The 72,089-nt window shown below is 46.3% G+C and overlaps 1 protein-coding gene across 1 annotated transcript; it reads right to left on the minus strand.

The window, feature by feature from the left end:
- Window positions 1–21,115: 21,115 nt before the first annotated feature.
- On the minus strand, window positions 21,116–28,393 carry EIF1 (eukaryotic translation initiation factor 1). The gene is made up of 4 exons (XM_040331425.1): window positions 28,266–28,393; window positions 24,033–24,196; window positions 23,846–23,947; window positions 21,116–22,557 (listed from the first exon to the last, which is right to left on the minus strand). Exons 1-4 carry the CDS (start codon window positions 28,294–28,296, stop codon window positions 22,513–22,515), a joined length of 342 nt encoding a protein of 113 aa, XP_040187359.1. The 5' UTR covers window positions 28,297–28,393; the 3' UTR covers window positions 21,116–22,512.
- Window positions 28,394–72,089: the final 43,696 nt, after the last annotated feature.

Genomic DNA, 72,089 nt, shown 5'->3' on the forward strand with positions numbered 1-72,089 from the left:
GATATTTATTATAGCAAAAAGTAAAAAATATTGCATTTTTTTCAAAATTGTTGCTCTATTTTTGTTTATAGCGCAAAAAATAAAAACCGCAGAGGTGATCAAATACCACCAAAAGAAAGCTCTATTTGTGGGGGAAAAAAGACGCCAATTTTGTTTGGGAGCCACGTCGCACGACCGCGCAATTGTCTGTTAAAGCGACGCAGTCCCGAACTGTAAAAACCCCTTGGGTCTTTAGGCAGCATTTTGGTCCGGGGCTTAAGTGGTTAATAGACTTTGGAGAAACTGTCCACGTTTCTTTTTTTTTTTCAATATTTGTATTGAATTTTCAATTCTCAAATAGAATTACAAACTGTAAACATACATCTGCTGTTACACAGTGAATGAGTAATTTGCATAAGTGAGTATTGTTGCCAATAACCATATGCAAGACAAACAATATAAAATAGTAAAATAATTAGAATGGATATGAATATTATTTTAATTTTAATACTTGAAGGTTCAAAGATCCCAAAGAGGGAATAAATTGTAAGAATATTAGTCAGATGAATATGTAGAGGAGGAGCAAAGAAAGGAGATTTAAAGAAGAAGAGTTGAGGTTATCATATCAAAGCAAAGCAGGAGTTATGTATCATGCTTCAAGTCTCATAGTTAATTAGATTCAGGTATCAGGGTGTTTGGATGTAATTAATCCAAGGGGACCACACCTTGTCAAATACAGCTTGTTTATCTTTAAAGCGGAGGTTCACCCAAATAACATCTATATCAGACCAACTTCTTTATACTTCTAAGATGTACAGTTCGCATTTTTCTTTTTTTTTCGCTGTACATACCGTAAAATCTTTATTTGCAATCTGGCTTCCGGGTACTTCTCCCCGCGGGAGTAGGCGTTTCTATGCTGAGGAGGAATGTCCTCTGGGAGGTCGCCCAGATGATTGACGTCCTTTCAGAAAAAGTTCCCCCCGGCGGATAAGGCCCCGCCCCCCGTATTGCGTAGGCGCGTCACGGCGTTTCCGAAAGAAGCCGAACATGCAGAGCTGCGAGTCAGCTCTAGACGGCGCCTGCGCACCAACTAGGAGCCGTGTAGAGCTGACTGCACAGGCGCCGTATAGAGCTTCATGTTCGGCTTCTTTCGGAAACGCTGTGACTCGTGACGCACCTACGCAATACGGGGGGCGGGGCCTTATCCGCCGGGGGGGGGGACTTTTTCTGAAAGGACGTCAATCATCTGGGCGACCTCCCAGAGGACATTCCTCCTCAGCATAGAAACGCCTACTCCCGCGGGGAGAAGTACCCGGAAGCCAGATTGCAAATATAGATTATACGGTATGTACAGCGTAAAAAAAAAAAGTCAAATGCCTTATGCAGGTCCAATGACAAAAGCATTCCTTGTCTATCACCCATTCCATCCAAATTAGAATGTAAGATAGAGATCAAGTCAACGGTACGTCGAATCTGGTCAGCGGCTTGTCATCCCTTAACAAATCCCACTTGGTCAATATTAATATATTGTGTCAAAAATGTATTAAATCGGTTTGTATATATTTTTTTGAGTAATTTTAAATTGTTATTGATTAGTGATATTGGGCGATAGTTCGCTACGTCACTATGATCTTTATTAGGTTTAGGTATCATGCTTATGTGGGCTCTATTGGAGTCTTCATTAAGTGACATTCCGTTATGTAGTGCATTAAAGAATTTCTGAAGATGGGGCATTATAAGTGGAGCAAATTTCTTGTAATAAGAGGCCGAGAAGCCATCAGGTCCCGGAGTCTTGGTTTGTTTTATAGCGGTTAGTATTTTGGATATACTAATGTCCTCCTCCAAAATTTCACGCTGAGAATCTGAAAAGGATGGGAGAGTTGCATCAGTAAAAAAATCATTCAGAGTTTTGGGAGGTGGGTACTGTCCACGTTTTGAAATACCTCTCCAATTCTTTTGAATACCTGTATAAAGAGTTTGCAGAGGCCTGAGGAGACCGTTCGTCTTAGGATAGAGAGACATTTTTTTCGGCGGCAGCATCTGTGCGTGTGCCATTTGCGCCATCGCGTGCACCGGGTAGCTCTGTGTGCGCCATTGCGTACAGAAGTTCAACAGATGCGACCGTGATGATTATTGGCAGTGTTACCAGTTCTTCTTCGGCAATTTTCCTGACAACTGGATGCTGAGAAATCATACATTTTTATTGATATTCTTCTTACAGCCAAAAATGTATGTCCTATGAGACTTCAGTTGTACATATGTCATCCTTTATATTTACATAATAAAAGACACGGGCACGAATACATAAGGAAAAACCTTAGGCACTTAGGTCTTAATGTATGAGGAAGAAAGGCACTAAAGTGTTAAGATAACGAAATTTAGGAATTTATTAGTATAGGACTATAGGAAATGTCAGAAACAGACATATCAGTCACCATGGTAATTACAATGGTTCACCACTAGAGGGCTCTGGTTTTCTGTACCAGCGTTACAGTATACTGTGTAAAATTGCAGAGGATAATCAACAAATGAAATCAAATCATTAGGTGAATGGAAAATGTAGCAAGCAATATTCAAACAATCAAATGTTGCTATACACATGAAGGTAGGTCACAAAGTGTGAAAACATAACATATATAAATATAACTCATATATGGAAGATTATGGGAAATGTCCAAATGAATGAACCAATCCATGTAGTGAACACATAAAGTCCAGTATAAAATAGTTGAAGCACAGTGATCTAGTGAACACGTGGAAACATCGCGGTGTTGTATCTTCAATCACAATAATGGGGTATGTTATGTACTCTTACCAGAGATGGTGGACTCCGAATGTCGATGACAACGAGTCAATCAAGCAGGGAGAGCCAAGATGGGCAGTCTTCCACAACGATCATGGGAACCCAGGCGTTTCCAGGAGCAGCCTCTGGGGGTCTTGTGGGTGACCGTAAGGTTGAGAAACCAAGTTGAAACAGCCGGATGGAAGGGCCAAAAAAAACCTCTCATCAAGGAAGATGTAATGAGAAAAAAGAAGGGCTCCACATGGTATAGATCAAAAAGGATAGGTTTTATTGAATAAAAACCAATAGTAATAAAGATTTGTGATCACAAAAGTAAAAAGGAGCAATAAGCCAAGCCTGACATGTTTCATCTAAGTAGACTTTAACAGGGGGGAATATGTTGAGCTCCCCCACATTGCTCATATTGATAGGCTACATGTAAATGGTAAAACAAACTAATAGAGAGGAGGTGAAGCCGGGGTCAACCTCATGTCAACAATTCTTAGATCAGTGATTGGAGGAAAAAGATCACGTGTTACTGTGAGTTCCAAGCCTCAATCTGAGGGCCAATGACATGCAGCGGATCAAATCACATGGCTGCCATATATGGCGCCAAAACGTTGTGAAACATAAGGGCTTAACATGGAAGTGACGCGGTAAACATCCGGCGTCACGTCTTCTCATTTGAATATGTTAAAAAATCAGCATCCTTTATACATAACAGAATAATTGTCAAATAAAGTAAAAAGAACAATTGTGCATCTCTCAATTAGTGTCAAGGATAGCGGGGATTCTGCCCGTCCCAACATGAATTTTGAATCTCAATCCTGACACCAACATTAATGAATAGTACAACTCGCATGCAGACTCGGCTCTTTGGCTAAGATCAATTGTTGTACATGTTCTTATCAGTTGTCAGTAGGTGGTACTATGCTGGTCGTCCCTAGTACCCGGTGACGGGGAAAGGGACGGCGGTCGGCAGACGCTAAGCCTGCTGGCGTGGAGGTGGAAACCTTCTGATTTGGACAGAGAAGCATGAGGTCGAAGCTGATGGCTGGGTCCCCGGCCTCTGGTCTGGATTTGGTGGTGCCTGCCTCAGTCAGTTGTTCGGGAGAGAACCCTTGTTCCTCTTTTCACCGGGAGGAGCGGGTAGTATTTCCCGAATGTGATTAGGTGGGATGGTTGTGGGTAGTAGCCTGCTTAGGTGGGCTCTCCCCGACCTCTTCTCCTATCTTCCTGGCTGGGAAGGGTGCTGCTGGTCCGGACCGGGGGTCAGGAACCGTTGAAAAGCCTGAGGAGATAGTGCCCCTGGAGTGGCAGTCCAGGGGTGCCATACATTGCACGAGTGTGTGAGGGGCACTCATCGTTTTGCACCATGGCCACGATCTCCACAAACACACTTTTTAACACCTGCCTCTAGGGCCGAGCCTTTTGGCTAGGCCCAGGGGAACTTTTGTTCCTGGCCGGAGGGCCGGCCATCGTATTGCACGGTGGCCACTTTCCACTCACTCTCCCACCTTCCTTTTCCCCCCACTTTCTTTTTTATTTTACCCCCGTGTTTGTCACGTTTTTGTCTTTTTTTTGTTGGTGCATTGCACTTTATGTGTGGCGAGTAGGGTGCTGGTCCTCGGGCCTGCTCTGAAAGTCTTGGGAGTGGGTGGACATGGTCTTCTGGCTTAGTTCGCCTGCTCTCATTGGGTCTCCCTTCGGGGGAGCCTCACCGAGGGTTCTGTTTCGGCAGTCCCTCCGAGGATGTTGGGTCCATGTAGTTTCGGCTGCATGGATCAGTTGGGTCCATGTGGCTTCGGCTGCATGGACCACAGATTACTCTTTTCCCTGCCCGAGGCTCCATACCACGATTGGAGATGCAGTGTGTCAGACTGACACACAGCACCTACGATTGCCGTGCTGCGTGCCCCCACGCCGACATTTTATCCTGCTAGACGTCATATGACGCCCAGTCAGCATAACAGAACCATCGCCCGGCCATCATTCTGCTATAGGCCGGGCGGGAACTGGTTAAACGGCAATGACAGAATGTCCTCGTTGCAGATCTGATGGTCTTCACCGGCAGTCGGAGCTCATTAACTATATCCAATAAGGTGTAGTAACTGAGGGGTATTGTATCGTGTGATGAATGCAGTTAAAGACGCCTATGTACAGTGTTCAAATAGAAGTGCAGTGAAGTGTTCCCAAAGTAAAGCTGTCTGTACACAGTGTCCCAGTAAAACAACCAAGGAAAGGTTTGCAAAGGTGGGCAATTTCCCTCTCACCAATGACCAGGCCGATTCAGCGCCTTCTAGACAGCAACTCCCGGGTAGACATCCTGGCTGCAGACCCGCTTGGGACGGTCACCCAATGCGAAGCACGGAGCGCGGGTTGCTAGACTGTAGAGCTGATGCTGGTCAGACATCCGATGAACAACAGGCATCGATGAACCCCTTTCTTGGTCAGATGAGGAAGATGTACCCCGCGTGGTAGGCCACAACCTCACTACCCTTGCAGGGAAAGCGTGGGGTGGGTCTCTGGTTTCTTTTATAGCTCTTCCGAGGAATCTCTCTGAAGGTAGCAAAGAACCCTGGGATATGTGGTCCGCGTGTATGGTCACGTAGGGGAACAGTCACCTGATGCAACCACCAATCCCACAATCCCTTTTTGTTGGCTCACTAATATGATGTCAGTTTAGTAACGTTGGGCACTAGAGGGATGATATGATATACAGATAGTGCCGGGGATAACTGTTCATTGCAGTTCATATTGCTAAACAAATATTGTTCTATGTAGCAGTGTTAGGCCAAAGCTTTAACATAGGATCAGTGGTGGTGCTGGCCACCAAACGCAACATGGGGTACACGGCATGTGTACAAGCCATCCAGAGTGCCAGTAGACCGATTCCTCCACCCCATACAGGGCAACATTTCACACCCACCAACTGAACAGAGAGCTAAGGGTAAGAAAAGGGTAGGTAAGTACAGTAAAACCTTGCTTTGAGAGTAACTTGGTTTGAGAGCAATTTGCAAGACAAGCAAAATGTTTTAATACATTTTGACTTGCTATAAAAGCGATATCTTGATATACAAGTAATGTCACAACTGAGTGTAAAAGAGAAGAGAGGCGCCTCTAAGTGTAGCAATATGGTTACATTAAATAAAGGTACAGCCAACACCTGATGGCTTTAAACTGACCTCCGAGCCGGGACCATGGTACACTGCAGGACACTTATCTCACCAGATTATAGTAAATCTTCCTAAACAACACTGAGCTGCTCCTGGTGCTCTCTACAGTCAGACACTATACTAAAACATAATAGGTGCTTCTAAAAATGACTGTCATTATCCTCTTTTTTTTTTTTTTAAACCTCCTGAAACAGGTAATGAAGAACACTTACCTCTCCGGCTAGCGGTAATTCAGGTCTTTACTGTTTTTAAGAATCTGATGCATCTGACATCAAAAGGTCAACAGATGCACGTGCCTACTGGAAACAGATACATGAGTTTGGGGCAAACACATTGTATTGAGGCCAGAGTGTGTATATGCACAGTGCAGCTGAGCCCCCTTCCCATCATTGACAGCGTAGTGGCCGAGGATTTATGTATCGTGGTGGGCGGAGCCTGATGGGGATTCAGAGACACTAGTTCCCCATCAGGTCAGCTCCCCTTGTGGTTGACATCAGGCAGTGGGCGTATTCCATAGCTGTCAATCACAAGAAGAGAGTGGAACAGCGAAACACCAGTTAGAGCAGTGGTTCTCAACCTGGGGGTCGGGACCCCTTTGGGGGTTGAATGACAATTTGCCAGGGGTCCCCAAATCCTTGGCTGTTCCTGAAGCTTGCACCGCTCTCCCAGGCTTCATGCGGCCGCCCAGCAGGACTATCCCTGGAGCCCGCGGCCACCTACTCAAGGTCAGCTGTTGGCTACTAGAGGTCAGCTGAGTGGTATGGAATGTGAAGAGGGAGAGGCTGGAGACCCCATCTCCTGATTTCGGCATAGGTGTCACTGCTGCGAGACACCGCAAAGTCAGAGACTAAGTGAAGCCAGAGACACAGTGAATAACACTACCTGTGATTATATTTGCCATTAAAGGTCCCCACCAGTGGCGGCTGGTGCTCAAAATTTTTGGGGGGGGCGCAAACAAAAAAAAAAAAAAAATTGCAGCCTCACTGTGCCCATCACATGCAGCCACTGTGCCATCAAACGCAGCCACTGTGCCATGCCACCAAATGCAGTCACTGTGCCATCAATTGTCACCACTGTGCCATGCAACACAGCAACTGTGCCATTAATTGTCACCACTGTGCCATGCCATCAAATGCAGTCACTGTGCCATCAATTGTCACCACTGTGCCATGCCATCAAACAGCAACTGTGCCATCAATTGTCACCACTGTGCCATGCCATCAAACGCAGCCACTGTGCCATCAATTGTCACCACTGTGCCATGCCATCAAATGCAGTCACTGTGCCATCAATTGTCACCACTGTGCCATGCAACACAGCAACTGTGCCATTAATTGTCACCACTGTGCCATGCCATCAAATGCAGTCACTGTGCCATCAATTGTCACCACTGTGCCATGCCATCAAACAGCAACTGTGCCATCAATTGTCACCACTGTGCCATGCAATCAAACGCAGCTACTGTGCCATCAAACGCAGCCACTGTGCCATCAATTGTCACCACTGTGCCATAATGACATTTTAGCCGAATAAAAGTTCTTTTTTTAAATTCTTTATTTATTTCAAGCATTGCTTTACAGGGTTATACATTGTGGTTCAACCACTTATATAAACTATATCATCAAATTATTGGAGAGATGGTAAGGAAAAGATAAGTACCCTACCATTCCCCCTCCCGCTTCCATCCCTTTTCGGCAATACTTCTTCTCCTTTCCTTCTTTTTCCTTTCTCATTTCTCTCCTTTTTTTTTTCTCTTGCATTCCTACCCTCTCCCACCCCCATTCCTTTCCCAAAAAAAAAAAAAAAAAATAAATAAATAGATAAATCAAAAAACGGGATAAAAAAAATAAAAAAAAATAAAATAATTCTGCTGGCTATTCCCCGCTCCCCCTCCCCAGCCCCTCCCTGTACCTCTCATATGGGGCCCACATCGATTGATATCTCTCATCTTGATCTTTCAGTGTCAAAATTAGGTTTTCCATTTGTTGGATTTCTGCCACTTTTGCGAGCCATTGTGCTCTTGATGGAGACATCTCCTGCTTCCACAAGACTGGGATACACGCTCTTGCAGCTATGATAAGGTGTCTTAACAGCGAGTTTTGATATTTTTCCATTGTTATTGGAATATCTAATAGTAAAACCGCCGATGGTTTGTCCGCCAGATTAAATCCTGTAATTTTATCAATTATTTCTATTACCATTTGCCAGAATTCCTGTATTTTTCTACACTCCCACCAGATATGCACTAGTGTCCCTTTCGCTTCCTTGCATCTCCAGCAGACTTCTGACGTCTCTGGGTATATTCGATGTAGCACCGCTGGTGTTCTGTACCATCTTGTTAATATTTTGTAGCCTCCCTCCTCATATTTACTTGCTACTGATGCTTTATGCGTGAATCTCAAGATCTTATCTTTTTGTTCTTGTGTAAATGTTAATTTCAGGTCTCTCTCCCATTCTTGTATGAACTTAAATTCTTGTGGTATATCTAGATTTGTTAACATTGCGTAAAAATGGGACAGAGAGTGTCTTATTGACTTCCCTTCTAGGCATGTCTGTTCGAATTTAGATGGGTTCCTGACTGTCGTGTAAGTTCCTGCCTTTGTTCGAAGAAATGCTTCTAATTGCATCATCCTCAGAAAATCTAATTCTTGCATCCCTTCTCTTTCCATCTCTCCCCTCGTCATTAATCGGTTATCTTTTGAGAAGTGGGTCACCCTATATATACCCCTCTGTCGCAGGGCCTTAAACTTTGGGTCTGTCAGTCCCATTTGAAAAGCCTTAGTTCCCAGGATCGGTGCGAGTGGGCTTGGATCCTCAGACAGTTTTGTTTTTGCAAAAATCTTTTTGATAATTCGTATAGTCGCTCCTACCGTGGGGTGTTTTTTTACTTCTGGTGTTATTTCCCTATCTGGGGTCCATGCCAGTCCTTCTAATGGTACTTCTACCGTAGCTTGTTCCATTTTTATCCACGGCTTTTCATTCCGCCCACACCAATCCACTACTTTGGCTATATGTGCTGCCTCCTGGTATTTTATCAGATCTGGAAATCCAATCCCCCCTTTCCCCTTGGGTAAAGATAGAATGGTCCTGCTTATCCTTGCTGGTTTCCCTGCCCATATAAATTTCAAGAATCTTGATCTTAATTCTCTTAAGTAGCTTTGAGGGATTTTAATTGGTAGGGCCTGTATTATATATAAAATTTTTGGGAGCACGTTCATTTTTAATATGTTTGTCCGCCCGAACCACGTAAAGGTCCCTTTGTCCCATTTGTCTAGGTCTGTTTTTATACGCCTTGCCAACGTTACATAGTTGAGCTCAAAAAGTCTGTTTAAACACCCCGTTATCTTTGTGCCCAGGTAGTTTATATGAGAGTCTGTCCACCTAAAATTAAAATTCGTTTTTATCTGCTCCAGTTCTTCCGCTTTTACTTCTATTCCTAATGCTTCTGTTTTCCCGTAATTGATTTTAAAGTTGGACAGTTTTCCGTACTCTCGTATTTCCGCCATTAGACACGGCAAGGAGATATTTGGAGATGTTATAAAAAAAATTAAATCATCCGCGAATGCCGCTACTTTTTGTATCTCTCCTTTGGCTACTAGCCCTCTAATATTCTCGTTCGCTCGAATTTTCCGTAAAAAAGGCTCCATAGTCAACACGAAGATTATGGGTGATAGAGGGCAACCTTGTCTTGTCCCATTTCGAATATTGAATGGGTCGGATGTCTTACCTTCTATTTTTACTTTCGCGCGTGGTTCTGAGTACAGGTTCGAAAACCAACTCAGCATTCCTTCTCTCAGTCCTATGTACTGCAATGTTGCTTTTAGAAATGACCATTCCACTCGATCGAACGCTTTTTCTGCGTCGCTGGCTACTAATATCATTGACTTCTTTTGTTTCTTAGCTAAATGTATCGCATTTACCACTCGCTGTGTATTCTCTCTTCCCTCTCTTCCTGGTATAAATCCCACTTGATCTGGGTGTAGCAGGTCTGGAATGAGTTCTATTAACCTAGTAGCAAGAATCTTAGCAAAGACTTTCAAGTCCACATTTAGTAGTGATATAGGGCGATAGCTGGCACACTGTGAAGGATCTTTACCCTCTTTTGGAATAACTACTATGTGTGCCAGTAGTGTTTCGTTTGGTATTTTATTTCCTTCCCTTAGTGAGTTAAAAGCTGATGTGAATCTGTGTGCCAATTTCTCCGAGAACACTCTATAATATGTTAGGGTAAACCCATCTGGGCCTGGTGCTTTGCCTAATTTTAATATTTTTAGGGCCTTCATAAATTCCCCTGTTGTGATTGGCTCATCTAGTTTCCTTGCTATATGTTCTGGTATTTTTGGCATCAGAGTGTCTGTTATATATTCCCTGGCTTTTTCTATTTTCTCTCTTTCCTTCTCTGCTGACCTTTTATCCTCCAGCTGATATAGTTTCTCGTAGTATTTTTTAAAGCTATTTGCGATTTCTTGTGGTGTACTGACCATTTCATCATTTGATGTCTTTATTTGTGCGATCTGGTTACCTTTATGTGCTTCTCTCAAAGCATTTGCTAAGATTCTACCTGGTTTATTTCCAAACTCATAAAATGTTCTTTTCCCCATTGTTAATTTAGCTTTGGCTTTGTCTATCAGTAAGAGGTTTAATTTTTCTCGTGCCGTGTCTAATTCTAATTCTATCGCCTGGGCTTGTGATTTTTTATGTACTGTCTCTAGTTCACCGATTCGTTTAAATAGTGTATCTATCTGTTCGTTTAATATTTTTTTTCTATGTGCTCCCATTGCGATAAGGTTGCCTCTCATTACACATTTATGCGTTTCCCATAGACAGAAGGGGGTTGTCTCATTTGTGTCGTTTGTCTCAAAAAAAAACTCTAATTCTGCTCTTAATTTTTCGTCGTAGTTGCTATCTTTCAGTAAAGTCTCGTTTATTTTCCAGTGCCATTCTTTCTTATCTACCTCTCCCCATTTTATTATACAGTCTGTTGGAGCGTGATCCGAGAGCGTAAAGGTTCCAATATTGGCCCCCATTAATAATGGTGCTATATTTTGCGGTATAAAAACGTAGTCGATTCTGGTATACGACTTGTGTCTTGCTGCAAAAAACGTGTAATCCTTCTCTTGTGTGTGTATTGTTCTCCAGCTATCAATCAGTTGTAATTCTTGTAGGAGTTTTTTAGCTTTCCTTAATTTAATATAAGACAGGTGAGAGATACCTTTCGATGTATCTTTTATAGGATCCAAGGCTACATTCAGGTCGCCCCCTATCACCAAAATTCCCTCCCTGTATTGGTGGACCTTTTGTAAACATAGTTCTAAGTAATTTATTTGATCAGTATTTGGTAAATATATATTTACCAACGTCGTTTTCTGTTGGTTCAGGGTCCCTTTAACTATTAACATACGGCCCACTTCATCTTTGATCACCGCCGATTCCTCCCACTTCACCTGCTTAGATATCAATATAGATACCCCACATGATTTTGAATTCTGTGATGTACTGTGGTATACTATTGGGAACTTGCGGTTTTTCAGGTTTGGGGTTTTTTCTCCCTTGAAGTGGGTTTCTTGTATAAATGTAACCTGGGATTTTAATCGGTTTATTTCTGATAGCAATCGCACTCTTTTTTCCGCAATATTCAGCCCTTTTACATTGTACGATGTGAATGTAATATTCGACATTTTCTTCTTTCTCTTTCCCTGGGAAGGGGGGTGGGGGGGGGGGGGAATGCGGGGATTTCAGCCAGCAGAAACGGAAAAAAAAAAAAAAAAAAAAAAAAAAAAAAAACCCTATGCCCCTACGTTCGGATTACTCCTCACGTCTGTGGTCGTTCGGTGTCCTTCAGAGACCGAGTTGCCACAAAAATAAATAAATAAATGAATAAATAAAAAAAAAAAAAAAAAAAAAGAATTTCCAAACGCCTCCGGCTTCTCCTCCACCCGGAGGAAAGGCGTTTATTGTGGGGGTTCAGTAGAGCATGGCAGTGCCGGTGCCCGGCGTCCCTGCCCGTAGCCCTTTCTAATCTTTCCCATTATATTTAGCCTTCTTTCTCTCTTATCAAGTATAGTTTCACTTTTTATGCCTCCATACACTTTTACATTCTGTCTCCCTCCCCTCCCCCCCTGTAACTTTCACATATTTTTCTCCCTCTCCCCCACCCTACTTCCCGAGGGTCCTCATCCTACCCCTCCTGTATATCATTATTAACACATCAATATTATAGTTTGAGTATATATCGTCAACATTTCATATTTACACAGACATAGTCATATAGTTCATCTTCATATAGATCATACTTTTCTACATCATTTCATTTTCTTCCACTATGATCTCTCCTTCCTTCTGTGTTACTAATTAAACCATGATTAAACCAATCCCCTTCTAACTCCCATCCTGCCTGGACTGCCCCCCCCCCTTCTCCCTTTCCTCTCTCCCCCCCCCCCCCCTATAATATACTTCATTGGTTATCATGTGCTCCCCCTCCTTATCCCCATTAAATTAAGCACCCCAGTGGGACTACAGGAAAATCCTGTTCCAGTTAATTAGTGTCTTTATCCAAATTATCTTATACCCTCCATTCTTTCTTACCTACCCCCTTTATTTCTACCCCCTTGAGTTCCCCTCCCCCTCCTCCCTTTCCTCTCTACCACCCCCCCCCCTTTAGTGTGCTTCCATAATTATCGTGTGTTCCCCCTCCTTATCCCCATTGAATTATACACCCCAGTGGGACTACAGGAAAATCTACAGGAAAATCCTGTTCCAATTAATTAGTGTCTTTAACCACATTTATCTTAAACCCTTCATTCTTACTTATCTACCCTCCTCATTTCTCCCCCCTTAAGATCCCCTCCCCCCATCTACCCCTCTTCTTCCACCACATACATTCCACATAGTCTATGGTTTGCCCTCCCTGTTTCTTCCCCCTTCCTACCCCCCCCATTATCCCTCCCCTTTGATTAATAGTTCCAGCAAAAAAAAAAAAAAAAAAAAAAAAAAAAATATAGTGAATAATCATATGCAGATATCATATTATTAACAATCCTAAGGATATCAACATCCCACACAGTGTTTTATCAATCCCTCTTGCCCCCCCAATTCCCCCCCCCCCCCCTAGTGAATAATCATATACAGATATCATATTATTAACAATCCTAAGGATATCAACATCCCACACAGTGTTTTATCAATCCCTCTTACCCCCCCAATTCCCCCCCCCCCCCGCAGTCCAGGCAAAAAAAAAAAAAAAAAAAAAAAAAATTGCTTCCATATTCTATGGTCTACCCGCCCGCCCATGTCAAAAAAAAAAAAAGAAAGGATGAAAAAGGCTGAGAGGAAAAAAGAAAAAAAGTCACCAAAAAGTTATTTACCATGGGGTCAGGTAAAAAAAAAAAACAGACTATCCTGGTACTCTTCTCCAGAGGGGAAAGAAAAAAAAGAAAAAGAGGGGAGAGTAGAAGAATGTCCTTGTCCTTCAATTTACATCTCATATACAAAAAGTGTATGACCTTTCTCGATAGATTTTTGTTTCCTTGTTCCTCAATAATGGAATTTCTCACTGGCTTACTGAGCTCCGACCTCGCTGTCTTGTCCCAACCCTATTGGGGGTTATCTGTATTTCTCTCCAATTTGGTACTTCAATAGCTTCAGACCCCAGGAATTTGAATAGCTCTGGTAGCTGGTCTGTGTCCTCTAAATGGAACGTCTCTCCGTCTCTCTTAATATTCAGAGATATCGGGTACCCCCAGCTGTAGGAACCCCCTTTCAGACGAATGTGATCTAACAGAGGTTTCAGTTTCCTTCTTCTAGCTCTCGTCTGCTGGCTTAGGTCAGGGAACATTTGGATTATGTCTTTATTTATTTCCATCGGACCTTTCTGCCATGCCGCCCTCATTATTGCCTCCTTTATCCTAAAAAAATGCACTCTGCAGAGCACGTCTCTAGGGGGTTCTTTTAATGGATAGGGACCTGTTGGGATCCTATGTACCCGGTCAAGCTCAATTTGGTTATCGGGTGGGTTCCCCAGTATCTCATTGAAAATGTCTGACACTCTCCCTCTTAGGTCCGCTGTAGTTACTGCCTCTGATATGCCCTTTATCCGTATATTATTCCTTCTGTTTCTATTTTCATTTTCTTCTACCTGTAGTTGTAGTGATAATAGCTTCTGATGTTGTGCTCTGATTACGTCTTCCAGTTGGTCTACCCTGGCGTCTGTTAGTCCTTGTGCTTTTGTACAATTTAGCACCTTTTTATCTAAAGTTTCTGCACTAAGCCGTATCTCTTCCATTTCCGCCTTCAGGGGACCCAACCATTTACCCATCATTTCTTGGATATCGTCCTTCGTTGGGAGAGAGTTTAACAGTTATAAATAAAAGTTCTTAAAGGGCCCGTTTGTTTTGTTTTTTTGTGTGACTGTGGGAGGGGGGGCGGCGCCCGTGCGTCCCTATGGACGGGCCGCCACTGGTCCCCACTACTCAGATCAGCAGATGACTTTGATCAAGAGCACCTAAGTTGGCTGATCAGAACTCCCCCCCCCAGTGCTGCCACTGATCCCAACTTCCCACCAGTACTGCCCCCCCCCCCCCCCCCCCCCAAATAGGGAGTAAGAGAAGGAATAAAAATAGAGAATACATGGAAGGGAGAGGAATAAAAGGGGAGGAACAAAGAAAAAGGAGAGAAAGAATAAGAGAAAGAACAAGAAAGGCAGCTAGAGAGGGATGGGGGGGGGGGGGGGGTCAAGAAATTAGGATAGAGAGAGATAAAAAGGAAAAGAAAGGAGAACAAAGAGAGAGAGAGGGGTACATGGTAAAATGTACCACAGGGGGTTTTAATACTGTACGGGTGGAAGAGACTCGGGGAGCGCTAAATATCCGTGGGTTAGGGGTGCAAACTACTTATCTTACCTTGGGTGCGGACAACCCACGCTACGAAAATAATTTTTGTTGGGGGTTCCCACAACTTGGGAAATTTAATCAAGGGGTCATGGCACTAGAAAGGTTGAGAACCACTGAGTTAGAGAAAACGAACAGCGTTCACTTGACCTCCAGGAGATTTATCCTTCATGACCAGGCTATGTTTTGCTATACGGCACTGCGTTACTTTAACTGGTGATTGCACGGTCATGCAACGCTGCATATAAATGAAACTTTTTGCTATAAAACACATCCAATAACATATATATATATAAATAACAAGCTGCGCAAAGGATGCAATAGTATCCAAATAAGCCAATACAATCATTGGACATTTGTGTATGAAAATAAAACATCAATGATTATAATGACACAACACAGATGGGAAGCCCTGTCTGTAGAATGATCGAATGAATCCCAAAAACGTGAGCAAATGAATGTTCAGATATTTTCAGAAAAACATCGGTTTAACCAAAGTGCTTGAAGATGTGAAGTCTTCCTATAGATGAATTGGTGACATCAAACCAGAGCAGACCAAATAAACAGTGACGTGAAAGGAATCCTCCACCTTCTAAATGACTGCCTCTTACCGAAGATGAAGATCCCAACTAGAGATCTTCTGTTGGTACACGGCCAATAACCCAGCCAGGGTGTCTGTGCGACAGGAAATCCCTTTCTTCGACAATGTATCAATTCTCAGCCACTCACAAACGGTCACATAAGATTACAGCCAGGTGAGGAAAGAGAAAAGGCCAACATAGCGGAATCCAGTAACGTTTATTAAACATCCAATAACAAAAATGCAAAAAATCGAATTTCTTCATAAATTTAGGCCAATATGTATTCTGCTACATACATATTTTTGGTAAAAAAAAAATCTCATTAAGTGTATATTGATTGGTTTGTGCAAATGTTATAGCGTCTCAGCAGACATCCATTGGCTGGGCCACTGATCAGTTTCTGCTGTGACTAATCACAGTGCGCCCCCTACCCTGTAGAGCAGAATAACATATATACGTGATACTGCCCAGCCGGCGCACACTGTCGCAGTAGATGTACAGTTGACAAGTGGTTAAAGCAAAACTAAAGGCTTAAAGTGGAAGTCCATGCAAAAACAAATTTTAGTTATAGTGGTATAGCCACCAACACTCTAACACCAAGCTCTCTAGCCCTGAAAAGAAATAATCACTATACATACCTTTTCTACAGGAGGTCCGACCCAATCTCCAGCAGTGGAAGCTCTGATCCCATGCTGAGCTGTCAGCCGCAGCTTCGCTGTGTGGGCGTCAACGGAGGCCACATACCGTAGTATAACTCTATGGGTGATGTCACTTCCCATTCATTTCACAGCCGTTGTCGGACGTGTACTCAGCAGAGCTTCCGCCTCTGGAGATCGGATCGGCTTCAGAACAGGTATGTATAGCGATTTTATCTTTACAGGGCTAAAGGAGGTTAGTTTTAGAATGTTGGTGGCTATTGATGCAGGGATTTTAGTTTTGCATGGACTTCTACTTTAAAACTGACCTCTCCAATGGTCCTGCTCAGCAACTTCTTCTGAGTGCTGGTGTTTGGGCCTTTTCATTGGATGACGCACATCGACATTTTTTTTTTTGCATAAACTATATGATTGTAACAGACCTGGGACGCCCTTGGGTGCTCCAAGGTGAATAGTAATGTGGCGTGCATAGTGCCCCCTCACCCTATCAGGCCCTCCTCTGAGCCACATTCCTTTACTTGATAATGTGTTCGGGTTTCAGGGAGACTGAAACCCAAACACATGATTAAAAACCCCGAACTGTCCGGGTGATTCCCGAACAAGTGGCAACCAGAATCGATGGGTGGTCATCAGCAGAAAAAATAAATATAAAGAGAGCCAACACACTGACTGCCCTGCACAGCACTGATATCAATAATAGCATGTTTTCCAGGACTGATCACTCACCCACACCCTCTGCTTCCAACCTGCCATGCTGTGATCTGTGCAATGTGCTTGGGGGCGGGGGGGGGGGGGGGGGGGGGGGAGACAATGACATTCCAGGACACTCTGGGTTATCAGGAGGAAGAGCTAAAGTGGAACACTGGTGTCACTTTGTCCTAAAAGTTTCAGAAAGCCAGTGGAACTGTGTACTATAATGGGGGGTGTGCCGAGTGTGTACACTCAGTTTGCAGAGCAGTCAGTGAGGTGCATGTGTTGAAATGTAAAGGCTCGGGAGTCAGTGGTGTGTATAGGATGGCATTTACAAGCACCATTAGGCTGTATTTTCCTCCACTGATGTCTCCCTATACACGGGATCTGCAGCTCCCCAGCTAGGACTTTGTGTGTATGTCAGTGCCTAGGATGAGTGTCGGGAGCTGGGCGAAAAACACTTCCAGGATGCTCTGTGTCTGGGGCAGATCCAGAGGAGGGGGGGGCAATTAGTGATCAGGCAGGCCATTCAGCAGGTGATTGCGCGGATGGGTCAACAAGCGGGCGGGCCAGTGAGCGGGAATCGGCAGGTGAGTGAGCGGGTGGGTGCAGCAGTCACTGGGTGGGTGAGCAGTCGGGCCAGTCGGCAGATGAGTGGAGATGCTGATCAGTGTGCCAGGACAGGTAGATATGTCTCATCTCTGCTTCCTTGCAGCACTCTGCATATCATAGATAAAAAGAGGGTATAGTAGTGGAACAGATGGGAGGGGTTCAGTGGTGGGACAGATGAGCAGGAGGGTAAAGTGGTGGTGCAGATGTGCAGGGCGGGGGGGGTATAGTGGTGGAAGAGATGAGCAGGAGGGTAAAGTGGTGGGGCAGATGTGCAGGGGGGGGTATAGTGGTGGAAGAGATGAGCAGGAGGGTAAAGTGGTGGGGCAGATGTGCAGGGGGGGGGTATAGTGGTGGAAGAGATGAGCAGGAGGGTAAAGTGGTGGGGCAGATGTGCAGGGGGGGGGGGGTATAGTGGTGGAAGAGATGAGAAGGAGGGTAAAGTGGTGGGGCAGATGTGCAGGGGAGGGGGGGTATGATGGTGGAACAGATGAGAAGGGGGTTCAGCAGTGGGACAGAAGAGCAGGGGGGTTCAGAGTTGGGCCAGATGAGAAGGGGGTTACAGTGATGGGGACGATGGGGCAGATGTGCAGGCGGTACAGTGGTGGGAGAGATGAGAAGGGGGGTTCAGTGGTGAGATAGAGCCGTGGAGTACAGCGGTAGGGCAGATGTGAAAGGTGCATTGGTGAAGCAGATGTTCAGGAGGGTACAGGGGCAGGAAAAAGGAGGTACATTGGTAGAACAGATGAGCATAGTGGTGGAGCAAAGGAGGTACAGTGGTGGGGAGGAGAGGAAAGGAGATACATTGGTAGGACAGGTGAGCGGGGGGGGGGGGGGGTTATAGTGGTGGGACAGAAGGGGACGGCTTCCTGCTGCCACCATCAATCCTTGACTCCTGCCCCACCACACTACTGGCGACTCCCCCAACCGACATGAGCTCTAGGCTGGCGCCTACCTTGCCTATAAGCAGTGCCAGCCCTGAACCCACTCTACTCCCCCCCCCCCCCCCCAAATAAAAAAAACTCCCTGCAATAAGTTCTGTGGTTAAGGCTCATGTTGGGTGGGTGTTTTTTTCTGCCCCTCAAAACACAGGATCAGGAAAATCCCATTTACTAATGAACAATACACACAGTAGCCGTTTGGTCTCATTTGCATTTCCCCGGATACAGCACATCCTACTGGAGGTGCGTTTAGACTGCACTGCAGCATGTAATTAGAACGCCTGTTGACATGAACCCTTAATATATATATTATCTCCTTTCATCCTTCATTACTGCAACAGGATGACATAGAAAAGACAAGTAACATTTAGCAGTAGACCAGAGACTGAACTGTCTATACATCCCCAATTAAATAGTGTATGGGTAATCAGATTAATGGTCTGCAACTGGTTAAGGCATTTTTTTTTTTATAAAAATGATTATACAGATCATCCCCAAACCTGGCACTCAGCTCCTCTTCTGTGCACCCCCATAGAAAACTGCTTCCTATGGTGGCTCCTGAAACAGGCTGTGTGCATCCAACGACAGCTTCACCCGATTTTAATGAGAACAGGAGCCAATGACTCCATGTCCTGAGAGGATACTATAGGCGCAGCACTCAAGTTACGTATTAAGGGATAAGCGAGGGTGATGCAACTGTTGGGACATTTGCCTTTACAACTTTAATGTGTTCATATGCAATCACAACACAGAGGGAGGGAATTACTGGAGTCCAACGCTTCTAAACAAAGGCCAGTTTACGGTCCTTCAGACTTTGGCCAGTGGGAGTAGAAAATGCCCAATCAGTGCCCCATGATTCGTTTTAAAAACTAGTGTCCTAATGATGGTGTCAGTAGGGGGTAACTGTGCCCCCTCATTGGAGAGATCGTGCTCCAAGGGCCAGATTAAAGCAAGCAGTTTTGGAGTCCACTGGCTTAGACTATATATATATATATATATATATATGTATGTATATCTGTGTGTATGACTGTGTCCCAAGATCCTACGGGGATGACCGCACCAGCCAAGCAGACTGGCTGGAAAAAAGCGCCCAGAGGCGATTCAGTTCGCATGAGTTGCGCTATACAAGTCATTCATTCAGACTATGGACCTCTAGCTTTTTCTGCATTCCTAAAGTGGCATTAAATGGTTTAGAATTGTTGCAGCTTTCTCAATGGCCTTCAGCACAATGACAGATCCTCATCACCAGCACATTCACCTTTACCCACTCTTCAGATATCTTGTCTGGCTGAGCCAGAATGATGCAGCTTCCTTGTGCACACAGAAGATAAATCATTCTGGTGATAAACTCCAAGCTGTGCAGAGAGATAGGTAGGACATTTTTTTAAATGCAGTTCTGTTTTAACTGCATTCAAGGTGGGGAACCAAAAAAAAAAAAAAAAAAAATTAAATTTGATTGGCCGAGCTGGGACCCCCACTGATGAAGTTCAGGACATACAGGGGGTGCCATTCAGACGACATCACCCATGGCCAGCTTGAGATTGCTTTGAATGTTTGCTTGCGCTTTATTACATGCACTGTGCTTTTACCTTTACATGTTAATCAATTTTAAAATTGAGCACTTCCGATTTCATATGCTCATAGAGGTTGGATATTGAAGCACTACACATGCACAAGTTCAGCCGTGAACCCCTCTGGACAATTTTCTCCAGTGGTGAAGGCTTTGTATGACTTCACCGTTCATTCTGGGGGTCATTTGCAAGGCAGATTTGGCTCTTGGTGGCGAGATCACATTTATGCTGAATTTTATATGGATTTGTTGCATCCAACTCACATTGGAGATTTTTGGCCTTTTCTTTTATCTTATTTGTTTGTGATATCTGCATTGCACTTCGTTACGTATTTATATTCCTTCAGGAGGTACCATAGAAAATATTGAGTGTTCAGCTTGCATACACAATATTGTGTACTTATTGGTTTCATTTGGATGAGCCGAGATGCAACTTCTCCCACCACAGGCACCTGGAAGGCTGCATCTGCCCCCCAGGACCTCCAACACCGAGAACCAATTGTTTGGATAGATTACCGCCAGGTTCTCAGGTCCCCCCCCCCCCCTCCCCACATGCTGGAGCGCTGAGCTGTGGATGTGAGCAGGCAGATCAGGCTCTGCAGCTTGTGCTGGGGCCGAGCACCGGTCTAGGTATGTGGGCAAATCCTGACTCCAGTTTGTTTTGTGATCCACAGAAGTACAGCCAAACGAGCTTTGGCTGTACAACATGCAGAGTTTCCAGAGTTCTGCATTACCCAGAAGGTTAACTGCCACCTCAACACTGCATAAGTGGAAGGAGTAGTACACCCCATTACAAAGGGGCTTTAGGAACCACGTCCTCAGGCCAATTATAAATACACCCCCCACCACTGAACCATGTGACAGCCATTGTCTACACCAGGCATATGCAATTATTGGACCTCCAGCTGTTGGAAGACTACAAGTCCCATCATGCCTCTGGGTGTCATGTTTGTGACTGTCAGAATCTTGCTATGCCTCATGGGAATTGTAGTTCAACAGCTGGAGGTCCGCTAATTGCATATCCCTGGTCTACACCATATATATTCTATTACAAAGAGGCATTGGGTGCTCACCTAGCCCATGTGTCAGGGGGCCAGTAATCATTTGCTTAGAATGCATCCTGGAGAGCACAATGCTCCCACATACAGATGGGGCATTTCCAAACTGAGCAGCTGGGGGAGCTTTCAAGTGATATGTGCAGTGCACACATTTACCCAAGTGCAAACAATGATAAAAGTCTCAGATGTTAAATGAAAAAAAGGTTTATTTACACAAGTTAAATAACATAAAATAAGCTTGTTTCTTGCCATTACACAATGTTATTGCCAACAGATGACGGCTGTGGCAGACTACATTGGTTAATGTCCCTTGTCAGAAGTTTAAATTCTGAAGCCTGCTCCCTCCACTTGTACAGTACTGAACATGCCTGACCAACACCAAACTCTGGATGTAACTTCCAGAAAAAACAAAAAAAAAACTCCAGTATGTGAGCCCTGCCATCTCCCCATTGAGTTTCGTCACATTTTGGGGAATGAAACCCTTACCCAGCTTTGCAGATGTGCAATGACACCAGAGACTAACAAACTGGGGAACAAGTCACTGCTCAGAGAACACCGATCAGCCATACCATTATGACCACCTAATACTGAGTAGGTCCCTTTTGTCACCAGAGAGCCCTGACCCATCAAGGCATGGACTCCACTAGACCTCTGAAGGGGTGATATCTGGCACCAAGCCATCAGTAGCAGATCCTTACAGTCCTGCAAGTCAAACTGCCTCCTCCGGCTCACCTTTGTCCTTTCTGGTGCCATCACTTCCCCAGGTAAAAGATGAACATGCAACTTGGACAGCTACATGATGTAAAAAGTTGGATTCATCAGACTAGTCTGCCCTCTTCCATTGCTCTGTGGTACGTTTCTCAAGCGCCCATTGTAAGAGCTTTTGGTTGTGGACATGGGTCAACATGGCCACTCTTAACTGGTCTATGTAGCCCCACACGCAACAAACTGCGATGCACTGTGTGTTCCGACACCTTTCTAATGGATGCCGCATTTACCTTTTCAGCAATTTGAGCTACAGTAGCTTTACTGGATTGAGCCAGCTTCTGCTCCCCATCTGCAACAATGAGTCTTGGCCACCCATGACCCCGTCGCTGGTTCACCAGTTGTCCCTCCTTGGACCACTTATGATAGGTCAAGACCACTGCAGATCGGGAACATCCCACAAGAGCTGCAGTTTTGGAGATGCTCTCACCCAGGTGTCTGGCCATTACAATTTGGCCCTTGTCAAAATCACTCAAATCCTTACACTTGCCCATTCTCTTTCAATGCATCAACTTCAGGAACAACATGTTCACTCACTGGCTACTATAGCCCACCCACTTTCAGACAGTGTAAAGAGATGATCAATGTTATCACTTTACCTGTCAACGGTCATAATGTTATGGCTGATCGGTTTGTCACATGAAGCTATAAAATAGGACTGGCTCACGACTAAAAGGCTAACAGACATTGGTAAAGTTCTTTGAAGAGGCAGTTTAATCACAAAAATAGTTAAACTTCTGACAAGAGTAAATTCTTCATATTGCTACTCATTACAGAAAAGAATCCTTGGATAAGGTAAAAGCTGAGGTTATGTTGATCTTTAAAACCCATGGACTTTTAGTTGATCTTCTTTGGCCAGTCCAACCTAAAAAATAAAAATTGTAAAGGTTATTAAAAGCACGACTAACCAATACTACCCACCTACCATAGAGGGTACTTCACTGCCAGAGCGGTTTCTGTACAAGTTTAAAGCCATTTTAGGCTGGAAGTTTATGCAAATCCCCTAAAACACATTCAGAAAGCAGGCATTCTAGAGAGCAAGATAGTGATTGGGACATACATTTGGAACTAGACTAGAACAATGGATCATGATCAGAAAATCTTGGTTATAAAGCAAATTTTAAAGTTATAAAGTCTTGCCCCCCCCCCATTTAAATAACAAACATGTTCTACTTCCTGCTCTGTGCAGCCCAGATCCTCCTCTTTGGTCCCTCCTGCTGGAGTGCCCCCACAAGCAGCAGCTTGCTATGGGGCACCCAACAGAGCTGCAGCTGTGTCCAAACACTCACAGCAGTCAGAGCCAATGGCCCCCTCTGCTGTCTCAGCCAATCAGGAGGGAGAGCCCCAGCCAGCTGAGTGGTTGTATCAAGAGAGGGGCACACTGCTGCACAGAATGTATAGAATGCATCAAGATAGAAGCCTTCTGCCTTTAGAATCACTTTAAGGCATAAACTAAACAACCAAGCTGGTAAAATGAAAGATGGTTGGTTTGGTTATGCCAAGTAAAGATACCCAATGAGCCATGTCAAGTTATAAAACTGTATTTGCACCCTATATTTTCCATAGGCAATGCTTTAAAAAGCCCCTGCAGGTCAGTGGCTGGGTTAGCCATGAATGGCTTAGAATTTATTACCCTCACCAGTGGTGCCCATTACTTTTTAATCAAGGTCTGCCTAATCATGTGATCACCGATTGGGGACTGGTTCCTGATTATGCGACAGCCAATCATTCGTACAGATAGCCATCTAAATACATCAGTTGTGAAAACCGACGCCCAAAGATGCACATCTGTGGCACGTGGGTGTTGGAGCCAAGATCTGATCAGTGCCTCAAATTTTCATGCGATCAGCACGGCAGCCAGGAAACTACCATTTTCAAAAAGAAAAATTATGAAGGCCGCCATTGTCAAGTTCAGGCTTTTAACGTGAAATTTAATCATTCGAGGTGGGACAATATTTTGTACAAACATTAGCAATGCTCTGTGCAGATTGTACCAAATAGGGAAGCAGCAAAAGCCAGCAGATATTGATAACTGTACACCTTCCTCTCATCTGCACCTCAAACTTCATTATACAAGTAAAATGGCTTCCAACTCCCACACTATACTGCAGACATCCCTTAATAGCAATGAAATAGCAATGAACGAGCCTTACCTCCACAAGGAACTGGCAAGCATTCTTGCGCTGGTCACCTTGAAGCTGGATCACCTCTCCGTATTCAGGGTGTTCAACAACGGTACCATTGCAAGCAAATTTCTGTAGAAAATAGAAGAAATATTAAGACTCCGCCACTGGCAGCTACATGTGCTACAAATACTAAATGACCTTTATGAGGATTTACCTTCTTGAAAGCTTTAACTAGTTTCTTTTTGTCGTAGTCATCCGCAATGCCTTGAACGGTTGTGAGAGTTTTCCTGCCGTTTCTTTGCTGGATTCTTATATGGATAGAATCCTCTGTCCCAGCTGGGAGCCAGTCATCACCTTTACTTGCATCAGCAAAGGGGTCTGCAATTAAAAAACAAACAAAAATACATAAGACCAACGCATTAAATTGAGAAACCGACGTGACCAGACAGGCTGAGCCACACATAACCAGAGACTCAAATACAACAACCAATTGCCAAGAGCCAAAGAGCAAAAGTCCAGAATGTACCCAAAAATCTAAGGATCAGCTAAACCAATAGGGATTCTCATTTCAAATGCCCTACATTTTGTCTAGACAATTTACACCCATAATTTGATATAGATTCTTTAAAGTAGAAGAAAAAGACAACCCTCATGCAATTTAGGGACATTAACCCCGCACAGTGGAGTCTGACCAGAGCCAGTCACAGCTACAACAGGCGAAAGATGCATGTATAATATCTATACATAAGGAGCCCCTAACTGGCAGCACCACAGTGCAAAGGAGGATTCTCTAAAAAATATTCAATAAAGGCTTTAAACTTCTGTTTGCCGTGTAGCTTTATGGTACCATAATACCCAAAGTGGACCTTCACCCAATGATGGGCTGCCTTGCCATCCCTTAATTTGTGCTGGAAACCAACCACCTATCTGCCCCCTGCCTGTGTGCAGATGCATTACAGGGCTTAAGCACCAAAGGAGCCCTGCAACACATCTTTACATGCTGTGCCCCCCCTCCCCCATACAATGTATGTCACCCACACAAGGATTGCAACCAGGAATATCTGAATATTTCCATATTTGCCCCCCCAAGGCCCAGAAGAGCCCAACTATTATCCTGGCACCTGAGGAGGAATCACTCAACATTTTAAGCGGCCTGAAGATCAGCTTTAAAGGAGTTATAAAGGCAGGTTTTTATCCCAATGCATCCCTTGCGTTAAGATAAAAAACCTGTGTAGTGGCCACACCAGCACCCAATACTTACCTGAACTCCATCTCCGTTCACAAATCCCTTGGTCATCCAGGACTCACCCTCTGATTGGCTGAGATACAGCAGCACCATTGGCTGTAAAATTCAGTTAATCAGAAGAGGGGGCGGGGCCAAACAGCAGATCCGTGTCTGAATGGACACAGAGCTGCTGCAGCACTCACATGAGGGAGGGGCCAGGAGCAGGGAAGAGGGACCAGAGAAGAGGAAGATCTGGGCTGCTTTGTTCAAAACCATTAATGGCGGTTCACACAAAAGCAGCTTCAAAGTCACCCGACTCTAAAGCCATCCTGCACAGTGTGACCTTAGCGCTGCTTGCAAACGACTACTTTAGAAGAAGTCAATACAAGCCACCCCATAGTACATGATCCCTTTTTCAAGCCAGAGCAACTTGAGCCGTCCCTATTAGAACGATTCCATTGTACCGAAAGGAGTGTGAATTGTCAGGATGAGAAGTCGCCCGTGTGTGAACCAGTGTCGTCAAGACTAGACGACCCATCAAAATTGGTAACAAAAGCGATGCGTCTGTTGCCGCCATCTTGCTACATCCCAAACTCATCCACAGTAAGGATACACCAAGGTGCCAAGCGGACATCTTGTTACACCCACTGGAGATTTGCATTTCACACTTATTTTTAACAGATCCAATGTCAAATACAGCATTCAGAAATCTGACAGACTGTTCAGATGTTGAATTTTAAAAGCGGCAAAAACCTGTTGATCTCACAGGTTTTCTAATCGGACAGAACACTGCTGCTTTTATAATTCAACATGTAAACAGTCCAATACGATTCTAAATACTGCATTTCACCATATATGCTCCGTTTACTGTTAAATAATGGAAATGCAAAACTCTGGCGGGTGTAACAAGATGTCCGCTTACCCCCTTCTCTGTATCCTTACTGTGAAGGAGCGCGGAGTGTAGCAAGATGTCTGCAACAGAACGCCATTTCCGTTAAAAATTGACAGGTTGCCAAATCTGATGAAACGCCGACAGAGCAGATAAATATGTTAAAAACAAGACTTTGCAATCACTTTAAAGTGGAGGTTCACCCTATAAAAAATGTCTAACACTACATCCAGCACCGTACTGCATATAAAAGGACACAGGCCTTTTTTTTTTTTTTTGCCGTAGATATCGTTTAGCCGTGGAATTCACCGTGGGTCGGCTCTATTCGGCGCCTGTGCTGAATAGAGCCGACCTTCTTTCGGGAAGTCTTGACGCGCTGTGTGCGCGTCATCGTTTAGCATGTCAATCAATTGGCATGACAATAGGAACGCCCACTCCCGCGAGCCCTACACGGAAGCTGCGGTGAATTCCACAGCTAAACGATATCTACTGCAAAAAAAAAAAAAAAAAATGGTCAGTGTCATTTTATATGCAGCACGGTGCTGGATGTAGTGTTAGAATTTTTTTATAGGGTGAACCTCCCCTTTAAAGGGGAGGTTCACCCTAAAAACGACTCTTATTACACTGGCCCCCCACATTACAATACGATTATGCCTATTAAGTTTTTTTTGATGCTGTACATACCTTCGTACAGCATATTCACCCGTGGCTTCCGGGTTGCGAGTCCCGCGGGAGTGGGCGTTGCTAACATGCTGGTGAATGACGTTTTGACAAAAAACGAGCTCCCTCGTCGCGATTGGCGAAAGGAGCCGAACGGCTAGTCGGCGCATCGCGGTTCGGCTCCTTTCGTCAAACGTGATGCGGCTTACGCGACGGGGGGAGCTCGTTTTTTGTCAAAACGTCAATCACCAGCATGTTAGGAACGCCCACTCCCGAAGGACTCGCAACCTGGAAGCCACGGGTGAATATGCTGTATCAAGGTATGTACAGCATAAAAAAAAAAACCTAATAGGCATAATCGTATTGTGATGTGGGGGGGCAGTGTAATAAGAGAAAGTCGTTTTTAGGGTGAACCTCCCCTTTAAGTAGAAGGCAACACTTCCCATTCTTAAGGTGGTTACAACCCGACAAGTTTTTTACTCATCTGTGTCCCATTGGGAGGATTTTCCTTCACTTCCTGTCCCAAAGTGGAAACAGGAAGTGAGGAAATCCCTTCAAAGTGGGGGGGGGGGAGATCTCAGAAGCAGTGTCCCCCTTGCAGTATTTCCCATCCCTGGCAGGAACAGTGGGGACCTCTGGATTTACCTGAGAAGATCTTGTGTAACATGTGCTGTTCTGGGGTCAGAGCAAAATGTGGGATTCTTTTATATTCACCTTTGATGAGAAAGGTAAGTGGGATAAACCGGTGAATCTCCACAACAGGGGGGGCACACACACACGCATTGAGGCTCTGCACCCCTATAGGCAATTCTGAGTCCCCACAATCCTAAATCTGGCAAGAAACATAATGTGTTTGGGGTGCCATTCAGGATTTTGATGTAACTGGCATACAGGAAATATAAAAACATTGGTTTAGGGCCAAAATGTGGCCCCCACAAGCTTCAACACGTCAAAAGTGCATACAGGAGCCATTCCAGGGAATGAAGGGCCCTTTGTTCTACACACTTTAATATGTGAACTGCACTTTGGAAATCACTAGCAAAGCAACGTGTGAAATGGGCTTGTGTTGATTGTTAAGCCTCGAGTGCTCCCTTTAGTTTTCTACATTATACAGGATAACCAGAGGAAAGGGAAAAAAAAAAAGCCAGTTAAAAAAAAAAAAAAAGCCACTGGTGACATAAGAAATGACTGGAGGGAAGGCTCGGCCAGACGAGCGCAGATCAGGCCACTGCTATCAATCACCGAAGACGCAGGCTGGGCCAGGCACCTCCCACTACAGGGAGGAGACGAGGTGAGATCCGAAGCCACGCCCAGCGCGTCACTAGGCCGGGTGAAGAAAGGAAGCTCAGAGCGGTGAAGGAGGCGGCCGCCGCCATCTTGTTGCGCCTCATCCGCGCCAGTCCAGCGATGAGAGCCCCGAGCTTTTCCCCCCCCCCCCCCCCGAATCCTCACTAGTCACTAGGAGAGGCCCGGGTCAGCCTGACCCACACAGGCCGCCATGTCTCTATCACACCCCGTCTATATAAAATGCGAATAAAAACTAAACTCTCCTCCCATAGTCATAACAACACACCGCCCGTGCTTCCCTACACGGAGCCCGCACGAGAGCCACAGAGGCGCCCCGCCGGTATTCCCCTCCCAGAGACACACGGGGGCACTGCTCAGGTACTCACCGAAAGATGTGAGGTTCTGGATAGCGGACATACGATAGGATGGAGATTCCTTGGTGGGAACAGCGGAGAGCTCTGGATACAACCGAGTTGAGGGCTTGTGTAACACGTACACAAGGAAATGGCCGCGCCCGCTTTTATACCCTGTGCTGGTATCGGTTACGTCAGCACGTCGGGGGGGGGGAGACGCACCCTGTCCCGCCCTTGTAGGGGCGGGGTGAAGATGCCTTTGTGATGGGGGAGGGGTAGCGTGTCCGCCATCTTAGGAGTGGGCAACGACGACACCTAGATAGTAGTCCTCACACACCGCCTTGTATGTGTTGTGAGCCGGTGTGTGTGTGTGTGTGTGTAAATGTATATCGTTAGAAAGTGTAACACAGAGCCCGGGGGTGTTCCACTGATTAGAGAGACCCTGTCACATTGTTCATGGAGTGTCTGCTCACCTCAACTATTGCAACACAACCCCTCCCCCCTTCCCCTCATATACACAGAGCCCTTCCCCCACCACAGCCTTTGTCATTTGCTTAGACCCCTTTCACGTTGAGGCGCTTTTGGGCATAAAAACAGCGCCTGAAAAATACATCCCCTGCAGACATACTGTGAGAGCCAGAGAGTGCTTTCACATTGAGGTGGAGAGCGCAGGACCGTAGAAAAAGGGAGCATACAACCTCCAATGGCCAAGCCTGAGCACTCTCACATGACGGAGGAGGTGACCTTTCACCCATGTGTAAGATCTGACATGGAGCTGGCCTTCAGGAGAATTTGTAACTGGTCTCTAAAGATATAAAACACTGTACACAGGTCCCTGTAATGGAACATACTGAATACAGAACCCCAAAATGGAAGACACCGTAAACAGGTCCCCACATTGAAAGACACTACACAGGTCCCCACAATGGAAGACACCGTACACAGGTCCCCACAATGGAAGACACCGTACACAGGTCCCCACAATGGAAGACACCGTACACAGGTCCCCACAATAGAAGACATCGTACACAGGTCCCCACAATAGAAGACGCCGTACACGGGTCCCCACAATGGAAGACACCGTACACGGGTCCCCACAATGAAAGACACCGTTCACGGGTCCCCACAATGGAAGACACCGTACACAGGTCCCCACAATGGAAGACACCGTACACGGGTCCCCACAATGGAAGAAACCGTACACGGGTCCCCAAAATGGAAGACACCGTACACGGGTCCCCACAATGGAAGACACCGTACACAGGTCCCCGCAATGGAAGACACCGTACACGGGTCCCCACAATGGAAGACACCATACACGGGTCCCCACAATGGAAGACACTGTACACAGGTCCCCACAATGGAAGAAACCGTACACAGGTCCCCACATTGAAAGACACTACACAGGTCCCCACAATGGAAGACACCGTACACAGGTCCCCACAATGGAAGAAACCATACACAGGTCCCCACAATGAAAGACACCGTACACAGGTCCCCACAATGGAAGACAACGCACACGGGTCCCCACAATGGAAGACACCGTACACAGGTCCCCACAATGGAAGACACCGTACACGGGTCCCCACAATGGAAGACACCGTACACAGGTCCCCACAATGGAAGACAACGCACACGGGTCCCCACAATGGAAGACACCGTACACAGGTCCCCACAATGAAAGACACCGTACACGGGTCCCCACAATAGAAGACACCGTACACAGGTCCCCACAATGGAAGACACCATACACAGGTCCCCACAATAGAAGACACCGTACACAGGTCGCCACAATAGAAGACACCGTACACAGGTCCCCACAATAGAAGACACCGTACACAGGTCCCCACAATGGAAGACACCGTACACAGGTCCCCACAATAGAAGACACCGTACACAGGTCCCCACAATAGAAGACACCGTACACAGGTCCCCACAATAGAAGACACCATACACGGGTCCCCACAATAGAAGACACCATACACGGGTCCCCACAATAGAAGACACCGTACACAGGTCCCCAAAATGGAAGACACCGTACACAGGTCCCCACAATAGAAGACACCGTACACAGGTCCCCACAATGGAAGACACTGTACACAGGTCCCCACAATAGAAGACACCGTACACGGGTCCCCACAATGGAAGACACTGTACACAGGTCCCCACAATAGAAGACACCGTACACAGGTCCCCACAATTGAAGACACCGTACACAGGTCCCCACAATAGAAGACACCGTACACAGGTCCCCACAATGGAAGACACCGTACACAGGTCCCCACAATGGAAGACACCGTACACAGGTCCCCACAATGGAAGACACCGTACACGGGTCCCCACAATGGAAGACACTACACAGGTCCCCACAATAGAAGACACCGTACACAGGTCCCCACAATGGAAGACACCGTACACAGGACCCCACAATAGAAGACACCGTACACAGGTCCCCAAAATGGAAGACACCGTACACAGGTCCCCACAATAGAAGACACCGTACACAGGTCCCCACAATGGAAGACACCGTACACAGGTCCCCACAATGGAAGACACCGTACACAGGTCCCCACAATAGAAGACACCATACACAGGTCCCCACAATGGAAGACACCGTACACAGGTCCCCACAATGGAAGACACCGTACACGGGTCCCCACAATGGAAGACACTGTACACAGGTCCCCATAATGGAAGACACCGTACACGGGTCCCCACAATGGAAGACACTGTACACAGGTCCCCACAATGGAAGACACCGTACACAGGTCCCCACAATGGAAGACACCGTACACAGGTCCCCACAATGGAAGACACCGTACACGGGTCCCCACAATGGAAGACACCGTACACAGGTCCCCACAATGGAAGACACCATACACAGGTCCCCACAATGGAAGACACCGTACACAGGTCCCCACAATGGAAGACACTGTACACAGGTCCCCACAATAGAAGACACCGTACACGGGTCCCCACAATGGAAGACACCGTACACAGGTCCCCACAATGGAAGACACCATACACAGGTCCCCACAATAGAAGACACCGTACACAGGTCCCCACAATGGAAGACACCATACACAGGTCCCCAAAATGGAAGACACTGTACTGTACACAGGTCCCCACAATGGACACACTGTACACAGGTCCCCACAATGGACACACTGTACACAGGTTCCCACAATGGAAGACACCGTACACAGGTCCCCACAATGGAAGACAACGTACACAGGTCCCCACAACACTTTACACAGGTCCCCACAATGGAAGACACCGTACACAGATCCCCACAATGGAAGACACTGTACACAGGTCCCCACAATAGAAGACACCGTACACGGGTCCCCACAATGGAAGACACCGTACACAGGTCCCCACAATGGAAGACACCATACACAGGTCCCCACAATAGAAGACGCCGTACACGGGTCCCCACAATGGAAGACACCGTACACGGGTCCCCACAATGGAAGAAACCGTACACGGGTCCCCACAATGGAAGACACCGTACACGGGTCCCCACAATGGAAGACACCGTACACGGGTCCCCACAATGGAAGACATCGTACATAGGTCCCCACAATGGAAGAAACCGTACACGGGTCCCCACAATGGAAGACACCGTACACGGGTCCCCACAATGGAAGACACCGTACACCGGTCCCCACAATGGAAGAAACCGTACACAGGTCCCCACAATGAAAGACACCGTACACAGGTCCCCACAATGGAAGACAACGCACACGGGTCCCCACAATGGAAGACACCGTACACAGGTCCCCACAATGAAAGACACCATACACGGGTCCCCACAATAGAAGACACCGTACACAGGTCCCCACAATGGAAGACACCATACACAGGTCCCCACAATAGAAGACACCGTACACAGGTCCCCACAATAGAAGACACCGTACACAGGTCCCCACAATAGAAGACACCGTACACAGGTCCCCACAATGGAAGACACCATACACGGGTCCCCACAATAGAAGACACCGTACACAGGTCCCCAAAATGGAAGACACCGTACACAGGTCCCCACAATAGAAGACACCGTACACAGGTCCCCACAATGGAAGACACCGTACACAGGTCCCCACAATAGAAGACACCATACACGGGTCCCCACAATAGAAGACACCATACACGGGTCCCCACAATAGAAGACACCGTACACAGGTCCCCAAAATGGAAGACACCGTACACAGGTCCCCACAATAGAAGACACCGTACACAGGTCCCCACAATGGAAGACACTGTACACAGGTCTCCACAATAGAAGACACCGTACACGGGTCCCCACAATGGAAGACACTGTACACAGGTCCCCACAATAGAAGACACCGTACACAGGTCCCCACAATAGAAGACACCATACACAGGTCCCCACAATAGAAGACACCGTACACAGGTCCCCACAATGGAAGACACCGTACACAGGTCCCCACAATGGAAGACACCGTACACAGGTCCCCACAATGGAAGACACCATACACGGGTCCCCACAATGGAAGACACTACACAGGTCCCCACAATAGAAGACACCGTACACAGGTCCCCACAATGGAAGACACCGTACACAGGACCCCACAATAGAAGACACCGTACACAGGTCCCCAAAATGGAAGACACCGTACACAGGTCCCCACAATAGAAGACACCGTACACAGGTCCCCACAATGGAAGACACCGTACACAGGTCCCCACAATGGAAGACACCGTACACAGGTCCCCACAATAGAAGACACCATACACAGGTCCCCACAATGGAAGACACCGTACACAGGTCCCCACAATGGAAGACACCGTACACGGGTCCCCACAATGGAAGACACTGTACACAGGTCCCCACAATGGAAGACACCGTACACGGGTCCCCACAATGGAAGACACTGTACACAGGTCCCCACAATGGAAGACACCGCACACGGGTCCCCACAATGGAAGACACCGTACACAGGTCCCCACAATGGAAGACACCGTACACGGGTCCCCACAATGGAAGACACCGTACACAGGTCCCCACAATGGAAGACACCGTACACGGGTCCCCACAATGGAAGACACCGTACACAGGTCCCCACAATGGAAGACACCATACACAGGTCCCCACAATGGAAGACACCGTACACAGGTCCCCACAATGGAAGACACTGTACACAGGTCCCCACAATAGAAGACACCGTACACGGGTCCCCACAATGGAAGACACCGTACACAGGTCCCCACAATGGAAGACACCATACACAGGTCCCCACAATAGAAGACACCGTACACAGGTCCCCACAATGGAAGACACCATACACAGGTCCCCAAAATGGAAGACACTGTACTGTACACAGGTCCCCACAATGGACACACTGTACACAGGTCCCCACAATGGACACACTGTACACAGGTTCCCACAATGGAAGACACCGTACACAGGTCCCCACAATGGAAGACAACGTACACAGGTCCCCACAACACTTTACACAGGTCCCCACAATGGAAGACACCGTACACAGATCCCCTACAATGGAAGACACTGTACACAGGTCCCCACAACACTGTACACATGTCCCCACAATGGAAGACACGGTACACAGGTCCCCACAATCAAAGACCCCATACACAGGTTGCTGTAATGGAAGACATTGTATACACCAGTGTTCCTCAACCTTTCTTCAGTCAAGGCACTCTTTAAAATAATGCACCATCTCGAGAACAATGCACATTCATAGAACACTTTTTTTTGTGGGAACTGATGGTACAGCTTCGAGGATGGGAGGGTGAATGAAAGGTCCACCTCATCAATTCATAGAAACACTTTTCATTGTGGGAACCAATAGCACGGCTTCTATGAATGGAGGATGAATGAAAGGTCAGAGCCCTCCATTCATAGAGCACTTTTCATTGTGGGAACCGATAGTACAGTTTCTATGACTACAAGAGAGGAGGATGAACGAAAAAATGGCATGCTTTTCATTATGAGAACTGATAATATAGTTCCAAGGATGGGAGGATGAATGAAAGGTCCACCTCCTCCATTCATGGAGCGCTTTTCATTGTGGGAACTGATTTGCATAAATGGAGAAGGGGGCAGAAAGGGCCGGCATAGTCTACATGTGCCTGTGACAGGTGGTGGCGCTTGTATTAACCCCCACTGCACCAGAAGATCACAGCTGCCAGGGTATCTGGGGGCAGAGGGGTGAAGATTTCAAGGAATAGAGCAACCACCAGCACACGGGACACATACAACATACATGCTGTTGGTGCTAATAAGGCCCATATGCTGATTTAAGAAAAAATAAATACATTTTAGCTTTAAAGCAAATCTATGTACTGTATGTATCTCCAGCTAGCAATGATTGTACCAGCTATCATACCAATGATGGTAGGGACCTTTAAAACATCATACGGACTTCAGACCCATAGCTATTCTGTAGATCTGTGACTGTTAATAACTGACTAATACAAACATTTTATAGGATTGAGTTATTTTTCATCACACAGCTTTTGTATCCTTGGCTCTGTTTGTTATGTATGCCCTTATCCAAAATGGCTGCCACCCTGTCCTTGTGAAAGTGTGGGGAGTGTCTAGCACAAGGAGGAGTTTGCATTGTAATCCCAAAGCAGTGATGTCATCTAGATGTCTCCAGCCAAGGGACTTCCGAGAAAACTGTTTGTTTACTGTTACTTAGTAGATTTCCCTTCATTCTACGTCACATGAATAGAATTCACGTTTGGATTGCATAACTCACCCTCTAACTTTTCACGTTTACTTCCGTTGTTACCAAATAGACTGCAGAACATTAAAGTTACAAACTATAATATGTTCATATAATTAAACTGGCCATACACTAGTACAGGGGTGCCCAACCAGTGGCCCGCGGAGCCCTATGATGTGGCCCGCGACCTCCTGCTCCGGGATGGCAGGTTGACAAGCCCAGATGGCAGGTTGCCGACCTGCCATCCCAGAGCATCAGTGTAAAAGCAGCCTCAGGCCCCTTTCACACAATCGGTCTGACCCAATTGGACCCTCCTTTCACCTCTATGGATCGGCAGATGTAAAGAGACTTGTGTCCGTTTTACCCCCGCCTATCTCAAATACGATCTGCTAAAAAAACAAAAGCGGATCAGTCCACTTCCATCTGATCGTATCAAAGGGCCCATAGAGAAGAATGGTCTGTATCTGTGCTCACTCTACATATGCAAAGTGGACACAGACCTGTCATCTGCCCGCTCCGCTCATTGTGGCCTGCGACTGGTTACCAAGTCGCTTAAAGCGAGAGTTCACCCTAAAAAAAATTTTTAAGATTAGATTGATGCTCATTTTGTCAAGGGGAATCGTTTTTTTTTAAAACGAAGCAGTACTTACCGTTTTAGAGAGCGATCTTCTCCGCCGCTTCCGGTTATGGTCTTTGGGACTGGGCGTTCCTTCTTGATTGACAGTCTTCCGACAGGCTTCCGGCGGTCGCATCTATCGCGTCACGAGTAGCCGAAAGAAGCCGAACGTCGGTGCGGCTCTATACGACGCCTGCGCACCGACGTTCGGCTACTTTCGGAAAATCGTGACGCGATAGATGCGACCGTCGAAAGCCTGTCAATCAAGAAGGAACGCCCAGTCCCGCAGCCCATACCCGGAAGCGGCGGAGAAGATGTATCTCTAAAACGGTAAGTACGGCTTCGATTTAAAAAAAACTACCCATTCCCCTAGACTAATATGCAAATTATTGTGGTAAAACGGGTTTTAGAACCCAGGTCTTGCCCCAGGGAACATGTATCAATGGAAAACAAAGTTTTAAAAACGGTCATTTTTTCTGGAGCAGTTATTTTAATGATGCTTAAAGTGAAAACAAATTTGAAAAATTCCTTTAAATATCGTACCTTCTTGGTGTCTATAGTATGCCTGTGAAGTGGCACGTGTTTAGAACTGTCCCTGCACAAAATGAGATTACTATAAAAAAGTAATTTAAATGGCTTTTAAGGGGTGCGGCAGTCCAGGACCTTCTTCTATCCAATGCACCTGTGCATAGCCAGCACCTTTTTGGTTTAGTGGGACGGAAGCAAAGCCAAGGGATCAGCAGTTTTTAGAGTGGTATAATTTCTCACTGCAGCAGCTGGGGCAGGGAAATTTGCCTGGTACAATCTGCCATCGGTGTACTGATAGTAGATTTCCCGCAAGTACTTGGCTGTGACACACCTAATTCTACACCTTCAGTCCTATCAGTGCAGACTTCAGAGAGGACTGAGGGTATAGTTGGGTTGGAGATCCCAGCTGATGAGGAGCAAGGAGAGGTCCGCTTTGGTCTTTGGCATGGGTCTTCAAGGTACGCTTGCCAACGAACTGCATGGCAGGTCGACATATGTCCGGTCAAGCATGTGGTGCCCAAGCAGGTGATGTTTTGGCCATGCGAGATACGCTTGAGACATATGTTGCAAATAGCAGCGGTGCGATCTGATGCACTCATCTCAAATAAGGCCCACACCAAAGAACTTTTGGAATAACGCTGAGAGACAATAGCACCCTGCACATGCGTAGCTCTGCGTTGTGATGCAGTCGGTGTGCTGCCCTTAAGCTGGCCCCTGGAGGGCATCCTGCCTCGTTGGAGATGTGCCTGTGCCTCCTCCTCCTCCTCCTCTCTCCTATCAGGCACCCACATAAAGTCAGTGACCTCATCATCCCCTCCCTCCTCATCACTGTAGAAAACCTGGCAGTATACTGCAGCTGGGGGAACATGACTGCCAGATTGCTGTCCTTCTTGGGCACCCCCTCTCTCTGGGCTCACGTTACTGCCTTCCTCTAGCTATGTACCATCATCGGAACCTTCAAAATGTGCACATCCTCCTGCAGCATGTACCTAACACTGTGGTCAAACAGTTCGGGGGACTCTTTAGGAGGACATGGTGGGGCTAGGGAATGAGTGACTGATGCCATTGAACAGAGGGAAGAGGCCGCGTTGGCAGCTGCTTTGCCAGACAAAGTACGTTGAGCCTGGGTAAGAGAGAATGAGCGCGTCCCATGGCCACGTGCTGATGAGGATGCACCGTGTCCACGACCAGCACTGTTGCCTCTAGACGCAGAGCCTGCTTGCCCTCTTTTATCGGCTCGTGACTCTCTGCCTCTCCTTGTTGTACTTCCAGACATACTAATGGCCTGCAGAGGACACAGACAGTACACCACGTGAAAGTACTTGCAGCAATATACCCTGCCTGTAGTATTAATATGAGCAGATCCCTGCTTCTAAGAGTAAATATGAGAAACACCAGCTTTACGTTAGGTGCACAATGTGCAGAGGACACAGACAGTACACACACCACGTAGATTTCGGTGCACACTGCAGAGGACACAGACAGTACACACACCACGTAGCTTTAGGTGTACACTGCAGAGGACACAGACAGTACACACACCATGTAGCTTTAGGTGCACACGTGAAAGTACTTGCAGCAATATACCCTGCCTGTAGTATTAATATGAGCAGATCCCTGCTTCTAGGAGTAAATATGAGAAACACCAGCTTTACGTTAGGTGCACAATGTGCAGAGGACACAGACAGTACACACACCATGTAGCTTTAGGTGCACACTGCAGAGGACATGACAGCAGTACACACACCACGTAGCTTTAGGTGCACACTGCAGAGGACACGACAACAGTACACACACCACGTAGCTTTAGGTGCACACTGCAGAAGACACAGACAGTACACCACGTGAAAGTACTTGCAGCAATATACCCTGCCTGTAGTTTTAATATGAAAAGATCTCTGCTTTTAGGAGTAAATATGAGAAACTCCAGCTTTACGTTAGGTGCACAATGTGCAGAGGACACAGACAGTACACACACCACGTAGCTTTAGGTGCACACTGCAGAGGACACAGGCAGTACACCACATGAGAATACTGCAGCTAGCACAATCACCTGCCTGCCTGTCAGTAAATTAGGAAGAGCGGATCTAGCTAAACTTTACAGTGTATAAATATATATACTAGAGGTGCACCGAAATGGAAATTTCAGAACCGAAACGAAACCGAAATAAAAAAAAATGTCAGGCCGAAACCGAAAATGACCCATACCAAAAATGACAGTATATATTTTAAATAAAATGGTGGTGCGGGTACAGCGTGGCTCTATCTGGTGGTGCGGGTACAGTGTGGCTCTATCTGGTGGTGCGGGTACAGCGTGGCTCTATTTGGTGGTGCGGGTACAGTGTGGCTCTATCTGGTGGTGCTGGGGCTATTAGTTCCCCCAGCACAGTCCTCTTTCTATTTCCATGTCTCCTGTAGTACTGTACATGATTTTTTCTGAGTTTTCTCTTTTTCCCCCCGGCCTAGCTTTCTTCTCTCCTGTCCTGTGCTGCAGACATGCCGACATGAGAAAGGGGGAGGAACAGTGGCGTCACTAGGGTTGGTGTCACCTGGTGCGGTAAAACATGGTGTCATCCCCCCCCCCCCCCTGAAATTCTGATTAATTTGATTTTGGAACTGACCTGCTGTCACGGTGTGCTGCTTGCTGGACGGGATCTTATGGCCGCAGGCAAGATGCTGTGACCTGCCGACAACAAGTCGTGTTGCTACAAGGCCCTGTAGTTGGCAAGCAGAAAACAGTAGCTGAAAAGGAGAAGCACTCCGCAGGGGGGGGGGGACATGATGTAATTGGTTGCTAGCATGCTGGCAGTCCTAGCAACCAATGACAGCTCTCAGCAGAGATGTGTCCCATCAAATGCTGCCACTGTGCCCATCAAATGCCGCCACTTTGCCCATCAAATGCAGCCACTTGTGCCCCATCAAATGCAGCCACTGTGCCTGTAAAATGCCGCCACATGTGCCCCATCAAATGCAGCCACTTGTGCCCCATCAAATGCAGCCACTGTGCCTGTAAAATGCCGCCACATGTGCCCCATCAAATGTAGCCACTTGTGCCCCATCAAATGCAGCCACTGTGCCTGTAAAATGCCGCCACATGTGCCCCATCAAATGCAGCCACTTGTGCCCCATCAAATGCAGCCACTGTGCCCGTCAAATGCCGCCACATGTGCCCCATCAAATGTAGCCACTTGTGCCCCATCAAATGCAGCCACTGTGCCTGTAAAATGCCGCCACATGTGCCCCATCAAATGCAGCCACTTGTGCCCCATCAAATGCAGCCACTGTGCCCGTCAAATGCCGCCACATGTGCCCCATCAAATGCAGCCACTTGTGCCCCATCAAATGCCGCCACTTGTGCCCATCAAATGCAGCCACCTGTGCCCTCATCAAATGCTGCCACTGTGCCCCCCACCCCCCTTATCAGACCAGCTCAGGGCACCGGACACAAGCACTCCTTATCACACCAGCTCTGGGCGTCTCGCCTGTGTGACTGACACCACCCCCCCCCCCCCATAGGGCTCCGGAGGAAACCTCATCGCAAGCAGACCTCACTGCCCGCACTAGCTCTGGGCCGGGGCGAGTACACATTACAGGCAGCTGGAGGGAAGGAACACTCCCGGGCGGAGAAACTTTTAGGTTTAGCAGAGCAGAGCAGAGGGGAGGACCCGGAAGAAACAGAGCCAGGCGCAGCTGCGGTGCACGTCTGTGTGTGAGAGCCGCGCTGGAGTGAGAAGGAGCAGGGGAGACTGTGAGGGGCGCGTCGGGACAATACACAACGTCACCCAGCGGGATGACCCCGCCCCTTTTCGGCACCATTATCGGCAAGATTTTCTGTTTCGGCATAGTGGGGAAAACACCATTTTCGGCCGATATGTTTCGGCGGCCGAAATTTCGGTGCATCCCTAATATATACAACACCTGGGATGCATATATATCCTCTACACACTGTTAACTTTAAATGACTAGCCTGCCTGCCTGCCTGCTCTATCTATCTACCTATAAAAAATGACACTCTCTCTCTCTGTCTTCTCTCTCATAACCACCGCAACACACTACACAAGGCCAACCTGCAGGCGGCTTTTTATAGTGTGGGGCGTGTACTAAACCCCCTGAGCCATAATTGGCCAAAGCCACCCTGGCTTTGGGCAATTATGGCTCTCAGTTTTTTGGAAGCTGTGATTGGCCAAGCATGCCGGTCATAGTGCATGCTTGGCCAATCATCAGCCAGCAATGCACTGCGATGCCGCAGTGAATTATGGGCCGTGACACACCAGTCGAATTTGGCGCGAACGACCCATAAAGTTCGTATTTCGACGAACTGTCGAACATACGATGTACGAGTCGAGAGTGAGTTCGACTCGAACATGAAGCTCATCCCTACTGCTGACTTTTATAAAAAGACACTTACCTGTCCAGGGTCCAGCTCCATCCTTGCTTGAGCCAGTTCTTCGAATCCCAGGCACTGGCATATTTACTAAGCTTCACAACTGGCTCCCCACTGTGCATGCGCAAGTCTCCCTGAGCTTTGTGAGTTGACGTGCAGCATTCTGGGACCTGTGATATGTCCCAGAATGTTCCAGATAGAGAGAGGAGGGGGCAATCGCCTAGGCTAGTGGTCTCCAATCTGCCTCCTGGGGGCCAGGGGCAGCTCTTTTCTTGCTTTTATCCAGCCCCTTAGACATTATTTTATTCACTGACACCAATGAAGGGCACAGTTCCTCCCAATTACACCAATGATGGGGCACAGCTCCTCTCAATGACACCAATGATGGGACACAATTCCTCTCAATGATACTAATGTTTTTCCTTTTTTTTTGTAATCCATGGGGGTGCGCACAAAAAAAACCCTGTAAGTGAACACAAAAGTGCATGCGGAACACACACAAAAAAAGTGCACTTAAGGGTGTGCTTCTTGTCCAACCTCTGAAGGAGTAGGATCTTACCCTGAATTACGGGGGTGCAAGGCTTCTGACAGGTCCACTTAGTCAAAAGGCCTGGTGGACCCCTCAAATCATAGTCAGCTGAAGCCGACCACCAAGTACTAGGTGAGGGACTCTCCCGAAGAGAGACCCCCCTGCCAGAGGAGGAAGGAACCTGATAGCCACACATCCTCCCCCTAGACTTTAGGGCAGTGGTTCTCAACCTGGGGGTCGGGACCAGTGGTCACTTAATGCTGGGTTGTTCCTGAAGCCCGCTCTGCTCTCCTTGCCTTTTCGCGCGGGAAAAAAAACACAAGAAATTAGGATAGAAAGAGATAAAAGAAGTGCAAAGAGAAAGAGTGGTACACCCTAAAATGTACCATAAGGGGTTTTAATACTGTAAGAGTGTAAGGGACGCGAGGAGCGCTAATGTCCCTGGGTTAGGGGTGCAAATTACTTGTCTTGCCTTGCGTGCTGACAACCCACACTACGAAAATAATTTTACTGTTCGGGGTCCCCACAACTTGGGAAATTTTATCAAGGGGTCACAGCACTAGAAGGTTGAGAACCACTGCTTTAGGGCATGATGGGTCACAATTCCTCCCAATGATACAAAAAAATGGGGCACTATTCCTCCCAATTACACGACACACTTCCTCCCACTGACACCAATGAAGGGGGATTGGTTACTCTCACTGATGCTGGGACATTTTGTACTCCCGATGGCCCCCCTAAAGTCTCAAGAACGGTAAGTTGGCCCTTTGTTTAGAATGTTTGGAGACCGCTGGCCTAGGCAGTCAGAGCAGAAGTGGTAGTGGGTACCTACTAAAACTAGGTACAGTAAAACCTTGGATTGCAAGCATCATTAGTTCCGGAAGCATGCTTGTAATCCAAAGCACTTGTATATCAAAGCAAATTCTCCCATAAGAAATAATAAAAACTCAAATGATTCGTTCCACAACCATTTATTCATAAGTCCTTCAGTTTATACTGTAGTCCATATAAAAATATTATAGCAATGTGATACGTTGTGGAACCATAAAATGGAAGCCTCCACAAGGGGGTTAGAAGCAAAAGCCAGCAGAAGTTACAGAAGTATAAAAGAGAAGAGAGGGGCCTCTAAGTGTAGCAATATGGTTACATTTAATGAAGGTACAACATTTAGCAACTCACATGGTTGATGATTAAAAGAGGCACATCTAAGGATGCAGGCAAACGGTAAATCGATTCACATAGACCTTCCTTCTCAACACCGGCTCTATACCGCTATCGGTCTGCAATCTTGACTGGGAAGACTACCCTGCAGTAGAGCGATCTGAAAGCGAGGCTTGAACCGCTAGTGGGACGGACGACATCAATGGTGGTGGGGAGGATGGTTTATGTGGACAGCTTTACCCCGGATGCCTGCATACTTAGATGTGCCTGTTTTAATCATCAACCATATGAGTTTCTAAATGTTGTACATTCATTAACCACTTCAATACCGGCCCATTGTCATTTGACGTCCACAGATGGGATCTCCCATCCTGGGTGGACGTCAAATGACGTCCTGGGCTTTGCGGGTGAATATCTGAATGATGCCTGCAGCCAGAGACATCATCCAGATATCCTCTTGTTCAGCCGGCGATTCTGCACGAAATAAGAACAATCATAGCGGCGGTTCCGCCGCTTGATCGTTCTTACAGGCGGCGGGAGGGGACATCCCCGCCTCCCGCCGCCATCCGGTGCTTCTCCGGGCACTCACGTGCCTTCGGGGGCCTGGAGAATGAATCGTCCGGCGCTCGCAGGAAGCATTGAGATGACTGGTGACCAGATGGTCACCAGTCATCTCTATGACCGTCGGAGGACCTGGGCGCGATGTGATGACATCACGCCTGGGTCCCCGTAAGTAAACAAAGCCGCGATTGCGGCTGTAAGCAACTATTCATGAGATCGGTGAATTTTTTTTCACCGATCTCATGGTTTCCAGCCTGGAGGAGAGAGGTGGGTTCTTATTGACCCTGCATCTCTCCATAAAGAGGACCTGTCACACACATTTCCTATTACAAGGGATGTTTACATTCTCTAAACATGTAACTCTAAACATGTAACCTGTAAAAAAATTTAAAGTGTCGCCTATGGAGATTTTTAAGTACTGAAGTTTGACGCCATTCCACAAGTGTGCGCAATTTTAAAGCATGACATGTTAGGTATCTATTTACTCCCAGAAACATCATCTTTCATAGTATACAAAAAATCATGCTAACTTTAGTGGGTTTTTTTTGTATTCATGAAAAATGCGTTTGAAAAATTTCTGCGCAAATACCATGTAACACAAAAAGTTGCAACAACCTCTATTTTATTCCCTAGGGTGTCTGCTAAAACGACCCTCGAAGTCCATCGTTTTTTGTTATTTTCTCTCTGCCTCACCTTCCTCTCCTGACTGCACGTCCCTGGTCTTCAGTAGGGGAGGAGAGGGTTTCTTTGCAAAGCACACTCTACTGCATGCCTGAGATAAGGGCAGATGTATTCCAGAAAGTAAATGCTACATGAATAATCTGCCCTTACTCATGATGGCCACCGCCAGAAATGCTGGGGGATGTGGGGTGTTTTTCAAAGGTATTTCTCAACAAAATAAAACATAGAGACATAATAAATAATAATAATCATGAATAATAATAATGAATTAAATAGCACTTTTTTTGGATGCAGTGTAGTTTCGCTTTAAATCTGCCAAGTTTTCTGGATGCTTTCTATAAGCCAGTCGATCACATGGAAATGAACAGTCCAAAGTAATTTTCTACTTGGGTTCCCAGTTATTTCGGGACTAAACTAGAACTAAAATTGAGGGCTAATTTGATTGAAGCAATTGTGGTGCCAGTTAAACCATGGCGGGGACAGGTGCTGCCAGGGCCACCATCAGGAATTATGGGGCCCCTTACACAGCTTTAGGCATGAGCCCACTAGAGCAGAGAAGCTGGGGGGCCTTTACAGAAGAAAAAAAGAAAAATATATATTAAACAAAAGGGGGCTAGCCATCCGGGGCCCTGGGGACCTCTGGGCCCTTTAATAAAAAGAAAAAAAGATATAAAAAATATATATATATTTTTTTTAAAAAGGGGGGTTGCCATCTGGGGCCCTGGGGACCTCTGGGCCCTTTAATAAAAAAAAAAAAAAAAAATATATATATATATATATATATATATATATATATATATATATATATAAGAAACCTCTGGGCCCTTAAATAAAAAATAAAAAAAAACATATAAAAAAAATAAAATAAACATTTATACAAAAAAAGGGGGGTTGCCATCCAGGCCCCTGGGAACCTCTGGGTCCTTTAATAATAAAAAAATATATATAAACAAAACAAAAAAAAAACATTTATAAAAAAAGGGGTTTGCCACATGGGGCCCTGGGGACCTCTGAGCCCTTTAATTAAAAAAATGTATATATATAAAAAAAAGAAATAAAAAGAAAATAAATAAATTAAATAATATGATTTTTTTTTTATAAAAAAAGGGGGGTTGCCATCCGGGGCCCTGGGGACCTCTGGGCCCTTTATTAATAATAATAATAATAATAATAATAATAATAAATATATATATATATTTATAAAAATAAAATAAATAAAAAAATATATAAAAAAAAGTATTTTTTTTTATAAAAAAAGGGGGGTTTTCATGCGGGGGCCCTGAAGATCTCCGGGCCCCTGGGGACCTCCGGACCTCTAAAAAAAAAATGGCCCTTTAATAAAAAATAAAATAAAAATATATTAAAAAAAATATATTTTTTTATAAAAAATAAATAAAAAAAGGTGGGTTGCCATCTGGGGGACCTCTGGGCCCCTTACAGGTGTACTGCTTGTACCCCCCTGATGGCTGCCCTGGGTGCTGCCCAAGGTGACCAGTTATTCTTCTAAGTCTGTTCTATTCAAATTTGGCATGTCTCTACAAAACTTTGTGACAGGCGCAGTGCCCAGGTAGGGAGCTCAGAATGAGTCTGCAGTTTTACCAAGCTCAACGATTTTGAGCTTCACTGAGAACAGAGTGCCAACCCCACTGTGTCTCCATGAGTGCCACCTAAGGTGGGCGTCCAATAGGCTTAATTGGCAGAAGATTGCTGTGACCTGCAGTTTAGACACCGGCTACTTGTGAGTATTGGGGTCATTATTATAGCACTTCTACCCTTATCCTCTTTCAAGTTGTAGAAATTACCAAACAGAGCCATGCACCCTACTACGGTGAAACATCTAAAACCATTGGCTGCTTTGTTTTTTCTGGTTAAAAGTAGTTCAAATCGTCAAGTGCATGGCCAAAGTTAGGGTTCAAGTATGGTGAAAGTGTTATGATGGCCACGCACAGCATATTTTGGACAATTTTAACCACTTCCAGCAACACCAAAAGTGATCGAACAGATACAGTGGCGGTGCGTCCATAGTGGGCGCAGGAGCGCCGCCCCCTCTCGCTTCGGCACCGCCACTGAAAACAATACATAAATTCATGCATTGCAATCTGGCGGCATTTTACGGGACAAACTGGCGGCAATTGATGGGCTCAATGGCGACAATGCTATGGCACAGTGGCTGCATTTGGCATGACACAGTGGCGAGAATTGATGGGCACAGTGGCGACAATAGCATGGCACAGTAGCTGCGTTTGGTATGGCACAGTGGCGACAATTGATGGGCACAGTAGCGACAATGGCATGGCACAGTGGCGACAATTGATGGGCACAGTGTCGACAATTGATGGAACAGTGGCTGCGTTTGGCATGGCACAGTGGCGACAATGGCATGGCACAGTGGTGACAATTGATGGGCACAGTGACGACAATTGATGGCACAGTGGCTGCATTTGGCATGGCACAGTGGCGACAATGGCATGGCATGGCACAGTGGCGACAATTGATGGGCACAGTGACGACAATTGATGGGGACAGTGGCGACAATGGCATGGCACAGTGGCGACAATTGATGGGCACAGTGGCGACAATTGATGGGCACAGTGACGACAATTGATGGGGACAGTGGCGACAATGGCATGGCACAGTGGCGACAATTGATGGGCACAGTGTCGACAATTGATGGAACAGTGGCTGCGTTTGGCATGGCACAGTGGCGACAATGGCATGGCATGGCACAGTGGCGACAATTGATGGGCACAGTGACGACAATTGATGGCACAGTGGCTGCATTTGGCATGGCACAGTGGCGACAATTGATGGCATGGCACAGTGGTGACAATTGATGGGCACAGTGGCAACAATTGATGGCACAGTGGCTGCGTTTGATGGCATGGCACATTGGCGACAATTGATGGGCACAGTGGCTGCATTTGATGGCATGGCACAGTGGCTGCGTTTGATGACATGACACAGTAGCGTAAATTTTATGGCACAATGGCGACAATTTTATGGCACAGTGGCTGCGTTTGATGGGCACAGTGGCTGCGTTTAATGGGCACAGTGGTGGCAATTGATGGGCACAGTGGCTGCGTTTGATGTTTTTTTTTTTTTTCGTTTGTTTGCACCACCCCAAAAATTTGGAGCACCAGCCGCCACTAAAGGCAACCTGAAACGAACATTTTGGGGTCTATTTAAAAAAAAAAGATATATATATATATATAGTAAAAATTGATAAAATCACATAGAGTCTTTATCAAATGATACAGCAGCGCTAGTAGTCACTTAGATTCTAAATGTGACCACTCTTTTGCAGGGCCAGATTAAGAACATCATGGGCCTGGTGCTGAGGATTTTGGTGGGGCCTTTTAGGCGTATTTTGCCGCGAATAGTGTAACTTTTTTTTTACAAATCCTTCCTATTGCTTTGTATGGCCGAACGCCAATGCCGCCTGAAAAAAAGGGTCCGGGACTTTTTTTCATGCCGCAGGTGTACGGCGTCTATGAGATGTGAACCATCTCATAGACAGCAATGGGAATTCTCCCCTCCAGCGGCACGAGTGGCCGGCGTCGGGCGTTTTGTCGCGGAGGTGTGAATGGGGTGTAATAAATAATAAATAAATGCGTGGGAATGACATGAACGCAGCCCAGCCAAGGCAAGTGCCCAAAGGCACAGAACCCAGAAGGAAGACCGGGTGAAGATGTAAGCGCCCGGGCCCCGCCTGATTCATCGCAGCACTGGAGGGCTCAGTCTGAAAATTGAAGTGTATACTAATGTGCTAATATGCTGTGCATACTTGTACATTGTGGCATAACCTACCCCAGGGCCTCTAAAAAGTAGTAATGTCAGGAAAGTTTACTACCGCTTTAATATCACAGGATCCCAGGAGCCTCTCATGGGGCCCCCTACTGACCCGGTGGACGGTGGCCCTTGGGCAGTGCCTAAGTGCACAGTTGCCAACATTTAAAAAATATTTTCAGGGCCACTTTTTTATATAAGTGCTATATTTAGAGTAGCTGAGATCCCCAATGTTCCTCTATACATCATAGTAGTAATCACAAAATTAAATGAGTACTAATAATGGGGCAGAACAAATATGAGAACTGATATTTCCTTTAGTTGAACTAACAAAAGTATGTCCATTCTAGAGCTGGTAACATTGAGGGTATTCAGTATAATTTTAAAGAACTGTTTTTGTGGGTAAGCGACATAGGGGAGGAGTATGGACGGTATATAAGTGGGAAGTATGTGCAGGTGAGGGAGAGGAATGTAGAGGGTCTAACAGTGGGCACTATGTACAGGAGAGGAGTACAAAGGGTACGGAAAAAAACACTATGTACAGGAGAGGAGTGTGAAGGGTATGACAATGGGCAGTATGTACAGGAAGAGTGAGGGGGTATGACAGAGGGTAGTACGTACCAGAGAGAAGTGTGGAGGGTATGATGGGGCAGTATGTACAGGAGAGGAGTGTGGAGGGTATGACAGTGGGCAGTATGTACAGGAGAGGAATGTAGACGGTATGATAGTGGGCTCTATGTATAGGAGAGGAGTGTGGAGGGTATGACAGTGAACACTATGTATAGGAGAGGAGTGTGGAGGGTATGACAGTGGGCACTATGTATAGGAGAGGAGTGTGGAGGGTGCGACAGTGGGCACTAAGTACAGGAGAGAAGTGTATGACAGCAGGCACTATGTACAGGAGAGGAGTGTGGAGGGTATGACAGTGGGTACTATGTATAGGAGAGAAGTGTGGAGAGTATGACAGTGGGCACTATGTACAGGAGAGGAGTGTGGAGAGTATGACAGTGAGCACTATGTACAGGAGTGGAAGGATATTTAGGGACTGAGTAGTGGTTAAGCGGGTCATACATGGATTGAAATTACGCCAATTATGCAGAGACCAGCCATAGTCAATCTATGTATGGGCTAGCTGGTTTTACACAAGTCAATCTATTAATCAACTTGAGTACAACCAGCCTGTTTTTTTTTTCTTAAAACAATCAGTGCTGCCAGCTAAAGTTAGCAACACTGATCATTGTACGCACTGGCAGAAAACAATAACACTGCAGGAGTGATTCCCCCATCCACAGGTCAGCAGGTGAGAGGGTGTGTGGGGACAGGCTGGGGAGAGATACTAGTCAGTGGCTGGGTAGGCACTGGTAGTATCAGAGCCAGATACACACAGGTTACATACGCCACGATCGTTAGAGCGAGAACAATAATTCTAGTACTAGACCTCCTCTGTAACTCTAAACATGTAACCTAAAAATATGTAAAGCATCGCTTAGGATACCAAAAAAAATTGTGCTAACTTAACTAACTAACTGTTTTTTTAATGAATGAAACATTTTTTTCCAAAAAAACATGTTTGAAAAATTGCTGTGCAAATACCGTGCTAGAGCTGCACAATTAATCGTTAAAAAAATCGTGATCTCGATTCAACCCCCCCGACGATCTCCAATGCAGAGTTTGCTGATTCTTTCATATAACAAGTGGAGAGACTTTCAGCTGTCAAAAGAAAATATCTGGGCAGTCTGCCAAGTTTTTAACAGGAAACATTGTAACTAACGCTTCCTTCTTAGATCAAAGGGATAAACTTCTGTGTGTAAAGAACAAATCTGGGCAGTCTGCGAAGTTTGTAAACAAAATGAAACATTGTAACTAACTAACATTGTAACTAAATTTAACCACTTAAAGTCCAACACTTGTTTCTTAAGTTAAAAAGCAATATTATTTGCTAGAAAATTACTTGGAACTGCCAAACATTATATATATTTTAGCAGAGACTCTAGGGAATACAATGGCTATTGCTGCAATATGTTATGTCACACTGCATTTTCCCACTTCAATGAATAACAAAAAAACAAAACAGTGAAGTTAGCCCATTTTTTTTTTTTTAATGTGAAAGATGATGTTACGCCGCAACAATCGTGAGAGAATCGTGATCTATCTTCTAAGCAAAAAAATTGAAATTCTCATTTTAGCCAGAATCGTGCAGCTCTGTACCCTGCAACATAAAAAGTGCAAAGACCACCATAGAGTAATTTTCTAGCAAAAAACAAATGATGATTTTTACATGTAGTAGAGAAGTGTCAGAATTGGCCTGGGTGGCAAGGGGTTAATTACCATGAGTAATATACAAATAATTATTATAAGCACTGTGATCCTATCAGTCTGCTGTAGTGTGTCAGCTTGTATTTATATTGGCCGCTCTGAATGTAGCTTCTGACAGGCTGTGCAAGCAGGCCCGTATCTCCGGAACCATAAATGATAGCCGTCCCATATTTTAACCAGTTGTGGGGTAGCTCTTCCCATGCCTATCCCCAAATGTGGGGTTTCTGTGACCTCTGGTCATCGAGCTACAACCCCCCAAATTCGATCTTAGAAAAAAAAAATCTTAAAAAAAAAAAAAAAAAATTTTTTTTTTTTTTTGGGCAAATGGGCCTATCTTGAGAAAGGGGCCTGGAGCTGCAGCTCCATCAGCCCCATTGTTAATCCGGCCCTGCTCTTTTGCATGTGTAAAAATATGTTTTACAGCCTATGTAATAAAGCCTTAAAACGATATCACACTATCGAGTCTTTTTGTGTATCCTGACACCTGGTGGTCACTAGGAACACAACACGCTGATCAAGTGGCTGTTCTATGGAGTTGGAGATGATCGGATGGTGTTAATATTCAGAGCCTGATTAATTCTACTTTCTGGTGAGTAGATCCCCTTGAAGGGAGACTGGCACGGGAGACGTTTGACGGGTGTATCTTTCACGTGTGATGTCACCAGCTGCGGACAGCTGAACACTTGCTTTAGGAGACACCTTTCCCACTGAACTTTGGCTCACCCTGTGACTTCTGGAGAACTTTCTTGCTTATATGTATTTTTACACATGCAAAAGAGTGGTCACATTTAGAATCTAAGGGGCAGATCCTCAGACAGAGTACGCCGGCGTATCTACTGATACGCCGGCGTACTTTCAAATTACCCGAGTCGTATCTTTGGTTTGAATCCTCAAACCAAGATACGACGGCATCTGGATTAGATCCGACAGGTGTACGTCCTTGTACGCCTTCGGATCTAAAATGCAATACTTCGGCGTCCGCTGGGTGGCGTTCACGTCGGGTATGCAAATTAGCTATTTCCGACGATCCACGAACATACGTGCGGCCGTCGCATTCTCTTACGTCGTCTCTAGTCGGCTTTTTCCGGAGTATAGTTAAAGCTGCTTTTTTTGCGGCGTATAGTTAGATTTGCCATGTTAAGTATGGCCGTCGTTCCCACGTCGAAATTTGAATTTTTTATTTTTTTTGCATAAGTCGTCCGTGAATCGGGATGGACGTAAGTCACGTCTAAGTTTAAAAAATTACGTCCTTGCGACGTCATTTTGCGCAATGCAGTTCATTCGGCGCGGGGACGCGCTTCATTTAAATGAAACACGCCCCCTAATCGCCGATTTGAATTACGCGCCGTTACGCCGCCAGAGATAGACTACGCCGCAATCTTTCAGGATTCGAACCTAAGCCGGGAAAGTTACGGCGGCGTAGCGTATCTCTGATACGCTGCGCGGGTACAGATCTCTGTGGATCTGCCCCTAAGTGACTACTAGCGCTGCTGTATCATTTGATAAAGACTCTATGTGATTTTATCAATTTTTACTATATATATTGGCCCGGATTCAATAAGCAATTGCGCCTGTGTAACCATAGGTTACACAGCGCAATTGCTTACTTGCTCTGGCGTTACAAATGCTCCTGATTCAGGAACATCGTAATGCCGACTGCAGCCTAAAATCTGCGTGGCATAAGGCTCTTATGCCACGCATATTTTAGGCTGCATTCTTGCGATGCCTGCTAGGGGGCGCTCCCATTGTGCTCAGTGTATAGTATGCAAATTGCATACTAACACCGATTCACAATGTTGCGCGAGCCCTGCATACACAAGTTACGTTGTTTCCGTACGGCGTGTTTAGCGTAAGGCTGCCCCTATTAATAGTAGGGGCAGCCAATGCTAAAGGATACCCGTCGTTCCCTCGTCGCAATATTTGAATGTTACGTTGTTTGCGTAAGTGATTCGTGAATGGCGCTGATTTGCCGCAATGTAAGTCGGGAAAGTTTCCCGACTGAGCATGCGCTCTACGCTCGGCGCGGGAGCGCGCCTAATTTAAATGATTCCCGCCCCCTACGGGATCATTTAAATTGCGTGCTCCAGCGCCGGGCAATTTTGCCGGCGCGCCCTCGCAATTTACGGAGCTACTGCTCCGTGAATCGAGGGCAGCGGAGAAAATTTGCGGGGGCGCAGGGCAAAATCGTTGCCCTGCGCCTCCGCAAAAAAAGCGCAATTCTCTTTGAATCCGGGCCATTGTTTGTTTATTTTTAAGTGGCTGATCAATCAATGTTTTAAGTTCATAAATATTGCTTAATATCTGCACTGCTGTGAATACCTTGAGCTCCTTAGCGCCGAGATAGTGGAATTAGGCCATATTTTTTCACTATTTGTGTAAAAAAAAAAGATATGGCTGTGCAAATGTTTCAAGTTTTGCTCAGATGTCACAAGTTATCCCTGTATTTTGCCTAATATAGTGCTCGAGAGCCTGGGGAACAGACAGGTTGTGTTTGTGAGAGCTGAAGGGGTACGTCATCTGATACTATGGTAGGAGACGAGACGAATGTTGGGTTACCCACTGGCTGCTTAGAGTGATCTCCTTCGTATTCCGTATGCTGGGTACTGATCGTTGATGGAGTATATAAGATACACGAGCCTCTGTTGACCCCCTGTAATAGGTGGTCAACGCTCTCTAGTAAGAGCACATCCATTTATTGCTGGTGGTGTACTCACAACGTGGAGGAACTTGTTGGTGATCGTGGCATTCAAGACATTTGCACACGTGTATATTGTTTATGGAACTATTGTAATAGTGTCACACTAGTCACACCTGGACTTCATATGATCATCAGCTCCATCTAGAGGCCATAATATGGTATTTTCCTGCCTCAACCACAAAAATACCACCTTATTGCCACTAGATAGGGGCTAATGATCATAACAAATAAACACATTAGGCATAACACAGGGATTATTCCTAACAGCTGAGTGAATGCTTGAAACATTCGCACAGTGATTTATTTTAAAGATAGACCTCGGTATGTATTTTTATGTTCCCTAGATCGGTGAGATCATTTTTAAGATTGAAAGTGAGTGAAAAAAATTTGAGCGTGTATGTATTAGTTAGGGACTACCTATCAGCTAAGGATAGGGATATTTACATACTTTCTAGCAAATTTGTCCCAATCCTCTGGACACCCATGCCCACCTTTCAGCTGATCCCACTCAGATCAAGCCCACTTTCTGAGTGGTCCCACCCAGGTCTCACCCACCTTACAGCTAATCCCACCCAGATCAAACCTACTTTTTGAACGGTCCCACCCACCTTTAAACTGATCCCAACCAGATCAAACCCACTATGTGAGTGGTCCCACTCAGGTTTAACCCACCTTTTAGCTGATCCCACCCAGGTCAAACCCACTTTCTGAGTGGCCCCACCCAGGTCTCATCCACCTTTCAGCTGATCCCACCCAGATCAAACCTACTTTTTGAACGGTCCCACCCAGGTCTCACCTACCTTTCAACTGATCCCACCCAGATCAAACCCACTATCTGAGTGGTCCCACCGAGGTTTAACCCACCTTTCAGCTGACCCCATCCAGATCAAACCCACTTTCTGAGTGGCCCCACCCAGGTCTCACCCACCTTTCAGCTGATCCCACCCAGATCAAACCCACTTTCTGAGTGGTCCCACCCAGGTCTCACCCACCTTTCAGCTGATGCCACCCAGATCAAACCCACTTTCTGAGTGGCCCCACCCAGATCTCATCCACCTTTTGAGTGGTCCCACACAGATCACTCCCACTTTCCGTGTGGTCCCACTCCTAATACCATTTTTTTAATTACAGCACATACTGTATAGGTGATTCTGTGATATGGGGACACCACCCCGGACTTGGCATTATTGGGACAGAGGACAGAAATGAGAGTCTGTTCTGACAAATCTGGGACTGTTGGCCCAATATAATCGGTTCTCCTTTTGGCCAATCGGGAAACGGGTCTCAGGACCCCCTTCCTGATTGGTCGGGAGGAGAATCAGTGTGACAATAGTGAACATTAATTCTCTGCTGTCACATAATTGGGTGGGCTTCGGGCGCAATGCTCTGCAACCTTTTTTAAAGCCTATTAGAGCCTCTAGCTCTAGTCACGTGCTTCAAACCCCCCCAATTGGAATCCATGGGCCAGATCCACAGCCCCGCAGCGCAACGTAACTTAACAGATTTAAGTTACACTGCCGCAAATTTCCTAAGTTAGGTATCGATCCACAACACACTTACCTGGAAATTTGCGGCGGTGTAACTCAAATCCGTCCGGCGCAAGGCGTTCCTAATCTAATGGGGCGAGTCCCATTTAAATTAGGCGCGCTCCCGCGGCGGACGTACTGCGCGTGCTTGTGACGCAAATTTCCCAATGTGCTTTGCGCGACGTGACGTCATTTTTTGATCGGCGCGTAGCGTATTTCCATATTCCCGTACGGCTTACGCAATCGACGTAAAATTAAAAAATTCAACGCGGGAAGGACGGCCATACTTTACACAGCAGTACACCTGCTGTGTAAAAGTAGGGCTGCTTTACAAAAGTGTAACTAAGCGACGGGAAACTAACGTAGCGGCGACATAGCGAACGCGAAAAAGCTTTGAGGATCGACGTAACTCCTCATTAGCATACCCGACGCGTAATTTCGACGATGAATGCCCCCAGCGGCGGTCGCGGTACTGCATCTTAAGATCCGGCAGTGTAAAACTATTACACCTGCCGGATCTTCTGTCTATCTCTTGGAAACTGATTCTGTGGATCAGTTCCAAAGATAGAAACAGGGATACGCAGGCGGAACAGCAGATCCGCCTGCGTATCTCTTTTGAGGGTCTGGCCCCATGTGTCTGGCGCCTTGCATGTAGATTAGGGAGCTGGACGCATGGATAGGGGGGGACAATGGACGAGCCACCCCTGCTGCCAATACTATCATTCTACATTATACTGTACTTGTTGATTTTGCCAAAAATATAGTTACCTTGTCACTTCTGGTGAGAGGATCTAGACGCTTATCTTCTTTACGTAAATGACTAATCCTACCACCCCCCATGTAATGGAGATGAACAAAGGCAGACATGAAGTCTCCCTCAATAGATACAGTGCAGTGAGTGAGCACTGACACCCAAGAATTGGATGTGTGTTACTGGCAAGATCACCAGGTAACTAAAGAAAAACAGTCGGAAAAAAAGAAAACAAATGCATCCATCACATCAACAGACTGGTAAGCTGCAATACAGTATGTTACATTTTCATGGTTCAATTTAATCACTATATAGCCTGTAACGAGACCCATGCTCGCTCGCTTCCGCTCTCCCGACACTCCTCTGCTACTAGTGAGTCAGCTTGCAGATCTCAACGTCTGATGGTTCGGTCATCCAAGGCTCCGGGATCCGAACTACAGCTATGTGCCGTTCGGAATCCATTAGAACAAACACTAGGCAGGCTGTATCTAAGATGCAATTCTTCGGCGTCCGCTGGGTGGCGTTCACGTAGTTTTCCGCGTTGAGTATGCAAATTAGCTATTTCCGACGATCCACGAACGTACGAGCGGCCGGCGCATTTTTTTACGGCGTCTCTAGTCGGCTTTTTCTGGCATATAGTTAAAGCTGGTATTTCGTCGCGTATAGTTAGACCTGCCATGTTAAGTATGGCCGTCGTTCCCGCCTTTATTTTAATTTTTTTTTCTTTTTGCGTAAGTCGTCCGTGAATCGGGATGGACGTAATTCACGTCTAAGTTAAAAAAAATTACGTCCTTGCGACGTCATTTAGCGCAATGCACGGCGGGAAATTTAGGGACGGTGCATGCGCAGTTCATTCGGCGTGGGGACGCGCTTCATTTAAATGAAACACGCCCCCTAATCGCCGATTTGAATTCCGCCACCAGAGATACACTACGCCGTGTAACTTACCGCGCAAATTCTTCCAGGATTAAATTTAAAGCCAGGTAAGGTACGGCGGCGTAGCGTATCTCTGATACGCTGCGCGGGTGCAGATCTCTGTGGATCTGCCCCAGAAATGTTTCCTTGCGGCCCAAATCAGTGTGTATTAAAAAAAAAGAAAAGAAAAAGGAAGGGCAGACGTTATACAATGGTAAAGCATAACCTATATAAGCCATTGTTTCAGCATTGTTCACCATACATTACATTCTACCAACATTGTGCAATTCATCTTCTGGTGTTTTCTCCTATTACTTTTTATTAGAATTTTGGCTACACTTTTAGGAATTTGGTTGAATGAAGATGACTTTTATGAAATTTTTTCAAAGTTTATCATGGTTCTGTTTACATTCAACAGTGCTGTGTAAGATCGTAACATTTTTTCAAGATGCAATTAAAATCAAAAACAACTGGTAGTTTAGAATAACTGACATAATTTAGACCTCCCCAGGATTTAGGGATCTTGAGACATCATAGCTGATGTGAATGGCCCCTGGTGGTGGAAGTGGTAGTTTACTAGGATAGTAAACTACCACTTCCACCCCTGGAAGCCATTCACATCAGCTATGATGTCTCAAGATCCCTAAAACCTGGGGAGGTCTATCAGATACAGTTGCAAGAAAAAGTATGTGAACCCTTTTGGGATGATATGGATTTCTGCACAAATTGGTCATAAAATGTGATCGGATCTTCATCTAAGTCACAACAATAGACAATCACAGTCTGCTTAACCACTTAAGACCCGGACCAAAATGCAGGTAAAGTACCTGGGCAGTTTTTGCGATTCGGGCACTACATCGCTTTAACTGACAATTGCGCGGTCGTGGCTCCCAAACAAAATTGGCGTCCTTTTTTCCCCACAAATATAGCTTTTTTTTGGTGGTATTTGATCACCTCTGAGGTTTTTATTTTTTGCGCTATAAACAAAAATAGAGCGACAATTTTGAAAAAAATTCAATATTTTTTACCTTTTGCTATAATAAATATCCCCCAAAAATATATAAAAATATATTTTTTCCTTAATTTAAGCCGATACGTATTCTTCTACCTATTTTTGGTAAAAAAAATTGCAATAAGCGTTTATCGATTGGTTTGCGCAAAATTTATAGCGTTTACATAATAGTGGAACGTTTTATTGCATTTTTATAAAAAAATATTTTTTTACTACTAATGGCAGCGATCAGCGAAATTTTTCGTGACTGCAACATTATGGCGGACACATCGGACAATTTTTGGGACCATTGTCATTTTCACAGCAAAAAATGCTATAAAAATGCGTTGTTTACTGTGAAAATGACAATTGCAGTTTGGGAGTTAACCACTAGGGGTGCTGAAGGGGTTAAGTGTGACCTCATATGTGTTTCTAACTGTAGGGGGTGGGGCTGGACGTGTGACGTCATTGATCGCCTTTCCCTATATCAGGGAACAAATGATCAATGATGGCGCCACAGTGAAGAACGGGGAAGGTATATTTACACACAGCTCTCCCTGTTCTTCAGCTCCGGAGACCTATCGCGGGACTCCGGCGGCGATCGGATCCGCGGGTCCCGCGGTCACGGAGCTTCGGACCGGGGCGCGCGCCCACGACCCACGGCTCGGCACTTAAAGAGGACGTACAGGTACGTGCTTGTGCCCAGCCGTGCCATTCTGCCGACGTATATGTGCAGGAGGCGGTCCTTAAGTGGTTAAACTAATAACACACCTTCTTGTTTATTGTTTTACGTATCATAGATTCGCTAACAGGGATGTTAGCATATGCCAGAGACTTTTGTAAGTCTTTAGCTGACACTCTAGGATTCTTCTTCACCTCATTGAGCAGTATGCGCTGGGCTCTTGCAGTCATCTTTACGGGACAGCCACTCCTAGGGAGAGTAGCAGCAGTGCTGAACTTTCTCAGTTTATAGACAATTTGTCTTACCATGGACTGATGAACAGCAAGGCTTTTGGAGATACTTGTATAACCCTTTCCAGCTTTATGCAATCAACAATTCTTAATTGTAGGTCTTCTGAGAGCTCTTTTGTGCGAGGCATCATTCACATCAGGCAATGCTTCTTGTGAAAAGCAAACCCAGAACTGGTGTGTGTTTTTTATAGGGCAGGGCAGCTGTGACCAACACCTCCCATCTCATTGATTGGACTCCAGTTGGCTGACACCTCACTCCAATTAGCTCTTGGAGATGTCATTAGTCTAGGGGTTCACATACTTTTTCCACCTGTACTGTAAATGTTTACATGGTGTGTTCAATAAAAACATGGTAATATTTCATTTTTTGTGTGTTATTAGTTTAAGCAGACTGTGATTGTCTATTGTTGTGACTTAGATGAAGATCAGATCTCATTTTTAATACCAATTTGTGCAGAAATCCATATCATTCCAAAAGGGTTCACATATTTTTTTCTTGCAACTGTATATTGTGATGTTTCATGGCTCTGGTTTTTGGCCCATCCATATACTTTTGTTGCATCTCAGTGCTGCTAATCTCCTGCAGACTCTTCCTATTTTCATGCACTCCAGCGATTGCTGCATGGCATTTGTCAGGGACAGATTTTATATAGTGACAGTAGTGGATGCCCACATAATGTAGGCTAAACCGGGCACACAGAAAGAAAAATAATCTTATGCCACGTACACAAGATTGGACATTCCGACAACAAAACCGTGGATTTTTTTTCCGATGGATGTTGGCTCAAACTTGGCTTGCATACACACGGTCACACAAATGTCGGAAATTCTGATCGCCAAGAACGCGGTCACGTACAACACGTACGACAGCACTATTAAAGGGAAGTTCAATACCAGTCGTGTTAGAAGAAGTTTGGTGAGAGACGATTTGCGCTTTTCAGCCTTGTGCTTTTCAGTCCGTTACAGCGTGATGAATGTGCTATCTCCATACGAACTACGAACGCTAGTTTAACCAGACCAAGTGCTTCCGTCTCGTACTTGATTCAGAGCATGCGTGGAATTTTGTGCGTCGGAATTGTCTACACATGATCAAGATTTACATGAATGGATTTTGTTGTCGGAAAATTTCGACAGCAAATGTCCGACGGTGCCTACACACGGTTGGAATTTCCGACAACAAGCTCCCATCGAACATTCGTTGTCGGAAATTCCGAGCGTGTGTACGCGGCATAAGTTTTGACATAGAAGCATCACACCACAAATAGAAAAGTCCATATGCAATTTTATTCCATCTATGGTAAGATAGAAGATCAAATGAGGAAACCAACGTGCTTTAGTGGCCCAACATTACCCCCCCCTTCATATAAATAAAGAATTTACTGCTTTAGTTATGAAACAGTGACTATGACATTCAGCAAACATTCACTGCAAGTACAGTGCCTTGGAAAAGTATTCATACCCCTTGACATTTTCCACATTTTGTCTTTTTACAGGCAAAAACGTAAATGTATTTTATTGGGATTTTATGTGATAGACCAGCACAAAGTGGCACATAATTGTGAAGTGGGAGGAAAATGATAAATGCTTTTCAATTTTTTTTTTTTTAAATAAATATGTGAAAAGTGTGGGGTACATTTGTATTCAACCCCCCCCCCCCCCCCCCAGAGTCAATACTTTGTAGAACCTCCTTTCTCTTCCATTTCAGCTGCAAGTCTTTTTGGGGACGTCTCTACCAGCTTTGCACATCTAGAGAGTGACATTTTTGCCCATTCTTCATTGCAAAATAGCTCAAGCTCTGTCATATTGGATTGAGAGCGTCTGTGAACAGCAATTTTCAAGTCTTGCCACAGATTCTCAATTGGATTTAGGTCTGGACTATGCCTGGGCCATTCTAGAACATGAATATGCTTTGATATAAACCATTCCATTGTAGCTCTGGCTGTATGTTTAGGGTCGTTGTCCTGCTGGAAGCTGAACCTCCCCCCAGTCTCAAGTCTTTTGGCTGGCTGGGTCCCTGGCTTGACCTCTGCTAACGTTTCCCAATTCTTCACTGTTCCCGGTTGGTGAGAATACTGCTCAGGTACTTGCTTCAGCTACTTACAGTGGTTCCTGGTAATAAGATGGATGGCCCCTTAGTGTCGTCAGCTTCCCCTCTATCTCTGACCACGACATGTTCTGGTTGGACTGCAAGCCGTAATCCCAACCTTACGCTGCTCTCTAGTTTTTGGATAGGCCCTCAGACAGCCAGATGTGCCCAGGATAGGCCTCAGGCTCTGGCCTAGCAGCCCGTAGCAGCACAACACACGCCCACCCAGACAGCTGTCCAAGTGGCACAGAACCCTGATCATCTGACTCCACCCAAATAAATATTCTCTCCCAGCAGGCCAAGAGACCCAAGAAAATCCCTGCCCATTGGCTGAGACACCCCATTATTCCTAGACTAAGCATTGATATCCAATGCGAAACGCGTCAGCAACCCTGCCTAAACATCAGGGTGCTACATCGGTCTCATCTGACCAGAGCACCTTCTTCCACATGTTTGCTGTGTCCCCCACATGGTTTCCCACTAGTGGCTGCTGGTGCTCAAACAAACTAGAAACAAACCCATCAAGTGCAGCCACTGTACCCATCAAACGCAGCCACTGTACCCATCAAACGCAGCCACTGTACCCATAAATTGCCGCAACTGTGCCCCATCAATTGCTGCCAGTGAGCCCCATCAATTGTTGCCACTGTGCCCATAAATTGCTGTCAATGTTCCCCATCAGTTGCTTACAGTGTGCCCATCAATTGCTGCCAGTGTGCCCTTCAATTGCTGCCAGTGTGCCCTTCAATTGCTGCCAGTGTGCCCTTCAATTGCTGTCAGTGTGCCCATCAATTGTTGCCAGTGTGCTCATCAATTGCTGCCAGTGTGCCCCATATATTGCCACCACTGTGCCCCATCAATTGCTGCCCCTGTGCCCATCAATTGCTGCCAGTGTGCCCATCAAATGCTGCCAGTGTGCCCATCAATTGCTGCCAGTGTGCCCCATAAATTTCTGCCAGTGTGCCCATCAATTGCTGCCTGTGTGCCCATCAATTGCTGCCAGTGTGCCCCATAAATTGCTGCCAGTGTGCCCATCAATTGCTGCCAGAGTTTCCATCAATTGCTGCCAGTGTGCCCCATAAATTACTGCCAGTATGCCCCATCAATTGCCGCTACTGTGCCCCATCAAATGCTGCCAGTGTGCCTGTTTCGGCGATGTCCTCCACGCTCCGAGTCCTCATGTCTTCTCCTGTCCTCTGCTATGATTGGACACCTGAGGCCCCGTACACACGACCGAACATGTCTGCTGAAACTGGTCCGCGGACCAGTTTCAGCAGACATGTTCGGTCGTGTGTAGGCCCGAGCGGACAGGATTCCAGCGTACATTTGCCCGCCAGGCCTTTTTCCAGCGGGCAAATATTTCCTAACTTGTTTTAAAACAGCCCGCTGGAATCCTGGCCGCTCGGACATGTTCGGTCGTCTGTACAGACCTACCGTACATGTCCGAGCGCCCGCCATCCCTCGCATGCGTCGAATGACTTTGACGCATGCGTGGAAGCATTGAACTGGCAGGGCCGCCCACATCGCCGCGTCATCGTCGCGGCAACGGCGCGGCCACGCCCCGCGTATTGTTTACGCGCGGATTTCTGTATGATGGTGAGTTCACAACTAATAGTTATACTGAGATTAAATGACACACAGATGGACTCTATTTACTAATGTAGCGCCTGTGTACTTTCAAATACCGGTGCTATTCAAAATTTAAGGGGGATGAGAGAGTTAGTTAGCTCTCATCCAGTTGATTTGTTCAAATTTGGGTCTCTGCTTTAGCTGGGCTGTACTGTGGGCTCATTCTGTTGTTGCTGGGGTGTTATACCACCCCGGAGCGACAGGTGGCAGCAGTGGAGTCCAGGCTAGGGTGCTTCTTGCCAGCAGCCAATAGGGAGGGAGTTTCCCTCGCGGGGCATGTTGGGGGAGGGTACTTCTGGAGCACACACCAGGAGGCAGGGCCTTTTTCCTGGTGCGGCACCCACCTTCAGGGTGACCACACATCACGGTTCCCCGGCGAGATGGCCCACCAGGCTGGGGTGCGCGTGCCACGAGGTGTTCCTGGTTCCGGGACCATGTCGGCCCGGAACATTTAAAGATGTGGCGGGACCCCAGTATTCGACTGGGTCCCCAATTCTGAGAGGATCCCAAGCGAGATAGCTGTTCGGTGGAGAGCCAAGAGAGGCTGGCGATCCAACAGAGCCCAGACAATCCATCGGGGATCAAGGTAACTGGACACTGAGAGGTTGGATGTCAGCAACCTGTCAGTCGGTAACCTGAGGAAAATACTACCTGAAGGCGATTCTAACACAAATTATACTAAGGAGGATATTCTCCATGATCTAAGTTCTAGGGAGGGTCTGTGGCAGAGATCTCTTCCCTCAAAGTTCCGAGTGATACTCTGGCTGCCAGGTCGGTGTGAGAGGCCTGTCCAGGTACACTATACCCACTCCGGCTGGAGTGGCGACGAAAGTAAAGTATCGCTGGAAGCAGGACTGTTTCCGTAACCTTAAGCCTGAATCTATTTCTCCTCCTCACCCATCTTTGCTATCAACCTCAAGTTTACTGTTTACCGTGTTGGGTAAAATAAATGCACAAGAAAAGACATCTGCTGTTTGGACATTCCATTTGCTAAGGCTCTCATCATCTACCCTAGACACTCACAGAGGTAACACGCCATCCCAATCTATAACCAGCGGCTCCTTCGGGGGTGAGTGCTAGGGTGACCACATTTCCAGACTACCATTCAGGGACACCCCCCCCCCTTCCCAAAAATCAGCTTGTGCTGTAACGAATCACAGCACAGTGAATGGACACAAGAGGCGGGATTTATGATTTCTCCAATCACAAGCAGGGGGCGGGGATTGTGCTCTTCCAGGCCAGGGCAAGTACTGTTAGTGAGTAAAGCAGTGATGTGGCGGCCTTTTTGGGGGCATCAGTTTGGCCCGGGGGGGGGGGGGGGGGGTAGGTGTGTCAGTTTCATACCGGGACACTGTATTGTCCTGGAATGAAGTTGCCCGGGACAGACCTGCAAAATGCGGGACTGTCCCGGGCAATCCGGGACACGTGGTCACCCTAGTGAGCGCTACACTAACTAGGTGACTTCTGAAGGCAATTGATTTCATTAGATTTTAGTTAGGGGTATCAGAGTAAAAAGGGGAAACATTTGGAAAATTTCAAGGGGTATGAATACTTTTTCAAAGCACTGTAAATGTCTTTAAAGTGGAGGTTCACCCTAAAAGGAAAAGTTAATTTTTAGCATTAGATCGAGGCTCATTTTGTCAAGGGGAATCGGGTAGTTTTTTTAAAATCGAAGCCGTACTTACCGTTTTAGAGAGCGATCTTCTCCGCCGCTTCCGGGTATGGGCTGCGGGACTGGGCGTTCCTATTTGATTGACAGGCTTCCGACGGTCGCATACATCGTGTCACGATTTTCCGAAAGTAGCCGAACGTCGGTGCGCAGGCGCCATATAGAGCCACACCGACGTTCGGCTTCTTTCGGCTACTCGTGACGCGATTTATGCGACCGTCGGAAGCCTGTCAATCAAATAGGAACGCCCAGTCCCGAAGACCATACCCGGAAGCGGCGGAGAAGATCGCTCTCTAAAACGGTAAGTACTGCTTCGATTTAAAAAAAACTACCCGATTCCCCTAGACAAAATGAGCCTCAATCTAATGTTAAATTATTTTTTTCGGGTGAACTCCCGCTTTAAATCAAAGTGAAAGCGGGGGTTCACCCTATGAACGGAAATTTTTTTATTTTTTTTTCTACTACCATAAAATCAGGCATTGTAGCGCGAGCTACAGTATGCCTGTCCCGATTTTTTTACCCCCGTACTCACCTTGTACTCGTACATCGAAGATACCGGGGAATGGGCGTGCCTATGGAGACGGAGGATGATTGACGGCCGGCTCTGGCGCGTCACGCTTCTCCGGAAATAGCCGAAATAGGCTTGGCTCTTCACGGCGCCTGTGCATAGCCTGTGCGCAGGCGCCGTGAAGAGCCGAGACCTACTCCGGCTGTCTTCGGGGAGAGTGACGTGCCAGGGCCGGCCATCAATCATCCTCCCTCTCCATAGGCACGCCCATTCCCCGCGGGAGCCGAAATCTACAATGTACGATTTCAAGGTGAGTCTGGGGTTAAAAAAATCGGGACAGGCATACTGTAGCTCGCGCTACAATGCCTGTCTCGATGGTAAAATCATGTGGGTGAGGGTGAACTACCGCTTGAAGGATTCATCTGCAGTACATCACATTCACTGCTTTATAAATATGACTCCTAGTGTCATACCATGCTGTGAGCACAAGGTGGCACCACAGAGTAGTTGTTGTAGGGTATTCCCATAACAACTGTTATTAGCAGACGGCTTCCTTGTATTGCATTCTTAGTAACTTGGTGAAGCTTCCAGGACACATGACATGTGATATGTGCATAGTTTATGTATGACTCAGAAACAACGCTTGGAGAACACGTGACTTATCCAGTTCATTTATGACTCAGGGATTACTCAATCAATCTGACAGCTGTTTCTTTTTTTTTTACAATGTAGTTTACAACCGTGACATCATTATATATTTGCAAATTCTTTTTTTATGTTTGCAATCTTTTTAAAGCTATTTGTGTACAGTGTCACACGACGGCGCAATTGTCAGTTAAAGTAACGCAGTGCCGTAAAGAAAAAAATGGCCTGGTCATGAAGGGGGGAAAATCTTCCAGAGGTCAAGTGGTTAAAAAAAAAAAAGCGAGCCTTTAAAATCACTTTGTGACAATCCACAAATATTGGATTTCTTATCACTTTCTGTGAGGGTCCCAGGATAAACAAGAAGCGGCAATAACAACTTTAATTAAATACCGGGCATTTTCACCACCTTCCTGCCCAGGCCAATTTTCAGCTTTCAGCACTGTCACGCTTTGAATGACAATTGCGCGGTCGTGCGACATGGCTCCCAAACAAAATTGACGTCCTTTTTCCCCCCACATATAGAGCTTTCATTTAATGGTATTTTTTTTGCGCTATATAAACAAAAAAGAGCGACAATTTTGAAAAAAACACAATGGGCCAGATTCTCGTAGTATAGGCGTAACTTAGGGCGGCGTAATATATCTCATTTACGTTAAGCCCGCCTTATTCAAATTAGGCGGGTAGTGGGCGTGTAGCATTTAAATTAAGCGTTTTCCCGCGCCGAACGTACTGCGCATGCGCCGTCCGTAAAATATCCCAGGGTGCATTGCTCCAAATGACGTCGCAAGGACGTCATTGGTTTCGACGTGAACGTAAATGGCGTCCAGCCCCATTCACCGACGACTTACGCAAACAACGTAAATTTATAAATTTCGACGCGGGAACGACGGCCATACTAAGTTGTAAAACCCGCAATTTTTTTTTTTTTTTTCACCTGAAAAGCAAAAGCCATAATGGGCTAGTATGCACCGCATATTAGCTCATTATGAAATACTTACCTCAAAACGAGGTGTAGGGAACTTACCTGGTCCACGCCGAGCGAGATATCATCTTGACTCGGCGTGTCTTCCGGGTATCGCCGCTCCAGCGCTGTGATTGGCTGGAGCGGCGATGACGTCACTCCCGCGCATGCGCTCGGGAGATTTCAATTCGGCAAGGTCTGGCGGCTGCCGGTCCTTTAGCCGAGGATCCCCGCTGCGCATGCGCCGCTGCAATCAGCGGCGCATTGCGGGGGGAATATCTCCTAAACCGTACAGGTTTAGGAGATATTCTTTATACCTACAGGTAAGCCTTATTATAGGCTTACTTGTAGGTAAAAGTTGTAAAAACAAGTTTACAACCACTTTAACATTGATTGCGCCTCATAGACCCAGGGGCAACTTTACGCCGGGACAAGCCTAACGTAAACGTCGTAACTTTACTGCGTCGGCCGCGCGTACGTTCGGGAATTCGCGTATCTAGCTAATTTGCATACTCAACGGGGAAAACGACGGAGGCGACACCTAGCGGACAAAAAAAAATTTCATTTAAGGTCCGACGCCGTAAGAGCCTTACGCCTGTCGGATATAATGAAGATCTATGCGTAACTGATTCTAAGAATCGCATAGATACGACGGCCCAGATTAGGACTTACGACGGCGTACATGGCGTTGCGCCGTCGTAAGCCCTTTGAGAATCTGGGCCAATATTTTTAACTTTTTGCAATAATAAATATCCAAATAAAAAAAATAAAAAATTCTCAGTTTAGGCCGATATGTATTCTTCTACATATTTTTGGTAAAACATCTGCAATAAGCGTTTATTGATTGGTTTTCACAAAAGTTATAGCGCCTACAAAATAGGGGATAGATTTATGAAATCTACTATTAATGGCGACTATCTGCAATTTTTGTCAGGACTGTGATATTGCGGCGGACAGATCGGACACTTTTGACACTATTTTGGGACCATTCACATATGTGAATAAATGTGACTGGCAGGGAAGGGATTAACACTAGGGGGCGATCAAGGGGTTAAATGTATTCCCTGGGGAGTGATTCTAACTGTGGGGGGAGGGGACTGACTGGGGAAGGTGACCAATCGGTGTCCCTATGTACAAGGGACACACCATCGGTCTCCTCTCCCTGACAGGACGTGGATCTGTGTGTTCACACACACACAGATTCACGTCCCTGGCTCTGTAAATGCAGATCGCGGGTACCCGGAGGACATGGCGGCCGCCAGGCACGCGCATAGGCACCTGAGTGATGTGGCGGGGCGCACACCCCCTAGCGGCCGAGAGGCCCGAGGACGTAATATGACGCCCATCCAGGATAGCAGAGCCACCTTGTGGCCGTCATATTACAATAGCCGGAATGTGAAGTGGTTAAAAAGGTGCTAACCCTTCACCCTCTTGAAGCCACCATGAGTACCACTTTCTCATAGGAATGAAAGGGGCATTGGTTTACATGCACAATGCAAAGCGCGCAATTTCATAGGAAAGACTATGCAGCTTGGAGCTGGACCCCACAGGGAAGATCACTGTCATGGTGCTAAAGGTACAAGTATAAGACCAGGTGGGCAGCACAGAGGGTGGGGGGAATTAAAGTGGAGGTTCACCCTCAAAAAAAATTCTGACACAGAATGCCAGTTTTTTTTTTTTCTCAGCACATACCTCGTTATCACGATTTTCACCCCCCGCCGATCCCGCGGGACTGGGCGTTCCCAAGCACTGCCTGTGATTGACAGGCTTCCGAACGGCACATACTGCGCGTCACAGGTTGCCGAAAAAACCCGAATGTCGGTGCGGCTCTATACGGCGCCTGCGCACCGACGTTCGGGTTCTGTCGGCAACCTGTGACGCGCAGTATGCGCCGTTCGGAAGCCTGTCAATCACAGGCAGTACTTGGGAACGCCCAGTCCCGCGGGATGGCCGGGGGGTGAAAATCGTGATAACGAGGTATGTGCTGAGAAAAAAAAAAAACACTGGCATTCTGTCGGTAGGATGGCTCGACTCCGTGTGATGTCAGAAATTTGTTTGAGGGTGAACCTCCACTTTAAAGCGGATGTGCCACGGGAACAAAATATTAAAAGCAAATATTGCAGCTGCTGACTTTTAATATTAGGACACTTACCTGTCCTGGAGTCCAGCGCCGATCGCAGCAGAGGACGAACGATCGCTCGTCACCCTGCTGCTCCCCCCGCCATCCACGGTGAGGGAACCAGGAAGTGAAGCGCTGCGGCTTCACTGCCCGGTTCCCTACGGCGCATGCGCGAGTCGCGCTGCGCCCGCCGATTGGCTCACACGCTGTGTGCTGGGAGCCGAGTGTTCCCAGCACACAACGGGCGACAGACGGGATGTGACGGAATGCCCGTCTTTTGCCCGTAGCGTGTGGCCAGAAGTGGGTGCAAATACCTGTCTTTAGACAGGTATCTGCACCCCCCTCCCCCCTGAAAGGTGTCAAATGTGACACCGGAGGGGGGGAGGGTTCCGATCAGCGGGACTCCACTTTAGGGTGGAGAACCGCTTTAAGTAAAATAAATACTATGGGCTAGATTCAGATAGCCTGCCGTAACTTTGTGCGGGCGTAGCGTATCTCAGATACGCTACGCCGCCGTAACTTAGTGAGGCAGGGGCTGGATTCACAAAGAACCTGCACCCTAAGTTACGGCGGCGTAGCGTAAATCTGCCGGCGTAAGCGCGCCGAATTCAAATTTTGAAGAGGTGGGCGTGTTTTTTTTAACCACTTAAGCCCCGGACCAAAATGCTGTCTAAAGACCCAAGGTGTTTTTACAGTTCGGGACTGCATCGCTTTAACAGACAATTGCGCGGTCATGCGACGTGGCCCCCAAACAAAATTGGCGTCCTTTTTCCCCCCACAAATAGAGCTTTCTTTTGGTGGTATTTGATCACCTCTGCGGTTTTTATTTTTTGCGCTATAAACAAAAATAAAGCGACAATTTTGAAAAAAATTCAATATTTTTTACTTTTTGTTATAATAAATATCCCCCAAAAACATATATAAAAACATTTTTTTCCCTCAGTTTAGGCCTATACGTATTCTTCAACCTATTTTTAGTAAAAAAAATCGCAATAAGCGTTTATCGATTGGTTTGCGCAAAATTTATAGCGTTTACAAAATAGGGGATAGTTTTATTGCATTTTTATTAATTATTTTTTTTTTACTACTAATGGCGGCGATCAGCGTTTTTTTTCGTGACTGCGACATTATGGCGGACACTTCGGACAATTTTGACACATTTTTGGGACCATTGTCATTTTCACAGCAAAAAATGCATTTAAATTGCATTCTTTATTGTGAAAATGACAGTTGCAGTTTGGGAGTTAACCACAGGGGGCGCTGTAGGAGTTAGGGTGCATCTAGTGTGTGTTTACAACTGTAGGGGGGTGTGGCTGTAGGACTGACGTCATCGATCGAGTCTCCCTATAAAACGGATCACTCGATCGATGCGCCGCCACAGTGAAGCACGGGGAAGCCATGTTTACACACGGCTCTCCCCGTTCTTCAGCTCCAGGGAGCGATCGCGACGGAGCGGCTATAAACAAATAGCCGCGCCGTCGTCCCAGATCGCTCCCCGAGCGAACCTGACCGCCGCATGTAGCGGGGGGGGGGGGTCCCGATCGGACCCCCCACCCGCTAGAAGGCAAGGACGTACAAGTACGCCCATGTGCCTGTACGTGCCATATTGTGGACGTACATATACATGCGGGGGTCGGGAACTGGTTAAATAAAACATGACCCCACGTAAATGACGTCTCTAACGAACGGCGCATGCGCCGTCTGTGAACGTATCCCAGTGCGCATGCTCCTAATCACGTAGCAAATAGTCAATGCTTTTGACGTGAACGTAATTTACGCAAAGCCCTAACGACTTACGCAAACAACGCAAAATTTGACATACTTAACATTGGATACGCCTCATATAGCAGGAGTAACCTTACGCCGGAAAAAGCCTTACCTAAACGACGTAAAATAATCCGCCGGGCGCACGTACGTTTCTGAATCGGAGTATCTTGCTCATTTGTATATTCAACGCCGAAATCAACGGAAGCGCCACCTAGCGGCCAGCGTAAATATGCACCCTAAGATACGACGGCGTAAGAGACCTACGTCGGTTGTATCTTAGCAAAATTCCGGCGTATCTTGCTTTCTGAATACAGAAAAAAGATACGCCAGCGCATTCTAGAAGTTACCCGGCGTATCAACAGATACGCCGACTTAACTTCTTACTGAATCTAGCCCGATGTATATTTGTACTTTGAGTTAAGTAGCAGCAAGGAGAGGACGGGCAATTAATTAAACATCCATGATGTCCTTGCACTGGATGTTGATATGAGAAAGTTGGGGCAGAACCAGTGGTGTGTTCATAATGTATTCAGGATGTAGCACCCTGATGTTTGGGCAGGTTTGCTATCTATCAAATTTAGTTGCCTTGGCTAATTGTTAGGAGGTCAATTGATTCCTCTCTAAATCTGGACTTGTTGCACCCTTTCTTTTCTGTCACTAGGTGGCACTATGCTAGTGACATTAGATAAGACAGAGGCTTTGCAATCTCAGACATGAATGGATGGGTTGTCTCAGCCAATGGGCAGGGATTTGATTCTGAAATTTCTCTCCTACGTGTATAAATCATAATTTTTTTTTGCATAAAATTACTTAGAACCCTCAAACATTATATATATTGTTTTTTTTTGTTCCTAGGGAATACATTGCAATTTTTTATGTTACATGGTATTTGCGCAGCAATTTTTCAAACACATTTTTTTTTTTAATGAAATGGTTTTATGAGAAAAAAAAAATAGCCAGAATTTTGTATACTATAAAAGATGATGTTACGCTGAGCAAATGGATACCTTACATGTCATGCTTTAAAATTACACGCACTTGACCTCTTGATGCATATGTGGTACATATACCTGTAAAATGTTGTATACAAATAAAAACTGTTATTTGAAAAAAAAAAAAAAAAATTACACGCACTTGTGGAATGGAGCCAAACTTCAGTACTTACAAATCTCCATAGGCGTTGCTTAATTGTTTTTTTTTTTACAGGTTACCTGTTTAGAGTTACAATGGAGGTCTAGTACTAGAATTATTGCTCTCGCTCTAAAGTTTGCGGCGTATGTAACCTGGCTCTAAAACTAGCCAGTGCCTCACCATCCACTGACCTCACCGCACGTCCCTGCTCTGTCTCTCTCTCTCTCCTCTCCCCCTGAAACCCGCCCACTGGGAAACTCACAATAGTCCCAATGGCCAGTACATGCCTGCATTGAGTGTGTTGTCAAAATTGGCCACAAAGTTAAACATTGTCTGACACTGGAGGCCCATATTTTGTTGCCCACACTGCTGGCATGAACAGCATGTGTGGTTGCTGCTTAGAGGGGTTGTAAACCCCTGTCCGCTGACTCTACAACCGTAAAACCTTTCCTCTGACTCTCCAACCATGATCCCTGTCTTCTGACTCTCTAGCCATGATCCCTGTCCTATGACTCTCTTGCAGTAATCCCTGTCCTCTGAGTCTCCAACCGCGATCCCTGTCTTCTGACTCTCCAACCGTGATCCCTGTCTTCTGACTCTCCAACCGCGATCCCTGTCTTCTGACTTTCCAGCCGTGATCCCTGTCTTCTGACTTTCCAGCCGTGATCCCTGTCTTCTGACTATCCAGTGGTGATCAATCCCTGTCCACTGACTCTCCAACCGTGATCCCTGTCTTCTGACTCTCCAGCCGTCATCCCTGTCTTCTGGCTATTCAGCGGTGATCGATCCATGTCCCCTGATTCTAGCAGTGATCTCTGTCCTCTGACTCTCCAGTCGTGATCCCTGTCTTCTGACTATCCAGCGGTGATCAATCCCTGTCCTCTGACTCTCCAGTGGTGATCTCTCTCTTCTGACTCTCCAGCGGTGATCCCTGTCCTCTGACTCTCCAGAGGTGAGTCCTGTCCTCTGAGGCCTTGTACACACGAGAGGATATCCGCTGGAAATGGACTGTTTCCAGCGGATAAATCCTCTGGCGGATTTGGATCTGATGGCTGTACACACCATCAGATCGAAATCCCTGCGGAATACATCCGCGGTGACGTGGCTGCGCACATCGCGGCGACGATGACGCGGCGACGTACGCGACCCTGAATCATTACGACACATGCGAGGGATGGGAGCGGACGGACTGATCCGGTGAGTCTGTACAGACGACCGGATCAGTCCGCTGGACTGGATTCCAGTGGATAGATTTCTTAGCATGCTACAAAATTTTTATCCGCTGGGAATCCATCGGCTGGATTTTTACCTGCCTGAAAATGTCCGCTAGGCCGTACACACGACCTGATCTATCTGCTGGAACTGATCCGCGGATCAATCCCAGCGGATCGATCCGGTCGTGTGTACGGGGCCTGACTCTCCAGCGGTGATCCCTGTCCTCTGACTCTCCAGCGGTGATCCCTGTCCTCTGACTCTCCAGCGGTGATCCCTGTCCTCTGACTCTCCAGAGGTGATCCCTGTCCTCTGACTCTCCAGCGGTGATCCCTGTCCTCTGACTCTCCAGAGGTGATCCCTGCCCTCTGACTCTCCAAAGGTGATCCCTGTCCTCTGCTCTGCGAACACTGCCCCAGACCCTGCTTACCCCATGTCCTCAGCTCTTCCCTTGCTGATTTTCCATCCTTTGCTCTGCTGATTTCCTATACACTGCCCTGCTCCCTCCTGTCCTCTGACCTGCTGACCCCTGTACACTGACCTAAAAACTAAAAGCCTATGTACACTGCCCTACAAACTGCTGATCCTGTCCTCTGCCCTGTTGATGCCCTGTACACTGCCCTGCTGACCTCCTATCCTCTGCCCCTGACGTTTTTTTGCTGCACCTACACATCAGACAGGCTCCAGCCCTGGGTATCAGGATCATTTGCTAGAGTCAAGTTGGCCCAAAGTAGTCCTTATAATAGGTAGCATTTAACATTTATTGTAAATATCAATTAATGCTTGGCCAGTTTAAAGTGGTTATAAAGGCACAAGGTTGCATTCTATGCATGAAGGTAAAAAAACAATCTGTGTGCAGCGCCCCCCCCCCCCCCAAATCTTACCTGAGCCCCATCTCAATCCAGCGATATGCACGAGAGCCCTGGCTCTTCCGGGTCTCTTGCTCCTCATGGGCTGAGACAGCAGCATTAGCCATTGGCTTCTGCTACTGTAAATCAC

This window comes from Rana temporaria, chromosome 12 (genome assembly GCF_905171775.1).
Source record: "Rana temporaria chromosome 12, aRanTem1.1, whole genome shotgun sequence".
NCBI lineage: Eukaryota > Metazoa > Chordata > Amphibia > Anura > Ranidae > Rana > Rana temporaria.

What these genes read in the sequence shown, in the direction of transcription:
- EIF1 (XM_040331425.1), bottom strand. Translation starts at nt 28,296, where the DNA reads ATGTCCGCTATCCAGAACCTCACATCTTTCG. An exon ending in CCAGAACCTCACATCTTTCG is followed by an intron (nt 24,197 to 28,265) that starts GTGAGTACCTGA and finishes TTTTAATTGCAG; the next exon opens with ACCCCTTTGCTGATGCAAGT. An exon ending in TAGTTAAAGCTTTCAAGAAG is followed by an intron (nt 23,948 to 24,032) that starts GTAAATCCTCAT and finishes TATTTTCTACAG; the next exon opens with AAATTTGCTTGCAATGGTAC.